The sequence below is a fragment of the Tiliqua scincoides genome, chromosome 1 (genome assembly GCF_035046505.1).
Source record: "Tiliqua scincoides isolate rTilSci1 chromosome 1, rTilSci1.hap2, whole genome shotgun sequence".
In the NCBI taxonomy this organism is placed as follows: Eukaryota; Metazoa; Chordata; class Lepidosauria; order Squamata; family Scincidae; genus Tiliqua; species Tiliqua scincoides.
In genome coordinates this window covers 233,621,383-233,684,380 of record NC_089821.1, presented here as the reverse complement: position 1 = coordinate 233,684,380, position 62,998 = coordinate 233,621,383, and the positions used below count along the sequence as shown (strand labels likewise).

Below are 62,998 nucleotides of genomic sequence, written 5' to 3'. Positions count from 1 at the left end.
GGATCCAGTCTCTGGGAGGAGCCTCTGAGTTGCTTGCAGCCAATATCCTTCTACCCATTTTTGCCTGACAGTTTTGTAAGAGGAAGGGGAAAGCTCTGGCTACACAGCACTCCTTGGGCAGCGGAGGAGCTGTGAAAACACTTGCTGCAGCCACCTCTGAAGACTGTGACACCCACCGCTGCTGCCAGTGCTTGACTACAGAACACCTGGCTGTTGACTGACTGAGGAGGGTCCATTTTATTTGCAGTATTTCTTGACTGACATGTGTGCTTTTTTCCCCTCCCTCTGTAAGAGAAGGTGGGGTGGGGGATGTACTTGTTTCCACCAAAACAGTTAATGTTGGATATTGAGAGGCTCTACTGGATGTGATTTTGCCAGGGTGTTGAGTGCTCTGTGTGCGCACACCCACATGTGCATATACATACTTAATTTTATAATATCTGCTTGAGAAAAAAGCAGGAAGCTGTGTGTGACACACCTGTGCCAGCCCGTGGCATCTCACGTCTTGTATGACGTCTGACATTGTGTTCTCTTCATGTGTAGACAAAGACCTCTGAATACCAAGTGGTTAACAATAAAACTCCTTAAGATCTGAACAATGAGGTTGTGGGTCTCTTCTGCTTCAGGGAGGAATTTCCACCCTGTTTCAAACTGTAAAAGCCAACAAGAATATTTCTCTATGGCAGTGGTTCTCACACATTTAGCATTGGGACCCACTTTTTAAAATCAGAATCAGTCAGGACTCACAGGAAGTGATGTCATCAAGCAGGGAAATTTTAACAATCCTAGGCTGCAATCCTAACTGCACTTACCCAGGACTAAGTCCCATTTACTATCATTGTTAAAAGAATATACATAGAAACTTGTTAAAAGTACAGGTCTGTAACATTTCCCCAAATGCAGTCACAAACCGTGGCAGCATCAAGTCTAATATATTAAAAATGAAATATTGAAATGAATGAGGACCCACCTAAAATTGGCTTGCGATCCACCCAGTGGGTCCTGACCCACAGTTTGAGAAACACTGCTCTATGGGGTTTCTCCCAGAACAGCTGGTGGGCCACAGATATAAACTGCTGAAATTAGGGCAAATTCTTTCCATGTTGTTGCAGTACACCAACATGATGAGGCTCTTCAAAGACAGTACCCCTAAATTCGGGTTTGTACCATGAAAGCCAACTGTTAACAAAAATAATCATATATGCAATAGACTGCACATACTGTACTTGCTTCTCTGGGGATCCGGTGTGATTTGGGGTATATGGAAATGAAAGCACCAGGCATAAGAGAGCATAATTGAATTCTGGAGAGGATAGAGTAGCCCATATTCTGCATCTCTGCTTCCTGAACCCCATACTATAGTCTTTTATGAATCTTGAATACAGTCCACATGCCACTGGCGTGGTGGCAAACATCTGTACAAGAGCTAGGAACATACACAGGAAAGCATGTGTATATTCCAGGGCAACACAAAAATCAAGCTTTGTATCATGCCAAAACCTTATGAAATTTTTCATGCACAAAACCATGGGGTACTAATAGCCATTGGTATGATATAAAGCTGGCTGGCAGCCCATTCTCTCATGTCCATGATGTGTAATGCACAATGCACTTATATAATCAAAGTCTTTGGGCCATCTACGCATTGTGAACACATGGAAGTCCTTTGAAAATGTTGCATATGGTATTGGTTATCTTATTAATGCTTTGCATGTATGTAACTTTGGCATTCAAAGCACTTCACATTTGTTGCCTCCATAATGTTTGAGCAATTCTGTAAAGGTAAGTAGCATTATCCTCATATTGTAGATGAGGGGTTTAAGCTGAGAGAAACTTAACTCAGGATCCAACCTTATCCAGCTTTCTAGCACTGATGCAGCCCCCCAAAAAGGGAACAAACATTCCTTTACCTTGAGGAAGCTTCTGTGACTACCCCCCACACATACTGCAAGATACAGTGCGTGCACCATTGGCATGGCTCCATCAGCACTGGAAAGTTGGATAGGATTGGGCCCTAACAGTGCAATCCTGTGCATATCTACTCACAGAAGTCTCATTGAATTCAGTGGGACGCTAAAGAAAGTGCATAGGATTGCAGCCTGGGGCTATGGGTAACCCAATCCTATGCTTCCTGGCACCTGGAAGAACAACTGCACCAAAATGGCTACTGCTGTATCCTGCAGGTGGGGAAGCTGCTAGAGGAGGAAGAGGACTTTTGTCCCCTTCCCCTGAGGAAAGCCCCAGGCCCTGCAATGGGGCTTCTCAAGTCTGTCATGGCTATTTTGTCAGCACAGACTTGAGAAGCTCCATGTCAGGCTTTGCAGACCAACTCGGAGGATAGAATCAACCAGAGGAGGCCTCTGCTGTTCCCACCCCCCTCCCAGGCCAGTCACTTCCCCCCAATCTGCCCACGCCCTGTCCTGACAAGCCACACCACTGCCTGGCTGTGTGATTTACTCCCACGTCGTCCTTCTAGTGCTGAGGCTCAGCACTGGCGCTCCCTCCTCCCCTGCTGCCACAAACATGCTTTATGGCATGTTTGCAATACCCAGTGCTGGCGGTACGCTCATACATAGCTGCCTTGGGTGCCCTTCAGGGAGAAAGGCGGAATATAAATCAAATAAATAAATAAATACAGCCAACACTGAAGACCATAGGATTGCAAGTGAGTTCAGTCACAGGCAAATTAGAACAGGTTTGATCCACAACTCCCATCTCTGAGCCGTAATGTGACACTTTATCTTGTAAGATCATGTGGAGCAGCTCACCACATTGTTGGAGGAATGTTATTCATACTAGCAAAAACCATTCTCGTTGTACGTCCAAACTAGTGTAGAAATAATCATTGCAGCTCCATGGTGAGCAGTTCCATACAAATTGCTTTCCTAACAGGTGCTGTATGGAGTTAAGGAGGTTTCAGTGTGGCAGCTATAGTGTGCAAAATGGTCCCCATGTGATAAATCCTATGCCCTGGCCCAAAGAACTGGCTTGAAACATTGAAGAAGACTCTTTCAGAGCCTTCTTCAAAGCTGGTTGCAGCAGCAGTGATTGAGGCTGCAATTCTATACACCAGTGGTTCTCAAACCTTTAGCACCTGGCCCCTTTTTTAGAAAGAGAATTTGTCAGAACCCACCAGAAGTGATGTCATGACCAGAAGTGACATCACTGAGCAGGGAAATTTTTAACAATTCTAGACTGCAATCCTACCCACACTTACCCAGGAGTAAGTTCCAATGTCTATCATTGTTAAAAGTATATAAATAGTAGCCTGTTAAAAATACAGATCTGTAGCATTTCTCCTGATGCAGTCACGTACCATGGTAGCATCAAGTCTTATGTATTCAAAATAAAATATTGAAATGAATGCGAACCCACCTGAAATTGACTCACAACCCACCTAGTGGGTCCCAACCCATAGTTTGAGAAACACACTTTTCTGGGAGTAAGCCCCATCATACACAATGGGACTTCTGAGTAGGTATGCATCAGATTGGGCTGTGAGTGTGTGAGTTAAGCTGAGTTTCTACACCATGCTGGGCTATAGCTCTGAAGGAGAGTATGCAGCCATCTGTTGAATACTGTGTAACATAGAACATAGTGTCCAAAAAGGATGACATAGAGCTGGGAAAGTTACAAAAAAGTGAAACTATGGGCTGAACTACATGTTTCCTAAAATGCATCATAAATCCATGAAGAAAACAAAAGCTGTGGAGAGGCCTGATCACAAAACAACTTTTTGTTGCAAATAGCCAGTATGGGAGGCATTTGCACCACCAAGAAGCAACGTTCAACAGAAAAATAGTGCAAGAGGGAAAAGTTAACAGCACTTTCTATGAGTTCTATGGGCCCAATCTGCAATGCAGTGCTGTGCTGTTACTTTTTCTAGAAAAGGTGGAGCTTCCAGGCTTAAGGGCATCTGTTAATTAGGTATTTAAGAGAATGTCTGTTCTAGATTATCAAAGGGTTGGAGCATCTTCTCTATAAAGAAAAGCGAAAGCTTCTCAAACTGCATTTTAACTGTTTATAAAGTGAAGTAGTACAAAGAGATTACAGAGAAGTGACGTCTCCTTCACTCAGAATATTAGAATTCTAACTTGTGCTGGAATAGGCAGGCCAGGAGGCCTGCACTGTATCCACTGCAGGTTGGTGCTGACTGCAGCTCAGGCCAAGGCAAGGGAAAACTTTTACACCAGGTAAAGCAGTGGCAGCAGCCCAAATGAGCTACTCAGATCTGCACCACCTGACAAGATGGTATAGGTCTGAGCAGAACAGAGCAGCCTGGAGCTGTGCTGCACAGCCTGGGAACAGGGTTAGGATCCAGAATAACTGGATCCTGGCCCCGCCTCCTGCTCCCCACACACCCCGGGGAATGTCCGCCGCCCACCTCTCGCCATCCCAGAACACCTCCCTCCCACCTCCCCCTGCCCTCCCTGCTCCCCCACCCAGACCCCTGCACTGGCTGAGCTCGGCCAGCATGAATTCACCTGTTGCCACCGCTCCAGAAGCTGGATCCGACCTCCATGGGCTAGCAAACCTCCATGCACTGGTGCTGCTTACACCCACCAAGGTGCAAATGTGTACCAGCTCAGGCTGCAGTTAGGATTGTGCCCTGGATCACCAATGAAGCCAGTCAAGAGTAGGTTGGAGACAGACAAAAGCAAGTACTCATTCATTACCCAAGATGGCTTTTGAAAACACTGTTGACAGATTCATAGTGCTTGCAACTGGCAGTAGCTGTGAACCATAAAGCAGAGCCTCTTTCTTCAGAGGAAATATACCGTAGATCAGGGGTGCTCACACTTTTTTGGCTCGAGAGCTACTTTGAAACCCAGCAAGGCCTGGAGATCTACCAGAGTTTTTTTTTACAATGTTCACACCATCATAACATATAACATTTATGTGTACAATGTATGTTGGTGTACCTTGAGCCCCACTGAGTATAACAGGACTTACTCCTGAGTAGACATGCCTAGGATTAGGCTGTGAGGCTGCAATCCTAGCCACACTTACCTGGGAGTAAGCCCCATTGAGTACAATGGGCCTTACTCCTGGCGTTTCCTCCCAGAGGCACCTGAAGGGGGGGTCGGCACTCCGCTATCTACTCATTTTGCCTCGCGATCTACCGGTAGATCGCGATCCACCTATTGAGTACCCCTGCCGTAGATACTCTATAGTATGTGAAATTTTTGCCAAGTAATCAAGCTCCAATTCTCACTTTGACTTATCTCCAGGTCAATCAGAGGGCAGAGCCTTTCAACTCGGAAAAGTTTTGTTTCTCAAGGGCAGACAGGCTCCAAGTTTCTCAAGCAGCAGGCAGGCAGGCACAGCTCCTTAGAAGCAATTTGTTAACCTTTTATTCTCCTGCCTTCAGCTGCAGCCTGGTTCTGCTTTGCAAATGCTTGCAAAGCTGGTCTGTTTTTTGAAGCACCAGGATGGGAATCCTCCTTTCCATTTGAAGCAGGCTACAATTCCATGCACCCTTACTTAAGAATAACACCCTTGGAAAGCAGTGGGTCTACTTCTGAGTAAAAATGGTTGCAAATATATGCAGCTGCATCTCTCTGCTGTGAATTGAATTGCACACTCCCAGTTATGTGTTATATGTTGTATGTAGAGCTTCTGGCTTAACACACCAGACACCTTACAGGTGGATTTGATTCATGGTTCTCCTGCAGTGGTTCCCACCCTTTTTCACTTGCATATCCCTTGGCAGCCTATTTCCATAAATTGTACCCTTCATATTAGCAAAATGTTTGTAATTAATAATACAAGCCCTCATCTCCTCTCAGACTTCATGTATTCATCGCATATTTTCTCTTTTCATCTGTTTGAAAAACAGAAGACTCTGCCTTTGCACTGTTTTGCACCAGAAGTGTGCTGAGAAATTCTGGGTGATTGATCACTTTCCATATTATGTTTCAGCTTTTTTACTGTGCTGGTTTTCAATCACTGGTTCATAGATGAATTGATGACCAAAAACTAGCTATTGGTGGGGCTTTCACAGCCAACTAGCTACCTCCCTTCCTGACTTGCTGGTCCTTGCAAGGCATTCCTGTCTTGCAAGGCATTCTGGAGCATGACCTGCCTTTTTCTACCATTATTCCATTCTTTTTCAAGTACCCCTAAAGGTCCTGTTGAGTGTCCCTGGAGTACATGAATACCAGGTTGGGAACCACTGTTTTACTGGTATGTTGTTTACAGTGCACTTACTCTGATAGTGCTTACAAAAAGGTGATGAAGACCAGAATTTTAAAAAAAATTAAAATGTATCATGATCTTTTCCTATATTTTTAATAAATTAGAGACTACAGTTCTTAGGTAACAATTAGTGGTGGGTTATTTTTCAGGATCTGGCCTTGAGTAAAATCAGATAAAACTATAGTCAGACACCCCCCTAAGTTTAACCCCTGACTTATCCAAGGGTCATAGAAAATTCCATGATTGTTGGCTCAAAACCTGCCCTCGACTTATCTGTGGGATCAACTTATGGGCAAGTGTCTGCGGTGCCTCTGAAATGCTGAATTTGGGAGACGAAGGACAGCATGGCCACCACCAACACACCCCGCTTGTGATTTCCTGAGACATTTATTCAGTTGCTGTTTAAAAAAAAATATATGCTGAGCTAGAAGAATTTTGAAATGATCCAGCAGAGCAATCTTTTTTAGAACAAGAAATACGGATTCTACTTCTTGAGCAGAAACAGAAAAAAGGGATGCCTTGCTACTGTTCCTGACACTACAGCACACTGGCATAGTGATTGCATGGCTCAACTGCTTACTGATCTGAAACCAACCCATGTTCAAATGATTCACAACACAGTGGAGGTCATACCTCAGTTACATAACAATGATTTTAAAAAATTTGGTCTGCAGATTTGCACTTGCATCTACATGACTCTTACTCACTCTCTTGGAAAACCACAGGTTGGTTGCACAATGGTGATATGAAGCTGACCTCCAGAATTGTGCACATTCGGGTTTATGAAGGAGTTGTCTCTGGCTGACCTGTCATCTCTCTGAGATTTTATTGTATGTGCATAAAAAGCTCCGAAAGCTCAGTGTGTTAAAAAAAAAAAAGATGTAAAAAGTTAAATATTTAAAATAGACAAATATTTCACCTCTGTGTAAACAGGTTGCAAATGTATTTTTTCCCCTGAAAATATTACATTACATTTCAAATAATGACAACCAAGACAATAATGCATCAAGGAAGAAAACGTCTTGCTCGTCGTCTGGTTCGTGTTCTGACACACAGCACAGTCGCTGTGAGCAAAGACAGGTATGTGCCATGTATGCCACGCTATATAACTTTTAATTTTCTAGGCTCAGCACTTCTCATGAAGAACAGGCAGATTTGCTTTGTTCTTCATCAGCCCTTTAATTAACACGCTGTTAGATGTCCCTGCCGAACTGCATCTGCTGTGTTAGGGATTGTCAGATTGTGTGTAATGGTATGCCTACCATGGGAGATCACAGACATATGAGGATCAAAGGGGGGTGGGCAACAGATTGGCCAGCTTGCTTGTAAATTCCAATTTGCAGACTACTGCCTTGTTCCAGACCAGGAAGCATAGGAACTGCAACATCTTGGTGTCTGTTACCCTCCAAAGTTTGCCGACAAGGAACAGTAAGTATGCATGACACCAATTCAAACATGGTCAATGAGGCAATATTTTACAGCTGACTGGTGGAGCAGTGAGTACAAAAGACCATTTTAAATATCAGGTGGTTTCCACCATTCAGAAAAAAGGCAAATGCTGAAGGGGAACTGCAGCATCTGTCTGCTTCCAAAAAAAAAGAAAAGAAAAAGAAAAGACAGGCACGCAGACAAAAAATGCAACACAAATTAACTATTACCTGGAATCACACAAGTCCTGGAGTGCACTAAACGAGGATCTGTCTGGCTGCAGGAACACAGGATTATTTCCTGGTGCAGCTCACCACAGAGGACCCAAAGGGGAATTTCTGTTCCAATTTTCAAGGGTTCTTTCAGATGGCCACCACCCCAGTGTTCCCATGGTGTCATCATTAGGGCCAACACCATTTTATCATGTGGATGCTGCTTGAAACTGCTTCTGCAGAATGTCCCTTCAACATTCTCATTCTAATATGCAGCACAGCTCATGACAGAAAGTGTTTGTGTGCACAAAACTGTGCTCCCCAGCATGAGCTGTGAAGGCACCATGTGGAGACTTATCAGGTGGCCCCCATGTGATCTGGTCAATGTGTAGACTAGCCTGAAGCAATCCTAGTAGCACATTAGATGTACTTCTAATCTAAGAATGGAGCAATAGCTTTCTTCAATAAAAACACACAATGGATTTTGTTTAATGACTTTTTATTCCGCCTGGCCTCAAAAGTTATATTGAATGCAGTTCACAAGTTAACAGAAAAAAACATGATTAAAAAAATCATTTAAACAAAATCTATAACAAGAATGTGTCCATTCTTCATACATAAATTCACAGGTGATGTTCATGACTGCACTACACTGTACCTTGTAGAGCTACAAGTTTTGGTAGGTCTATATATGTCTTCATTATCCCTTGGGCCATTTTTAAATGTACCTACAGCAATGTGGGAAATGTTTCTCATAATGCGATTGCATACTGCTGGGAGCATTTATGGCTTAATTAACCACATGGGCGGGGCTAATCACGTCTCTTTCCCAGTCACCATCCAGCTGGGAGGCATGGCAATCTTCAGGTGAGATAGATTGACCCTATCTATGCAATTGCTTCATTCACACAGATCCCAGTGCCATTGGATCCCACAATGGGAAAGTAGCTGTGAAGGGGGGGCATGGAGGACTAGAACTTAGCAGTGCATTCTGTGTATTTGTCAACCAATACATGCCCTCTACAACCAGCGATTACTGTCATCGACCCTTCAAAAAGTAGTTAAAATGCCAGCTTCCTCTCTGTTCTTAGCCTATCTGTATTAATCCTGCTGGAACTGTAAAAGCTTGTGAAGCACCATATCAGAAGTCCTACAGTGTGCCATCCCACAGCCTTGAGCACAACTTCCAAAGGCGTTCTGTATTCACCAGCACGAACTAACAACATATCATTGTCATTAGCAACATGGCGTTATTTGCCTAATTGCAGTACGACTGAGCCAGCAAGATGGAAAAGCAAATCCAAAAGAAATGTTGCCCATTTGTCATATTGGAACAGCCTTGATTAGGTCTCAGTAGCAAATTTCATAGAAAGATTCTGTGGGATAAGAGTGCCCTCTACTGATAATAGTGATGTAATGTATAGACAGTGTGAAAAACAGCACCCAGATTGTCTTGATAGATGATTTTGTGTTCCAGACACAAGAATGTTACCGCAGGAAGATAGTTAAGTACTAAAATGCCATCCAGTCAGCATTTTTAAATAAAGGGATCAACCATTTTAGCACTGAGTATAAACTGAACTGATTCCATATTTACTGGGTTATTTTGTAAATTAGTCCCTAGTGTAGACTTGTAAGGGCCCAATCCTATCAAATTTTCTAGTGCTGGTGCAGTTGTGCCAGTGGGGTATCCACTGCATTCTGGGGTGGAGGGGCAGTCACTGGGACCTTCTCAAGGTATGGGGGCATGTGCTCCCTTACCATGGGGTTGCACTGTGGCTACACCAGAGCTGGAAAGCTGGACAGGATTGGGTCCTAAAATAGCATCTCTTAAGTGTAGTAAAATAGTACCTCCCAGTTGGGTGGTTAGAGTTCATTTTGGGTTTTGCCTTACAAATGGGCAAAGTGAACTGAACAGGAGACAGAAGTGTAGTTATTTCATAAGCTGTTATATTTTCTTTAAACTATTTTTAAAATAATTGAACTGAAGAATTGAAGAAAAACATCAGTCAGTAGACCAATACAACTAACAACCCAATCCGAACCCCTGCCACCAGTGCTGATGCAGCCTTGCCAGAAAGGTGTGCACTGTATCCTATGGTGGGGAGGGGGCAATTGGATGGCCTGCAGGAGATAAATGAAAACATTTTGCACTTACTCTTGGTAGGCTGCCCAATTGTCAATGGGTCTCCTCAAACATATACCACCTATTATGGTGACATATATCCGAGATGAGAAAAGGGGCGGGGAAGTTTTAAAAACAGAGGGTAAAATCCAGCATGAACCATTGCCACCGGATCCATCCCATCCCACCTACTCTCTGCTCCAGGTTACTCCCTTCTCTGTATCCAGAAACGCCCCAGTTCTCTCAATACCTTCCCCTCCCCACCCACAGCTTAACCTTACTGCTGCCTTACCAGTGCTGGGGGCTCCAGGAAAGCTGCTGCTGCCTGACCACTCACTGTTTGTGGCTGCAGCTTGGTTGTGCAGAATGTTGTGAGTTCTGGTGGCCCAGCAGACCCATAGGATTGGGCCGTCAATTGTACTGTAGTCTGCATTTGGTCTTAGAGCAACCAGGTTACACCAACTTGGACATGCAAGCACAAAAGCTAATTGTGCATTTTACTTTAATTTTGTTCCCATCATCGAAACCTGATGAAGAACTTCTGTGGTTTGATTGAAACATTGTGAAAACTGTCAACACAATCACTCCTTATAAAACATTCATTTTGCAATTTTATGTTTATTTTAAATTGTAATTTTGTAATTTTAAGCACATTAGGAGATAATGAGAAATTCATTAATTGAACCTTTAGTTAAGCTTGCTTTAATATTATTCATTTTGTATATATGGGCACCACATTTGGGGAAGATGAGAATCCAATCCTGAACTTGGCGTGCTGGCTTATTGCTGGCGCACACTGGTGCAAATGTGCCAAAAGGCATGTTTGCGGGCCCTAGTGCTGGTGAGCGCTGGTGGTAGCCCAGTGCCAGGTGGACTGCTAAGCAGTGGAGAAGTAAGTGGAGGCATGGGGGGAGGCAGGGATGAGGCATTCCAGGGAGGCAGGTGGAGGGGGTGGGAGGCAGGGAGAGGGTGGGGAGGAGGCATGCTGGGGGTGGGAATAGGGAGGGAGGGAGGGAGGACCGGTGGAGCTCCAAAGTTCCACCAGATCCAAAGCCTCCGCGTCAGGCTCACCACCCAACACAGAGTCACTTGATTCACCACCGACCTTTTGGTTGGCAGTGAATTGAGTAGCCCCATTGCAGGGCTACTCTTTACTGAGGGGAAGGGGACAAAAGTCCCCTTCTCCCGAGGAGCCTCCGCCGGCTGCCTGGGGCATGCAAGATGCGCCAGCAGCCATTTTCAGCGCCACCGCAGCCCTTTGCTCCGAGCAGCTCAGGATTGGGCTGTCAGACACTCAATTCTTGTTAAAATAAATGTTCTTGTTACAGACAGCTTATAAATAACTATCAATTTTGTGTATAAATTAGGAAGAGCAGGTTTCAAAAGTAAGCCACAAAAAAAGATAATGTTGCTGTTTTGGATCCTCTGTTTGTAACCTCTGGATTTTTGCTTCCATTCTCATGGCATTCATTGTGCAATGGAATACAGAATGCCAAGTACGTGTTGCTCTGTAATTTCCTCAACAGAGAATGACAGGGCGCAATCCTAACTAACTTTCCAGCACCGAGGTAAGGGTACTGCAACTGTAAGGTAAGGGAACAAACATTCCCTTACCTTGAGGAGGCCTCTGTGACTGCCACCCAACTGCAGGATGCAGCACATGCCCCATTGGCACAGCTGCGCCAGTGCAGAAAAGTTGGTTAGAATCAGACAAGCACAGTGAAGTATCCTGCAAAAAGATGTATCAACATGGGAACTGAAGTTAGGACACTATTTTGACATCATGCCAATGGCACATTGATGCCAGCACAATGACCACCATATCCAAAGACCATCCAGGCAATGCCATGCTGGCACAGCCCTCCCACCAACACCAACAGTCACCCCTAGAACAGGATTCTGGCATCAGTACATCATTGGTGCAATGTTGATGCATCACTGGTGCAACATCTAAGGGGTCAATCATGCATCCACCCAGCCACAACACCAGAAGCCTGAGAAGCACCTCCAGGGTGAACTGAGCAAGGGGCGGGGACATGTGCAGGCCCAATGAATGCCTGTAACTGGGGCATGTGTATCCCCATTAAATACAATGTAGTGCAGCCCTGAATATCACCTGTGAAATTATGTATTCATGTGGCACAGTATAGCCCCCACCCCCAACCCCACTTGGAGCTACTGTGAAATTAGAAGCAAAGGGGCAAAGCAAAGAACTGGTGGAATCCCTGCACCCTGCATTCAACCTTATTGTTAACATTTTGATCCCACACTTCCTCCAAGAAGAATACAGTGATATATAAGGTTTCCTGCCTGGAGTGGGGTGGGATTGGCAGCTGTGTTCACAAGGGGAGGGGTAGGATATAAATCCTTACAATAAATATTTAAATATGATAGATGTGTGGAGGGGTGCAGGTGTGCACACGCACCCCACAAACAAACAAACATGGAATAAACTCATTCCTGGTAAGTTCAGGTGGGTCGTTTCTATTGTACCTTATGGTTGCGATACAGAGAAGCTATTAGGTTGAGGACCAGCTAAACCCAGCATCAAGAGAACAGGGTTCATGACACAAAATGACTAACAAGTGAATGAAACAGTCACTTCATAACCTAGTAAACAAATATAAAGGGTCAAAGGCCAAATCAATATCTGGATCCATTTAGGCATGCCCTTCTCTGGGTCGGTGTAGATTTGGCACATGTAAAATGCATCTGATCTTGTGTTGTCTGCATTTGGGGATCTGTGTAAATCCCATGTTAGCTGAAAATTTCACAGCTTTGAAGGAAGGCCTATTTCCCTCTTTCCGCTTATCGTGCTTCAGGAATGGCCCTGTGACTTAACGAGGATTAGAAAAATGGCTGTGCAATGTGTTTCCGTATAGTTTGTTCTTCTAGTCTACTTCAGAAGATGAAAAATTAAACTTATACAGCCAGAAACGCTGCCATGGCTTTGGGCCAGTCCCTGTCCTTCAGACTAATCTGTTTCACAGGGTTGTTGTCAGGATAACATTGGGCAGGAAAAACTTGTATATTGCTGTATTCTACTTGGAGGAAGAGTGGGATAAATATGTAATCAATAAAGTTGCTATTTACGTTTTTTCTTGTATCTATTCAGTGCCTACATTTCACTAGATGAGCCTCCTGGGAGAACTACACATTCTGAGAGCATTTTTGTTAATTGAGAAAAGATGGGCCTCAGAACATCTCCCTAAGATACCATGGTATTACCACAGCGACGGCCCATCAATGAGGCCAACTGAAGTGGTTGCCTCATGGCATAATCCAATGCATGTCTACTCAGAAGTCAGTCTCATTGTATTCAATGGGGCTTACTCCCAGGAAAGTGTGCATAGGATTGCAGCCTTAGGACCAAGACCTATCCAACTTTCCAGCACTGGTGCAGCGCTGGAGCAATGGGGCATGTACTGCATCCTGAGGTAAGGAGACAGTCACACAGGCCTCCTCCAGGTAAGGGAATATTTGTTCCCTTTCCTCAGGGCTGCATTGCAGCCTCACTGGCACTGGAAGGTTGGATAGGATTGGGCCCTTACAGCCCAATTCTATCCAACTTTTCAGCACTGAGGCAGCCACAATGCAGCCCTGAGGTAAGGAAACAAATATTCCCATACCTTGAGGAGGCCTCTGTGACTGCCTCCCCAACACTGGAAGCAGTGCATACCCCATTGGCACTGCAGCACCAACACTGGAAAATTGGATAGGATTGGACCCTTAGACAGTAGACTGCTAGGGGCTGCCTATCTCCATCCATCTGCTTGCCTCCACTGATCCTCCTCCTCCCTGGATTGGAAAAAGAAGAGGGGAACGGAGTAGAAATGTGGAGGAGAGGGGGGCTGTAGGTTAGAATATCTGAGGAGTAGATGCTGGCACTTCATGAGGTAAGGAGGAGCAGTATTTGGCATGCTGTCCCAGACACCAGAAAGTGTTGGGCCAGCCCTGAGTGATTATGCATTTCTAGGGATGTTTTCCCCATTAAAATCTGCTGCATGTGAACAATATGAGGAGTTTTGGACAATACTCTGCAAGTAAATCAGTGCAAATCACCCTCTCCCCATAAAGAGGCAAGGTTGCCATCAATACAGGACTTGTATTTTGCCAGTGAAATGTGTTCTGATGTTACCTTACCCCGAGGAGACCACTGGCTGCTTTTCCTGCTGCACAGGATACAGTGGGAGCTGTTGTGGTGTTGCTGTACCGCTGGGCAGGTGAGCAGCACAGGATTGGGCCCCTAGTCACACACACCCCCTCCCACACATGCAGCACCTGCTCTGTCAGTACGGCTGCAAGGTAGCAGATGGTGGGGACAGAACTGGGCTGTAAAAGTCTCTGCAGGAGAGAAACCCAAGAGGCAAGGCACTGAGTTGTGTTGAGTGGAAATGCACACAAACCTGCAGAAAGAGAATTAACAAGAAAGCCCCACTGCATTTCTTGAAAACTAATTGTAAAATCTAGGAGTAGCTCAGTCAGCAGCCACCACAAATACTTTCCCAAAAACTCTTCCCATTAGGGGTGGTTCACTTTCTAGAAATCAAATCCATAGTGGCAGGGACAATAGTCTCTCTGAAAAGTTGTTTGTTTTGGTTCTCTCAAAAAGGAATGAACACAATACAGATGCATGAAACCTGCAGTGCCATCAATTGTGTGGACCATATCCAAGCAGCAATCTGGTTTCCCATTTTACCTCTCTCCTCCACTTATTATGGCCTAACAAAATACTATATCCAAAGTGTGTAAGAAAACCAATGAAAGGTTTTCTTTTTCTTGTTTAAAATAGCACACCAGGGTTGGGAGCAAAACTGTGGTAGCGACAAAGCCAGCCCCCCCCAGCCTCCCCCCACTGTTTTACTCTGTGTTGTGCCCTAGCCCCCATATTGGTATTTAGAAAATCAACAACTCACCACCAGGCCACATTGTGTGCTTAGACGCATGCCTGACTATGTGCTGAGATTTTTCCCCAGTACTAGAAGAAAACATTATTTGAATTCAAATATGACCAATGAATTGAATTTCATTCCAAAGAGACTTTTTCCCCTTAGTGACAATGACCTGATAAATTCAACACATACTGAATCTACATGTTTTTTTTCAGGTGAGATTGATTTGATTTTGTGAGAAAGTGGTCTCTGGACCATAAAGCAAGACTTTTTTTGATTGGACACAAAGCCCTCTTCTAATATTTTTGCCAAGTAGCACTACTAGCTTTCATAAATCTTGTAGTCTTCTCAGTAAAAATCAATGTCTAATTATTAATTTCATACAGATACATGGTTTATGAGCAATCAAAAGTGTGTGTTATACACTTTCAGATAACCATGACAGCACAGTGCATGGATTTTACATCCACAGTCATTTCATGCATTTGGATATACTACATTGACAACTCTACTCCTCTTATTGTTTATGAATTCAGATATAGCAATTTGAGAGAATGCCATTTCCTCTTGCTCAGATATAATGGGAAATACAGGGAAATCATGCTGAATGTCAAGAACTGAGAAGGATATGGAAATACTAATTAAACTATAAAATATCTGGGAGTTTCACAAATACTGGAAACAAGAAAGTCAAAGTTAGCTCTTGGAAATCAATCCCATTGATTTCAGCAGAGAGTTAAGTAAGTAACTCTCTCCCACAGAAATCAATGGGACTCGAAAGTGCTTAACCCCTGGCTATATCAAGTCCATTAATTTCATATTTGGAGATCAGGATATAGTAAAAAATAATGAAGAAAACACTGTGATAGCAAACGTTGATCCCAAAAACTAAGCACATGAAAAAATATGTTTTCTTTTTAACACCCCTCCCACCAGATAAATGCTAAGAGGTCTGTAGCCTATGCCATCCTGAGGCTCTGGAGGAGTTGTTGTAGTCCAATGGTGACTGGCAATGACATCCTCACCAGGCACTGGAGAGATGCTGTTGACCTATCAGCAGATAAGGATCAGCTGTCAAAGAAGCCAGGCAGCTATTAAAAGGGACTGCTGCCAAGGCAGAGAAGGGAGGGAGGAAGGGTGAAAAAGCAAGCAAGCAAGCAAGCAAGCGGAGGAGGGGTGGAGTGGAGTGGAGTGAGACAAAGGGCAAGGACTCTGAAGTGCATCAAGAGTGGAGAAAGGCAGAAAGGAAGCCAAAAGGGGAAAGACAACAGGTAGGAGCAGCCAGTCCCAACTCTTGGAGCAGAACTGGGGAAAGTAGCATGAGAAAGAGGCAGGAAAGAGAAAATCAACTACCTACAGGCTAGTCACCTGGACTTGGCCCACAGGGTTGCCTGCCCCATAGGTGGGAAGATCTTGCTTGCACCAAACTAGAGGTCCATGAGAATTGCCTAGTGAACTGAGTCCTACACTATCGTCACTGGCCCCTCTCAGGAGTTGCTCGGAAGACCTCTACCAGGGACAGAGGACTAGGTAACTCCTAGGTGCACTCAGGTAGAGGCCAGAACCCAGAAGCTTATGGAATCCTTTTGTTTGTAGATTCCCTCCCCTCATTTCTATTCATTCAAGATAAAAAGGTAAACCTACTTGAAAGTAGATGGATTAATCCTGGCTCATGTTCCTAACATCCCAATATCCTTCCCTAACCCACTGGACATTGAGTTGCCCCCTTGACAGGAGGACACCAAAATGGCAACAGACTCCAAGTACTTTTCCTAGTATTTCAGACCACCAGCTGATATAGTAGTGGAGCAATTGCATGCAAGTCCTGCTAACTCCGTATAAAGAAGCGAGGGGGGGAATTAAAGCATAGCATGGCAATTGTCTCCAATACTCTTCCACATCTTAGGACCCTGTACCAGACCTAATAAAAACACAGTAGTATTTTCCTGTATTATTGGTCTCATGTTACAAATGGAGGAAAAAGAGGAAAGGGCTGAGGATGACTGTGGCTTGCTTATGGCCACCAAGTCACCTCATGGCAATGCTGATATTTTAACCAAGGCTTTTTGGTCGCACAAATGGCTTTGTAATTACTATATTAGACCAGCAAAGTATTTGCACAGATGGGCACACAACTCGACTAGAGTTGTGAAAATGCTGATTTTTATGACTTGTGTCAAGTCACAGATGTCACGGACTCAGATGCAACTCGCAACTTGGAACCAGTGACTCTGAAATAAGTCATGACTGGGATTTGACTTGAGTGATGACTCACTTTTTTTTGTGCTTGTGAATCAGTGTGTGCAGGCCTGCTTACTTTTTTTTCACCACGCCTGACTCGCATTGCGATTCATTTCTCATAATGACCTGTGACTCAAGTCAAAATGGCTCAGGTCAAGTTGCGACGACTGCCTGTTATGACTCATGAGTCGAGTCAAGGAGTCAGCGACTTGTGAAACAATTCACAACTCAAGCACAGTGACTCCAGCACATCCCTGTAATTTGCATATTAAAGATGATCAAAATCAGTTTTTCTCATTACATTTCAAGGTATTCAGGCTTATTTATATTCAAGTGTGCTGTACTGCTACTCTTTATTAAAAATTTTTTAATAAACTGTGGCATGACTTGTTTATTGCATTGCACTGAAATGAAATGAAAGTGGGGTGAATTACTCATTAGCACTGTATGCAGGGAAAGGAGCTATTAAAGACTTAAGTGAAAATGTAATTGGAGAAGAAATTGCTGATATAGAAAGCAACAATCTCAGTTACTTCACATGCCTAAAAAGGAGTACTAGCAGAAGCAAGTCTATAAAGCTAGACTACTAATAGTTCATTTGTGCTCCTTGATGCAAACAATAAGTTAAATGTTCTCAAGCATCATGAAAATGAAAGACATTTTTAACTAAAAGTGGACTAAAAGTCCATGGCTCAGATTGAGGGCACAGTCCACCAGGCTTGACTGTTGTGCGACCTTTCTTCAACAAACAGAGGTTGCACAAGCACACATTGGATTATGCTATGTTGTCACTATGACAGTGTTAACTAAACTTCTCACATACCCCCTCCTGATATTTAGATAGGTGTGAGAGATCTTCTTTACGGACACAAGATAAGAGTCCTTGAAAAAGATATTAGAGTAAACTGATAGTTGAAGCAGTAACAGAATTGGATTAGATGGTATTCACCCAAGAGCTTTAAAAACAAAAAGCACCTCAAATATTTTAATTACTGCCTCTGAGATACAGCTAAACTGTAGCATAACAATGAAATGCAGGGATTGAAATGAAAGCATTTAACAAAGGCTCATCATATGATCTTTGAAACTACAAGTGGTACTAGGCAGTTTTATAGACTCAGGAACACACTGGTTAAATAAGTAACAACCTGGCAGGACTAAATTACCCAAAAGCAGACTAAGCACATGCTTAGGAAACCGGTAAAGCATGTGCACCAAAAAACAAAACAGCAAAACACCCCCCCCCCCAAAAAAAACAACACCAAAAATACCCACAAAGGTAAGCCAGTAGCTAGGAGGTGGCAGGGATCAGAATGGGGTGGGGAAGGGGAAGAACAGGACATTTCTGTGCAGGGAGGGGGAGGACAGGAGGCAGAACGGGGGAGGGAGAGGTGGATCTCAGCTGCCTTAGCTGTGCATTAACATGCACCAGATACTAACCCCATTCCCTGTCCCAAGGACTCGGAGAGGAATTTTATCAGGGGGGAAATGGCAACACCCGGAATAGTCTTTAGAGCCCAGGTCTACCAATGTAGAGTTCAGGTCTACCTACCTGCCTGGCGTTGGCAGCTAGATACAGTAATATGGAAAACCAAACACACTTCTAAGTCTCTCTAAAATCTTTCAAATACAGAAAACCATTGTAGGAGATTAGTAGCATTGCATTTAGGCTCACATTAGAATGGAAAGTGTTCTATATACACCAAAACCGACTTCTGCAGCAGCTGTAGTCCCGTAGCTGTGACCATGAACTCCTCTACACTCCTTCATGTAAAGCGAATCCACAAGCCAAACAGCAACTGTAGCAGGTCAGTTTCCTCCCAAATGTCACATTGTCAAGGAATGTATGCATTCCTGGGCCTGGTGTGTATGGCTTGTGGTAGAAATTGCTGCCATGGGCCCACAGTAATGCCCCAAGCATCCTGTGTGGGCAGTGAGTCTGGGTGAGATTGGGAAATGGAAGATCGCTGGAAATTTCTGGGCTCCCTCCTTTGGCTCCTGGATCCGCTTTCTGACCCTAAGCCCAGGTACAAATTACCCTTTATCCCCCTCTCCTAGGCCCTGCTCTTTTCCCTTCCCTCTCCTTTACTCTCTTTGGACTTGAGCCTGCAAAATAGATGGTGGAGATCCAAGGAGACCCATTGGGGCAGCAGAGGTTTGCCCCAGCGTAAGGGAACAAATAATCCAGACTGCTCCCCCCCCCAAGAGGAAATAGTGCACACTCCATTGGCATGGCTGCACTGGCAGTGGTGGATTTTATTAGGACTGGGTTGAAAGATGTTCATTTAAATGTTCGGGTATTTTTAGTGAACAATTGTTGACTTATAGGACTCAGGGATATTTTATTAGAATAATATTGAATATTCAGTATAGAATATTAAATATTCTGCCTTCTATCAGGTAAAATTTAGATGGAAAATTCTCATGCTTGTCAAAGACCCCCCAACGATGTCCCCTGTATGCCAATCAGGGATAGATCTGCTGGCATATCATGTAAGGCCAAACATAGCAGTAACATCCTGATTGCCTTGACAGTAAAGTCAAAGCAGAGGCTAACCAAGAGGAAGAGCAAGATAATAGGGAAAATTGAATCCATTAATTGAGGCCACAATTAATGTGGACTTTCTTTTCAGCCAGAAAACCCAGGGGGCGTGGCTCCTGTCAAGCCTGTAACTGGCTGACCATAAGCTAGCCAAACACCAGCCAGGGAGGATCAGTGTTCTCTATCAGCTTAATGAGAGCAGGGCAGAATAGAGGTGAGACCCAGACGAAGAATACTTACTGTCCTCCCCTTTCACAGCTGAGATGGAATTGGAAGTGATTCTCGGAGAAATCAGGCTAGCTACTCCATATCTACCACAGCATTTCATAGATGTCTTCCTCAGGAAGCTATGTTGAGTTTTAGATGATAATGAATTCTGAGGGAGTTTCATAAAATTTATGTTGCTTCTCCATTAACTACTCGTATTTAGAGTGGATGGGTGCATTGCAGGAATTCTAGCACTGAAATGGCTGGTAATGATGTTGGCCGTTGTCCAACACATAAACACTCTTAAATCCATTGGCATTGATGGGCTTAGGTGCACTGTCACTCTGATCAGTTGTTACCTTTCTGTTCCAAAGGCTTTTAGCAGCCTTTGTGTTTATAGGGATTTTATGCAAAAGCTCCTACTGGAATGCAATGCTGTCATGGCAATTTTCCTTAAAGCAACAGTAACAAAACATAAAAATTAAAAGCACTCAGAGACAGGCAAGTCCAGAGCAGTGATGTTCTTGGCAACCACATTAGCATCAGCCACAATATGCCTTGCAAATTCTCTGTTACGCTTTGTAAATCTCATAATTGTGTCAAAAACCCTGATTAACAGCTCAAGAACAGCATAAATCACAGTTGTTTAAAGAGAACTTCTTTTTGCCTTTCTCTCTTTTTTAAACGCTTTGTTAACAGCATTGTCTTTAGAGGACAAAGCTATCACAACAGTCATAAACTGTTATTGTTCAAACATCTTTGAGCTTTCTAATATTTAGTGGAAGAGCAGAAGCCTGTTGTCCACTTTTCTTAGGGTTCATATTTAGGTCATACAAAGTGCATGCACTGCTCTCGCATCCCTGCACAGGCACTGGACAAACACCAAATCATTCATATCAGGAGAATAAAATGAATGACCTCTTTATTGTCTCTGCCACTAATGCTCCTTGCCACACAGATACATTCAGTGTTAATTTGTTTTAGCAATAAAGTCTTTTATTTCTGGCTGATTCACAGCTTCTTAGCCGATTCATAGCTTAGATAAGCAATCTGTTTGAAGAAGCTATTTTTATTCTCCTTCAGACCTTCTGCCTTGCTTCCAGGTGACACATTTGATTTTGGGTACTACTGATGAGGCTTTAAATAGGGGCCACTGTTGAAGAATGATGTGATTCTGTTCAGAATGACTGACTTAAAGCCCAATTCTGTGCTTGGCATGCCGGCTCACTGCTGGTGTGCACTGTTGCAAACGTGCCATAAGGCACGTTTGTGGGCCCAAGCACAGGTGCTAGCCCAGCGCTGGTGGGCGCTGGGCAAGTGCCAGGCGAGTGCCAGAGCTCTGCCACTCGGCGGTCACACGGACTCACCAAGCAGCGGAGAGGTAGGTGGGGGTGTGGGGAGGAGGTGTTCCGGGGAGGTGGAGGGAGGGCAGGGAAGAGGCGTTCTGGGGGAGGGAGCAAAATGGTAGGGAGGTGGGACTGGTGGATCTTCACTCCACCAGATCCAGAGCCTCTGTAGGCTCTTGACACATAGGCTCTTGATTCTACGTCGACCTTCGAGTTGCCATAGATAGAATCCAGTAGCACCATTGCAGGGCTACTTGCTTTACCTAGGAGAAGGGAACAAGAGTTCCCTTCTCCCAAGGAGCTGACAACAGCTGCCTGGAGCACACTGGATAAGGCAGCAACCATTTTTGGCACCGCTGCAGCCCCACACACTGGGCAGCTCAGGATTGGGCTGCCTGATGCCTGCCACCAAAACTGTCTTCTCTGCCAAATCTGTACGATGGAGAGTAATGCTTAAATCTCTTCTTTATGTGACTTTTCTAAATGCATGGAATATTCATAATGTCAGCACTTTATGTTGCTTCTGGTTACTAGAAAATCTTTTCCAATAACAGTTCTTCTACAGATTAAAACTTGAAATCTATGGACAACAAGCAGTCCAATCCCAACCTCATTGGCACAGTCAGGTCACATGGTCTGCACTGTATCCAACGCAGAATATTTAGCTGGAACAAGTTTGAGTGGCCCTCTGTAATGTTGGCAGGCCTGAAACAGGGGTTAGGATAAAGCAGAGGATGCCTCCGCTGATCCCACCCTTCCTGGGTCTGATTTGCCCCCATTCTGCACTTCCCCTGCCCCAAAACACCCCTCCCTTCCTCCGGAATGCCCTCTCACCACCCTCTCCCAGCCCCTGCACTGCTTGGCATAAAACTCACTTCTGCCAGCAGCCTTGGACTGAATGCAGCACATTTGTGGGACTCTAGGCCAGCGGAGCAGCAGCTGTGCTGGCAGAATGGTAAGTTACAATTGTGCTGAAGTCTGATTACTCAACAGAACTTTACATAACTTCCTTAGGGCACAATCCAAACCCCTTATGTCAGTTTTTTTCCAGCACTGGCATAGCAGTGCCAATGGGACATGTGCTGCATCCTGCAGTTGGGTGTCACTCACGGAGGCCTACTCAAAGTAAGGGAATGTTTGTTCCCTTATCTCAGAGCTGCATTGCCCTTATGTCAGTGCTGGAAAGTACTGACATAAGAGGTCAGGATTGCGCCCTTAATGAAGCAGGAACAGCAATTTTGTTTTAAAGTTTGTCTGAAAAGTGAACAAGCAATGATAAGGATCAATTCTAAATACAAAATTTGATTTGCAGTAATGTTTCCTTCAAAATGTTAGTCACCATTTAGCTGTTTATTTTTTGTGACTTGAAATTGTTTTTCACAGTTTCGCCCACATCTGAATATATTCATTAAATTAGTTCTAGTTGGTTTTTGTTCTCAAAACTAAGAACAACAATAAGGGATACACAAGAAATGTTTAGTTTTCATCTACAACCATCATAGAAATATAGTCTTTATAGCGAACAGTATTTGTTTCTGGATCTACAGCTGCAGAGAGCATTTCCTCCATTTCTTCTTGTGTGAAAGGTTCACCTGCAACAGAAATACAAATATTTAAATATTTTTGTTATATTTTCTATTGCTTAATCTTCTCAAAACATTTTTTTTCAAATCACACAAAGAACTTTGTCCTTTCATATCACTGATGTATTATTACTTAATACATTTCTATACCATTTTTTGAAATGTAACTTTCTGAAGACAGCGACAGTCATAGCCATATAGCTATAATCTATGAAGCAGTCTAATGTACTGTTAAAATAAATTAAGACTTAAACAATAATTATAGAAAACTAGCAACAGTGTTTCCAAATCTTTTTTATCACAGCTAATCCTTTTCCAATTCTGTTCCAACAGACACTGTGCTGAAGGCTATGGGAGACACTTTTGCCTCATTAAGAGCATCTTTATTGTACTTTGACCACCATCATATATACAGTCCATCATTAAGCGAACAGTTGTTAAGCGGTGCACGCCTGTACTATCAATGAAGAAACCTGACATCTAAAATGCCCCATGGTATTTTGGTGGTTGTGTTTTTTTAAAAACACTCCTTTATTAAAAAGAGGTAAAAAGAATGGAAGATTGCACAGCTTCTTGATATTCAATATCATAAATCAGAGCTTATGAAAGAAGTGTTTGATGAATGCACACAAATGAAAGCATTAAAAAACAAAACCACATCATTTTCTGATATTAAATATCCAGAAAGAAAACAAAGGAAAGGTGAAATTCACAAAAGCTGCTTGAAAGAAGTAGTCACAACATAATAGCATAATCTGAATAGTGGAAGGTCACAACAATAAGAAATGAAAATGCTTATGCTAACCCACGTACACTTGTATAGATTACAGTCCAATTTTACTTAACTCTCCATGTGGCAATGCAGCGGCACCAATGCAGTGTCTGATGAAACCAGAAGGGGAGTTTCTGCCTTGAGAGGCCTCTCCGGGTTAAGGGAACATTTGTGCCCCCAGGGTAAGCGCCTGTTGGCTCAATGGATCAACTTGGACCTGTGCTACCAATATTGCTGGTGCAAATCCATGTTGCCCTATTGACCTGTGAAGGCAGATCAGGTCTAGGAAGGGGGTTAGGATTCAGCAGGCACTACTACTGCTGAAACCCACCCCCTTTGTGGACCCAATACACCTCCCTCCCTCATCTCATCCCCATTCTGCCTACCCAATCCCACCTCTCTCTTCTAGCCCCTGGGCAGCCTTACCTGAGGCAGCAGGCATCTGCAGTCCATTGTGATGAGGACCTGGATGCTCACCACTTCTACACTAGGCTGTGTTCTTCAGCACTGTCACGTTTGCGACATTTGGAAAGCAAGTTATGTCACCAGAACACGAGTTCTGGCAGTATAACAGCTTGTTAGGATTGGGTCGTTAATCAGTTGTATAGAGGTGCTAGGAAGGAATGCACAATTGAGCCAATATGGAGTCAGCAACTAGCTTTGTTGGATGGAAGGTTTCAGGAGAAAATGAATGGTGATGAATCAGGACATCCAACCACTCCTCACAGTGAGCTCTGTCAGCCCCATGACCTCAGTCACTGCTCCCTCCATACACTGTTTCTGTCTCTACAAAAATGCAGAGATTTTGTCTTGAATCTCCCCAGTGCTTATTTTTACAGTACACAAAGGTGCTCCAAGTATCATAGAATACTTATCCTCCATTTCTCAAATGCAAAGCTAATTTCAGCAATTATTTTACCTTCTTCAGTCATATATTTGACCAATTCATCTTTAGTCAGATGTCCACATTTATTCGCATCTAAAACCTAAAAGAGTAAAATAGGGAATAGTATGTAGATTAGTATGGAGACTTTAAGTCCTCCTGTTTTATGATTTAAGAAGTATTTTTCTCCATGCATAGAACTTTACCAGTACAGACCTCAAATGCACGTAAAAGAACGTCTTCTGGAATTGGCCGGTATCTGAAATCATTCGTTTAATACAAGGTCAGTGATGAAATGTGTATTTCAAGAGTTACTATACCATTGTAGAAGTCTGTCCCACATCCCCGCTCCTAAACATATGTACTGAAATATTTGCCTGTGAAATCAGCATAACAGCAAGGCCACAGACAATATTTTAATTTCAAGCTTTGTGAAATTGCACTGAATCACAGCCTGATCCTATCTTTCTTCCCCCATTGGTGCAGCTGCACCAAAATATACCCCTGGATACCCCTGTATCCAGCAGGGGTAAGGGGAGCAGGAGGCTTCAGAAGGGAAAGAGAAAAATCCCCTTTCCCCTCCATAAGCCTCCCATCCTGCAATGGATCTTCGTGGACATGTGTCAGCGACTTCACAGGCGCAAGTCCAAGGAAAGTAAGAGGATGGGGAGACTGCTGCTGGAGGGGATAGGATATGTAATTTGCATACATCTTATCCTTTGCTCATCTAGTTATGAACATTTTACAGATATATCAAGTATTTTTTAATGATTTGAAAAGCATTACAGGTGGGACGTCTTTATCTGTGTGTTTGGGATTTGCAGATTTGCTTTCTCATGGATGCTAAACTTCCAGATCACTTCCCCTGTACACCTCCCAGATGCAACTGAAACCTTGTTCTGGCTGCGTTTGGGAGGTTTTCTGAGCCTTGGAGAGGCTGCGCACCACTGCGCATGGCCTTTCCAAGGCTCAGAATGCCTCCTTTTTAAAGTGACTTCCAATTTTCATGTAGCCTCTCTAAGACTCAGAAGGGCTCTGGATGCTACCAGAGCAAAGCTCCAATTGAGTTTGGAGCCTAGGTGGGCCAAAAACCATGAATTTGCTTATTCACGGTTTTCGATATCCATGGTGAGTCCTGGAACGGATCCCCTGCAGATACAAAGGCACCACTTGTATATAAATTGGAACGTAAAATTAAAAACAAAAATAACTGTTTCTCTCTTTAACCCTGTTTCACCATTAATGACACTATCAATCTGTTATTGGAGTCCAGTGGCCCTTTTAAGTCCTAACTAGAAATAAAGATATTGATTTCAAACTGACTCCAGTTTAATATTAAAACATTCGATGTTATTGCTATCTCAATACAAATATGTGAGTCTAACAAAAATGCTGGTGTACATTGGACCCTACATTTTAAAAATATAACATGCTCTGTAAATAACTTTTTAAAAACAACAACAAACACCTGAACAATAAAAAAATTAAACTTTGTATTATTGCACCCTTTTATGATGTGCAGCCTCCTAATGCTGACCACACATACCACACTGCAAGTTCCCGCCAAACAAAAAGCTTACAATTATGGCATCACTGCCCAGATCCTATATCATCTTTTTTAGGGCAGATGACACCTGCTTCTTGGTGTCCAACTGAATACCCAAGACATGAATCGCCACCTTGCTTGAGGGCCCTGGCAATCTAGGTAAGACTCTGACCCAAGTTGTCCTGGGACCCTGGCAGTTCTTTGTAAATTTTGTTTTATATTTTTGTGCACAGAGGAATATAAAGTCAGCCTGAATCTTATGCAAGAATCAGTGCCTAAAGCTAAAATTGCATATACTCAAATTCACCTTGAAAAACCCTTGCATCTGAAAAAATACACACTCTCTCTTTAAAAACTGAGGGAACAGCACATTCATTTACCGATTTTGCATTCATTCTGGGTATGTATTTAATGCAGAGAATGGCAGGCAGAATTGCCCTCACTATTTAGCCCATTTCACAAGTGTACAACTGCTCTCATAATTGCCAAGCTGCTGGAATCCACAGCAACCACACTGATATAGGAAAGTTAAAAAACTACTGAAACTACATTAAGGTCTCTGGAAAGACACATAAAATGAAGACATTAAGGTAGAAGAAATAGACTAGTATCTAACTGGTTGCCTAAAAATATTTGTTAAACAAGATTGACTATTTTTTCACCACTATGCGTCATGCAGTGCAATCCTATCTTGCACTGGAACAGGCAGGCAAGGAGGCCTGCACTGTATCCAGCACAAAATTGGGGCCAGAAGTGGCTCAGCTGGAGGCAAGGGAAAACCCTTCCCCTTACCCCCAGGTAAGCCACCACAGCCCCAATGGGTCTCCTTGGACTTGCGCCACCTCAGGAGGTTACACAAGTCCAAGGAGGATGGAGCAGCTTCAAATCGCTCCACACTGCTCGGGGAATGGGGTTGGGATCTGGCATTAACAGCTGGGCCCCAGCCCTGTCTCCCACTCCCCGCTCGCCTGCCCCTGGGACTAACCTCCACCACCCTGAGACTCCTCCCTCCCACCTCCTCCCCGCCCTCCCCAGACTTCTGCGTTGGTTGAGCTTGGCCAATGCAACCCTCCCTCCCCAAGTTGGTGCGGAGGCTGGATGCAGCCTCTGTAGGCCGGCACACATCGCTGTGCCAGCCCAGCCAACTCCTGAGGAGACACAAACATGCTTTACAAGGAACTTGCGCCAGCCTAGGATGCTGTTAGGATTGCGCCCTTAGTCTTTAAAACTGAAGTATTATATCTATGCAGCTACAGAAGAATCTTCATCAACTATCATTAAAATCAACACATCAAAGTTGACTCAAAATTACACAAAATGAAATCCTTTTTTCTGTTACCTTCTTTCCAGTAATACTCTAGTCATCATAGGAAGAAATTTTTCCATACGAATAAACCCAGTTGGTTCTTCTTCTTCTACCTAAAATTATAAGCCTGCTATTTAATCAAGATTACCATGGAAAGAAAAACTGAAAACAAAACATCAATTCAAGTGATAGTGTTGGACAATTGTTGCTTTGATTTCTCATAAAACCACAACTATGATTGCCTTTACAATGTAGCCCCTCCCCACCTCTGCCCACACTTCCTCTTTTTTTCTAGAGCTGAAAAAGAAAACATGGGGCTTGGCTTCCTGGCCAAGGCATCTAGGTAGAATTACCCTGTTCTATACACTCCCTGTTCCATACCCTTTCTTGCTTAGGAAAAGAGCTGAATGTGCAGGGGCAGGCTTGGCTGTGCTCAGCACTGGCATTCAGGTTGAGTACAACCAAAGCTCAACATTGGGGGACCAGCCCACTCGCCATGACAAGGATACTGACTGAAATTGTAGAAGTTTGGTTATAAATTCCTAATAACTTGCAAAAAATAATAAAAGAAGGCAGCAATCCTGCCCTCTGCATGAGTGCAGAGGATCAGTGAGACAATGTTGGAAAATGGAGTATCATGCAAGCAGAAAATAGTAAGGAGATTAAAATGAGGCGGTGGAGACCATTGCTCTGTGGTAAAGCAGATGCTCTGCATGCAGAAGTTCCCATGATCACTCTCTGACATCTCCAGGTAGGGCTCGGAAAGACTTATGCCTGAAACTCTTGAGGGCTTTAGTAGATAACATTGAGCAAAATGAAACAATAACCTGACTCACAGCCCAATCCTACCTAAATCCCTGCGAGGTGATGCAGCAGTGCTGGTGCAGCTTCCATTGCATCCCATGGGGGAATTTTGGCTGCTGGAGGTCTCCTTGGGGTAAGGGGACATTTCTCCCCTTGCTCAGGGACAAGCCTCAGTAACCACTACAGGGCAAATCAGAACTGTGCCTGCTCAATTGCTGGTGCAAGTCCGTGTTGACCTATGAAAGTGAATCAGTCCCAGGAAGGGGCTTAGGATTCAGCATGCACCACGACCAATCCAGTCCCCATCCTGGGCCCAATCCACCCATCCCATTCCTCGCTCCCCCCGACTGTTCCACCCCTTGTACTTGGTTTACCTGCTCCAACAGGCCTCCTGATGTCTGCTGGTGCTGCAGCCTACCCGCTGGTGCACTGGCAGCTTGAACTGCCACAAAGCAGTTTACATCTGCTGTGCGGCAGCCTGCATCGGCAGAACATGTGTTCCACTGGCACTGCTCTTCGTTTGGATTGGGCCATCAGTATACAGTAGCTTCATATGTTGATATGAGAGAATATGCCAGACCACATGCCTTTCCTCCCTCCCAGATCAACAACCTGGCCTCATACAAACTGCTTTATGCTCCTCCTCAAGAAGTACTGGACAGCACTGAGTAGCCCAGACCCCTGCACTCAGAGATTGTTTGCTCTTGAACGGATGTGAAAAGTGAAGGCCAGGAGGGATGTGAGTTCAAGTTTCTGCTCAGGAGAAGTAGAATTAGGGTGCAATCCTAACCAACTTTCCAGCTCTGGCACAGCTGTGCCAGTGGGGCAACTGCTGCATCCTGCAGTTGGGGGGCAGTCATGGAGGCCTCTTCAGGGTTAGGCAATGTTTGTTCTCTTATCTCAGAAATGCATTGCCCTTACCTCGGTCCTGGAAAGTTGGTTAGGATTGCGCCCTTATTTGTTCAAATGATTGTTTTTGTTTGTTTGGGTTTTTTTTTGACAGGCTACCAACAAAGGGACTACCAAGGGGGTTCCAATACCATATTAAAATACACACTATATTAAAAACAATGTAAAACTAATCAACATAAAATAAAATGCAACACTCAACAGAAATAGAAACAATAACTTGCCCCAGAAGGCCAAGGCCAAGTGACTATGCACATATGTGACTGGGTGGATGAATCCCTCTGTAGTACAAGATCCCTCTGTAGTAGAGAGTGGTGTCATGGTCAGCATTCCCAGTAAGCTGCATGATCATGCAGCTCCATGCTGAGCTCCACATGCATGGAACTCAGCAACCCAGAAGCTTGGTAATGATCTGTGACGTCTTCGCTGAATGTTCCGAGATGGCATCACAACACAGTTGCAACACTGTGCACCAGAAGAGGTCAGTGCACCAGCACTGGCCACTTAGAGGGAATACAGATCTTGGTTATAGGTTTTTATATCCCTTTGCAATGGTTCCTGCCACTCTGCTTCATCCATCAGGGAGTAAATCCACATCGTAGGGTGTGGGGTATAACATACCCTAGTTGGGTTTGGTTTCGGGAGAAGGGGGTTACGACAGACCAGAAGGATGGAAGTATTGATTCAATCAACCTTTTACTGAGTCTTGGATTACAGACTTAGGGTGCAATCCAGACCTGTATTTGGGCCAGCGTAAGTCCTGTGCTCCAGCCCAGGAGGGTTGCATTGCGCCTCTTCAGGAGGAAGTCAGGCAGGCGCTCAAAGAAGTGCCAGCCTGTGGAGGCCGATGCAAGCCTCCACACCGGCTTCTTCCTCATGAGTTGCGTTGGCCCAGCAGAGCCAACACAATGAAGAAAGGTAGGTGGGGGGAGGCAGGGGAAGGCGGGTGGTGGGCGACCCAGGGGGGGGGCAGGCAGGGAGTGGAGGCAGGGCTGGGATCTGGCAGTTATGCCAGATCCCAATCCCCGTTCTCGGGGAGAACGGAGCAGCTTCAAGCCGCTCTGCTCTCCTTGGGCTGATGCCACCTCAAGAGGTGGTGCAAGTCCGAGGAGACCCACTGGGGCCAGCAGCCCTTATCCAGAAGTAAGGGGAAATGTTTCCCCTTGCCTCCTGCTGAGCTGCTAATGGCCATTATCCTGCACTGGATACAGCGCAAGCCTCCTAGCTTGCCTGTTCCAGCGCAGGATAGGATTGCACTCGTAAGCAGATAAACCCAAATATGTCTTTGACCAACCCTCAATCCACCATCCCAACACCACCTTCCAGTTTCTTCACTGGACCCTCTTAGAGGAAGTTTCTTTATTCCCTGGCTAAGTGAGTTGAGGCCAGGAATGTGGATCCAACTATAGAGTCTCTAGAGTTTGCTTGCAACCCATCTTGCAATTCCTAGTACCTGGCCCAGAGCCGAGCCAATTGCAGGGGGGAGGGCAAAGCCATATGAAAGCCATAGAACAGTGGTTCTCAAAATTTTTAGCCCAGGACCCACTTTTTAGAATGATAATCTGTCAAGACCCACTGGAAGTAATGTCATTAACCTGATGTTATGGCCGGAAGTCATCATCATCATCAAGCAGGAAAAATTTTTAACAATCCTAGGCTGGAATCCAATCCACACTTACCCAGAAGTAAGCCCCATTGATTATCATTTTTAAAAGCGTATACATTGTAGCCTGTTAAAAGTACAGATCTCCCCAAATGCAGTCACATACCATGTCGACATCAAGTCCAACTAAAAATATAATATTGAAATGAATGGGGCCCACCTGAAATTAGTTCGTGACCCACCTTGTGGGTCCTGACCCACAGTTTGAGAAACAACACCATAGAATATTGGTCTCCATATTACTATGTCTGCACATAGTATATACAGCAGAATGTACAGTAAAGACCTATAGTTGTATAGACAGACCTATCTCAAAAGTTGAATACATTCTGGAAGAATCCCTAAACATTTACAGATCAACAAGTTCAGAATATAACATGAAGACTTAGTTTTCCTAATGTAAAATATGGTTTTAAAAATATTCTATGTTGACTGTTTATCTGTTCATAACTATAGTATTCCTGTACCATACATGACATGAACAAGAGTGGGTATTTTCAGTAACTCAGTATTGTCCTCTAGTGGTGGTAGCATGTTTAGGTAAACCATTCCTGCTTCAGAACAGTTTTCTTTATATTGCATAGTAATTTCACTTCCTTTCCATCCTAATTAAATTCACACTTGCCAAAATTAATTTCACTGTTCTTTTTGTTGCTGATGACCATAAAACAATTGCTTCTGCAAGAATAATGTGTCATTATATCAAATTGATTCCACTGGACTAGCTGTTTATCTTGGAAGAAAGTCCACTAAAAAAAAAAGTATGATTTATTTAACGAAAGACTGAAAACAGTGTGCCACCTAAGTCTGAAATGAGAAAAATGCGTGTCATATACAGATTTCCAATCCACTTAAAATTAAAACTGGCTTCAACACTTATGCCTGTTCAAAAAGATCATACTTGTAAGGTAGGAATAATTATCATCTTAATGTGAATCCTGTAGAGCTTCAGTTTATATTTCTTTTCCTTACCTTAGAAATATGCTAGATTCTCAAACAAAGTAAAATAAATTTTGTAATATACTGTTTTCTGGCTGCTGGATTATCATACTTTGTTATGCTAATTGCTTCCTAATTGTCAGAGATGTTCAGTTGATGCACCTTGAATGGGAACTAATGACCAGAAACCACTGAAAATCCCTAACTTCAACTGGGAGGAACAAAGAATGTTGTTTCAACTGGAAAACAGAGCCAGTTGGGAGTTTTTGAGCCATTTTAGTAGGAATTCACACTTGCTTTCAGGGAATGTGGTGCAGGAACAGAAGCTCTGTTGCCTCACAGTGTGCAGGGGAGGATCATGATCAGAATCAAAGCTGTGGTGGCAGCAAAATCCTCACCCTCTATCCCCCCACCATGGTTTTGTCCTGTTTCATGTCATTCCCCCCCCCCCAGCTATCAATACAAACACAGGTTAAACGTTTGTCCTAACACATAGTTTGGTTCTTATGAGTCCGCTTGTTTTAAATAATCTCTGCTTGTATATTTGAAAACAAACCAGATTACAGACACTATGGTTCCCTTTCTGTGCTACTGAAGCCAGGTGGAGCTGCTTCTCTGTGGGCAACTCACCCACACTAGAAGCCATATTCAAATGATACAACCACATGGGCAGAAGACAATCATAGTGTTATTTCCCACGGAATCAGCACCTTCCCTCCAAGCAAGGTGCCAATTCCATTGTTAGAACTCTTACAAGTGGCTGTTCCCCATTTGTGTGGATCATTTACATGTTACATATAAAAGCTCTTTAAATGTTGCCCATACTATGCGGGGAACTGCTTTTCTGAATGTCGAAAGGGCCCTTCTAGGTTTCTAGAGTTTTGTCCCATTCATATTTACCTGGGAGTAAGCCCCACTAAACACAGTGACCTATTTCTGAGTAAATTCATTGTAGGGGCTTGCCCCATTGCCAGGAAAGGGAAAGGGGTATTGTTTCCTCACTCTTGTAACCACCAATCTCTTGTCCCTGGTAAAGCAGTTCTAGGCCCACAGAGAGATCTCCTGCTGGAAAACAAGTTCCTCTTCCTTGATCCAGACAGGTGGGGGGGGGTAACCTTTTCCTCCTGGGGATCTATCAGCCCAGGACCCATCCCCAGTGCTGCAGTGCAAAAACAAGAGAGATGGGAGTCGGTGTAGCATCCCATCTCTCATCCTCTCCTTGGTCCTCAGGCTTCTCCCAAATCTAGCCAGAATTCTCAGCTTTTGAATCCTGCTCTCTCTGCTTCATCATCAGAAATGACTGGATTTTAAATCTTCCCGGTCCTTGTGAGAATGTGTGGCTCCACCCCCTCCTTGCTCAGACTCTGGGCCTGCTACTCCCATTGCCCTGACAACCAAGGGAGCTCCATTAGAAGCCTCTGTTAGAGAGGCAGGGTTTTTCAGAACCTTTAGCTGGCCTCTTAAAGGCACCTCTTGTGACAATGGGTCTGGAGATGGTAAGTCAGGAAGTTGCATGTGGGGTGCAAAGGGGTCCAGGAAAGATGTGCCCAAGACCCGTATACACTTGTACTGTTAGGCTGTAATCCTATACATACTTCTCTGGGAGTGAGTCCCATTGAATTTAATGGGGTTTATTTCTGTGTAGATACACATATGATTGAGCTATCAATCTTGTAGCAGATACATTGCACCTCACTACATAGACAAGTGGGAAGTACAGAACAATACTAATACTATGCTACCAGCGCTAGATGTTGGTGCAGCACAAACTGAGATATTCCATTTGTTGAATGAAATTCTTCTGTGTCACATTCCAACTCTCTATAAATCTAAGAGATGTACGTTCTTATAGAGGGACAATGCCATAACATAGTAAAACTTGCAAAAACATGAAAATTACCTCTGCAATAATATCATGTAGTTCCCCCTCACTTGGGCAGCAACCTAGTGACCTAATGATGGTGCCAATCTCTCTGAAAGAGAGAGCATCATTGTTAGTACACCTACAGTGCAATATAAATCTTCAGCCGCATCCCTTAAAAAATTATTTGTATTTTAATGGTTCTCTCACATATTATTGAGACATACTGTAAGATATACTGCTTAAGCACACAGTACAAAGCTCCAAAAATACGTTCTGTTCATTGTCCCATACAAATTTCTACAGAATATGACAGACAAAAACATCTGTTGGCATACCCTTTCTACAACATGCTACAAAACAGAAGTTCCCTAACAGACTTCTCGGTCCTCCTCCATAAAATTAACATCAAAACACCTTAAGACATCATACAGGACGCATGCATTACACATACGTAGAGCGCAATCCTAACCAACTTTCCAGCACTGGCATAGCTGTGCTAGTGGGGCATGTGCTGCATCCTGCAGTTGTGGGGCAGTCACGGAGGCCTCCTCAGGCAATGTTTGTTCCCTTCCCTTGGAGTTGCATTGCTGTTATGTTGGGGCTGGAAAGTGGGTTATGATTGTGCCCACACACATGTACACATCATTTGAGGAAACATCAATAGTTGACAATTAGGTACAATGATACCATCAAAGATTAGCTTTGAACAAAAGCAATGCCTTTTCAGTCACTGCCCTGAAAAGCCCGTCCCCAAGAGACTGACAGCCCAATCCTATTCATGCTTTCCTGGGAGTAAGCCCCATTGACTGTAATGGAATTTACTTCTGAGTAGATATGCAGAGGATTGGGCTGTTACTCAGTCCCAATGCTTATTCCCTTTCAAAAACCAAATAAAACATTCTTATTCTACCAGAGCTATTAATTGAGACTCTAATTTTAGTTTTATCCTACTACAGCTTAATCTATTTTGTTAAGGTTTTAATTGATTTTAAAATTAACTGTGTCATTATATTCAATGCTGTAACCAGTGGTACCCAAACTTTCTAGCACTGGGACCACTCTATTGGGACCCACCTAGCTTTATGAGACAAAAATAGTTTCACCTTACCAGCCAATCAAGCCTCTGTTTTTATCCTTTTTACTATGGTGGAGGAACTGTCTTCTGGAGTTAAGTTTCACATTCATCAGATAGAGACCATTCTGGTAGTCTTGTGTTCTCCTTTGCCTGGCCTTCAATAAGACCTGAGACATGTTTGCCTACTTAGGAGTAAACATGCATGTGTGGCTCAGTTTCGCTTTCCATAGGGCTCAATACATTTTCCTTGTCAGGCTGAAGGGCAGGGGGGGACTTCATTCTTGAGAGTTTGTTGGCGCCTGCCTTCATCAGATGGTAACCATTCTGGTGACACTGCGTTCCCTTCAGCCTGCTCTTAGAAGTGGACTTAGGCATGTTTGCCTACTCATTAGTATAGGTGCACATGCTGCTCTGTTTCAGTTTCCATAGTGCTCAATACATTTTTCTTCTCAATCAAACTTGTGAGTTTCACAACCCAACTAAAGTTGGGCCACAACCCACTGGTGGGTCACAACCCAGTTTGGGAACCACTGCTGTAAACTCATTGCTCAAATTATAGGGTTGAGGGGGGAGCTCACTGCACGACCTTTCACAAATGTCCCCTTAGCTGAAAGTGAAGGGGGCATGATTTAGCTAAAACAGGAGGAGACAGGGGGTGGAGCTCTGTGGATTTCATTAACAGCCTAAGAACTAGCATTCTTGCAGTGGAGCCTGCCTTACGGCAGTCCTAAACCCTACAGAAGTACACAAATTGCATGGTGCCTGAGAGCCAGCTGAAAGGCTGCAGAGGCCCACCACATGCCATGCTGGAGGACAGAGCAGCACCCACCACCTACAATGACTCATTGGCAGGAGCAAGGTGGGGGAGGACGGAACAGAGAGGACAGGAGGCATGCTGGGAGGTGGGAGAGGGTAGAACCAGGTGTGGGTGACTTGTACGAGATAAAATCTTCCTTGTCTCCTATCACGCCCCTTTTCTCTCCTTAGATTTGTGCCAGCTATTTACTTTTTAAAAAAAGCTAGTTAAAAGGTAATTTCAATTGCTATGATTTATGTCTAAATGGAAAAGCCCAACAGCATTAGGCTATTAATAAAATCCACAGAGCTTCATTCCCGGTCTCCTCCTGTTTTAGCTAAATCAAGCTCCCTTCACAAGTGCTCCAGAAGGCAGCCCCCCCCCCATAGTACAGTAAAAAGAGACTTGAACTGGTAAGACTTTTTTCTTTTTTAGTTTTGTAAAGCTATGGGGGTCCAGATGGTGTGGTAATTTTAAAAAGTGGATTCCAGTGCCAAAAGGTTTGGGAATCACTGCTTTATTGGAAAGGGTGGTTGCCTTTTACATACTTCCTGCCCCCTCCTGAAGCCTCATTTCCCCTACTCATCACTCTGGGGTTTTAATGCTGTTTAGAGTGAAGCTTTCAGTCTCAATCCAGCCCAAACAAAAAACATGTTGTCTTTAAAATTGCTTTTGTCCCAAATCACATTGAACTGGCTTAAATATAAGAACTGAATAGAGCACTGGGTAGGGCTGAAAATCTGACAGGTATTTTTTTTTGGGGGGGGGGGGTGAGGTTTTTGCAGGGAGGCTACAGAGAGAATTATCTTGGTGGAACCAGTGGCATAGCTAAGGGGGTGCAGGGGGTCGCATTTGCACTGGGCATCAATCTTTAGGGGGGCAATAAGCTGAGCTTGACACTAGTGACCAAAATTGTGAAAATCTTGGTATGTATGAATAATACCATCATGTTATGTTGGCAACCTTCAGTCTCGAAAAACTATGGTATCACGCTCTGAATGGTGGTTCTGGAACAGCGTCTAGTGTGGCTGAAAAGGCCAATTCGGGAGTGACAATCCCTTCCACACTGGGAGAAAGTGCAGTCTGTCCCTGGTCTGTCTCCCTGGCTATAGGCCTTCCTTCTTTGCCTCTTTGCCTCAGACTGTTGGCCAAGTGTCTCTTCAAACTGGGAAAGGCCATGCTGCACAGCCTGCCTCCAAGCGGGCCGCTCAGAGGCCAGGGTTTTCCACCTGTTGAGGTCCATTCCTAAGGCCTGCAGATCCCTCTTGCAGATGTCCTTGTATCACAGCTGTGGTCTACCTGTAGGGCGCTTTCCTTGCATGAGTTCTCCATAGAGGAGATCCTTTGGGATCCGGCCATCATTCATTCTCACGACATGACCGAGCCAACGCAGGCGTCTCTGTTTCAGCAGTGCATACATGCTAGGGATTCCAGCTTGTTCCAGGACTGCGTTGTTTGGAACTTTGGTCCTGCCAGGTGATGCCGAGAATGCGTCGGAGGCAGCGCATGTGGAAAGTGTTCAGTTTCCTCTCCTGTTGTGAGCGAAGAGTCCATGACTCGCTGCAGTACAGAAATGTACTCAGGACGCAAGCTCTGTAGACCTGGATCTTGGTATGTTCCGTCAGCGTCTTGCTGGACCAGACTCTCTTTGTGAGTCTGGAAAACGTGGTAGCCGCTTTACCGATGCGCTTGTTTAGCTCGGTATCGAGAGAAAGTGTCAGAGATCGTTGAGCCAAGGTACATAAAGTCATGGACAACCTCCAGTTCATGCGCAGAGATTATAATGCAGGGAGATGAGTCCACATCCTGAACCATGACCTGTGTTTTCTTCACCGGAAAATAATTTAATGCAGAATGCAATGAAACAAACTGCCCTGGAATATTTGTATTCTAACAAACATTATGGCCAATTAACCATAAAATGAAAACACAACTGCCTTTATGGAACAAAAAGTGGATCTGCTTAACTCAAAACCGACCTATGAGACTGATTGTTCTGAGTGCGAATGAGATGTTATTATGATACAGCATGGAACCAATAACTTTTTCCAATTATTTAAATTTAATTTTGTCATGGAGGGGAAGCTACAAAATTTTCTTTGACCCAGGTAGCAGATACATGCCTTAGCAATGCCACTGACTGGGGGGAGGCAGCAGAACAAGTGGGTGGTGAGCTGCTGGGGGGAGGAGTTGGGTTCCTCTCAATTTTCACTTCTTAAAAAGCTTGGGTGTGGTGTCATTTCCTGTTGTGACATCACTTCCGGGACAATATTTTGAGCTTGGCACCAGGCTACAAGATCATAAGCTATGCCGCTGGGTGGAACAAGACTGGCTTCCCCATCTTACCTCCCCTTATTTAATTGTTTTACTTTAAGTATTTATAATTATTCATTTTAATTTAATTATTTATAGCCTGTCCACATATACAGAAAATGGCACAATTTCATTGCGTGCCATGGGCAATTTCAGTGCTTGCTGCATTTTCAGAAAAGCAATTCTTGCTTGATGATGTCAGTTCTGGCCATAACAACACGACTTCCGAAGTGCCTGGACAGATTAAAAAGTGGGTCCTGGTGCTAAAAGTTTGAGAACCACTGTTCATATAATTTGGCAACACACTTGTATATCGTACTGCATTGTGTCAAATGTTATCTTTTCCCCAAGGATATATGATGTTCCAGAAATGAGATTTTTAGCCTTTTGATTAACTGAGCTGTTCTGTAGTTCTATCATCTATAAACATCAATTCAGATAACAAAGTTTATAGGTTTATTTTTCTTCTCATAAATTTGTATTTGATCACACATGCTTGCTGGCTTCAGCCTAGAGATCTGAACATAAAGCCAGATTATTATGTTTTAAAATTTTGCATCCTAGTAGCTTCCTACCAAACCGTAAATCACATTTTATGCCCAAGTATGTTTAAAAAATACTAGATGGGATTGCTGATGTTCAAATGTGAACAAAAGGATTCAACTACACATGTGCAGTCACATGTTCAGTCACAGTGGCTCTTGATGGATCGGAGATATTGTGTCTACAAGACTGAATATTATGGAATAAAATCTTATCAGGCTGTCCTGCTCCTCATAACTGCCTTACTAAGAAGTTAAATGCAAAACAAATTTCATATTTGAAAGAATGTCAAATGATGCAAAGGTTTAAATAACCACTTGGGGAAAAAACCAAGAAAAAACAAAGCTTGCAAGTATTTTTATACTAAATAGGGTTAGACATCAAACATAAATCCAAGTATTCCTTTTTCATTCTAAAAGAATTCCAGATAGAGGCACCTCTAGTTTATTGTGTTCTTGAAATAATGCATTTGTGTAATAAATATCAAAACCTAATTTACATGCACACATTTTTGAAATAACAGTCAAACTTCCTGCATGTGCCATGCCTCTAAACACAGAGGCTCCATTTTTAGTTAGCTTGGCTAGTGATTCTACTGCCTGGCTAGTCCAGATTATGGTTTTATGGCAATGAATCTTTTTGAGAGTCACCACTTTAAAAATGCACTAAAAATGGTTTTTGCTTTCCTGATTTCAGGGGCAAGTGAAGTGCTAAAGGGATTGGAGGGGGGGAACCTAACAGGCATTTAAAGCTCTTGCGCACCTTCACCTACACTATCCCAGGCCAGAATACTGGGGTGCTGCTGGTATAAGAGGCCAAGGTCAGCTCTGATTGGTTGCCTGGTGGTCATGTTCCTGCAGGAGAGGCTAGCGTGCTCTGCCATCCTGCAGGATGAACCACCATTACAAGGATAGGTGAGCTCAAACCACTGCTGAGCTTAGGAGAACTTCCTGCCCTGTGTTAATGTGTGTGCAAGTAGTAAACTACCATAGCAGAGATCAGTCTCTCTTGCTCTGGAAATCAGAGTGGTTCCCCCTTTGAGAATCAGGTGTGCCTCCACTTGTGTCCAAATACCTTCCAAGATGAAGAATAGTAAGCAAGGCAAATCATGTGCTAGGACTACACGCCACCACCCTGGCTGCAGCAGAGCTGTGCATAAATGCAAGGAGGGAGGGCTTGAGCTTGTTTGCAGGGGCAAACTCTAGCTTGTACCATTTATATACATTCTTATGGTAAAAATATTTTTGATATGCATGTTTTTGAGATACACACTGTTTTTCAAGAATATAACCCCACATAAAATGAGAGGTGGTTGTACTTAAAAAATGTTAATTCATTTTTTACTTTATCTTTCCCATAAACTTAGAACATCTTAAAAGAGCCAAATACACTGTATTGAATGAGATGAAACACATAAAACTATATATTGGGTATCGTTGAAACAAATAAGTCCCCAAAATTATTCAATAGGAGTTTTTGCAGAAAACACAACTACACCTTTTGATGTATTCTTTCATATTCTATTGGTTTAAAAAAACTTAAGTAACCTAAGTATCTATATTGAGAAATGCACTCTAAAACATGGTGAACAGATGCCTAAAACTGCTTCCCATTTGTCCAGAGTTCTGATCCTGAAGATCAAACAAACTGGCTAATTAAGCATGTGCAAGCACTGCTCTTTAGAAATCAATGGAACTGTGACTGTTGTGAGACTTGAAGGATCTGGATATGCGTGCCCTTTAAAGTAAACAATGGAGGAGAAATCTGCTTGTTTCTTATTTTCATTTTTCAACAGAAAAATTCTACAACCGAAAGTCTCAGTTTAGACACTGTGGTGTAATAAAAGACTTTTCAATCTTTACTGCCTCAAAAACTATTATAAAAGGGCTTTCAGTTGATGCTGATGTTGCTCCAAGGACCCTTAAGATATGCTCAGGGAGCTAATAGCCCTCCCTCCTCCCCCATCCACTCATTACCAATGCTCAAATTACCTGCCCTTAGCTACTTTAAGTTGGTGGAAGGTCATTATATGAATACATTCTGGGGAAGTCAGAGGGTGATGTTTGTCCATTTAATTAAGGAACTCCCTACCCGTTATCCTGTAAGTTGAACAGTCAGCCCCCATCTTAGGCAAGGATTACATTTCAGAGCCAACACCAAAGCCAAAAAGACATATACGGTACTCAAAATTACCTTGAAAATCCCTTACAGCAAAAAAAAAAAAAAAAAAAAGTATTGTATCTTTAAAAACTATGAGAGACATGCGGGGAAATAAGATTGACTTAGGGAACAGCAGCTTTATTCTCTGATCTCAAAATCACTCCAGGGCATGTATTTAGAAAACAGAATGGCAGATGGAATCGCTTGCACTATTTGAATTTTTTCTCAAATTTTTTTTGTTTGCCTGAGTGTGTGTAATTGAATTTGTGCAAGTAAAGTCTGCATAAGATACAAGCTGACTATGCTGTACAGTTCTATGCTGCTAACTGTATATTACTATTGGGTGAATATTACAGGAGTTACCTAGAATGATCTGATTTATTTGCAAATAATTATTGTAAATACTTGTTTAAGACACTGTATATATCTACCTTGTTTCATCATTATACACCAACACTTGTTTCTTATTAGAACTACCAGTATTTGCAATATTGTCACTGCCTAAAACATTGTAATATTTCTGAAAGATTTTCCAAACCTGACATCCACAGTTTTGTTGCACTCATGATCAAACACTTCAAAGGCATCAGTGATCTTCTTATGGATGTCTGCTATTACAGACTCTGAAAAACATAAAAACACACCCCAAATTATACAATGAATCGTAACTTAATTCCCCTTCTTTTTTTCCAGTAATGTATGCTTCACACTTTGACTGCCAAATTTATTCTAACTTTGTCTTTTTTAATACCTTCTAAGACAGTGGTTCTCATACATTTAGCACCAGGATCCACTTTTTAGAATGAGAACCTGTCAGAACCCACCAGAAGTGATATCATGAACGGAAGTGACATCATCAGGCAGGAAAATTTTTAACCATCCTAGACTGCAATCCTAACCACACTTACCCAGGAGTAAGTTCCATTGACTATCATTGTTAAAAGAATATACATAGTAGCTTGTTAAAAGTACAAGCTGTAACATTTCCCCAAATGTAGTCACATACCACATCAAGTCTTATATTAAAAATAAAATATTGAAATGAATGGGGACCCACCTGAAATTGGCTCGCGACCCACCTAGTAAGTTCTGTTCTAGGAAATTCCAATTGGTACTGAACTTTGAAGAGGAATAACCTCTCCCAATCTGGTACATTAGGGCCAAAGGAGACATGTATGCAAATACATGATCCCAGAAAGTGCTGTTGTTCTTTTTAAAAGAACCGAATTGGAACTGGAGCATGCACAGAGGTTCATTCTTTTCCTGCATGCCAATTTTAAACTGAAAATTGACCCGGAAGGAGGGATTTACTACTGAAGTGGTGATTTCCTCAAATTCCCACTTCAGGAGCTAATCCCAGCTTCTGGGAGTGATTTTGGGTTAAAAACATGTACAGGGGAAGAATCTCTCTCTCTCTCATTCTACTCAACTCCAGTTCTGATTGGGATCCTCCCCCCTTCTTCGTGGGGTTGTTTCTAAGAATATAGAGGCATTTCCAGTTGTGGGCACTTCTTTTATCTCTAAACTGACTAGACTGGGAGAGGGTACTCTTTTGGGAGATTTAAACTCAAACTGCCTTATTATCCATTGGTGTAAAATCCCACCTAAAGCATGTCGGCATTCTAATGAAATTTGAGCTGATTTGTAGACAATGTCAATTGTGTGTTTTTAATACAGGTCTAACCTAATTATCCACGAATTTTTCACCCACAGTTTTATCTCAACACGATGAGAAGGGCCCTTTAAATTAAAGCAGTGGTATTCAAACTGTGGCGTTGCGATGCCCCAGCCTGAGGGTCTGGTCCCTTTCCCCTTAAGGGGCGGGGGCAGCCAGGAGGTAGGGAGAAGGCAGCGGCACGATCCAGGGGCTTGGGTACACTTGCCCAAGCCTCCTACAGCCTCACGGGGGTGCAGGGAGCCCTGCGCGACCTTCGGCAGGGCTCCCCAGGACAGGGAAAGTGAAAGCAGAGCGATCTCACCCTGCTCTGCTAAAACAGAAGTGGAGCGTGGTCGCTCCACTTTCCCTTCTGACGGGGCTATAGGGACTGGGGTGCACCCTGCAGCAGCTGTCCCTGGGTGCGGGGAGCCGTGCGCTAGTCTCTGCAGGGCTCCCTAGGTCAGGGAAAGTGAGAGTGGAAAGATCGCACTCTGCCTCCTCAAAACCGGAAGCAGAGCGCGATCTCTCCACTCTCACTTTCCCTGACCTGGGGAGCCCTGCAGGCGCTCACGCACAACTCCCCTCGCCCAGGGACGGCTGCTGCAGTTCCTGCAGTCCCGTCAGAAGGGAAAGTGGCGCGATTGCGCTACACTTCTGGTTTAGCAGAGCGGGGTGCAATCGCTCTGCTTTCACTTTCCCTGACCTGGGGAGCCCTGCCGAAGGTCGCACAGGGCTCCCCGCACCCTCTGGAGGCTGCAGGAGGCTTGGACAAGTGTCCTGGGGATCGCACCACTGCCTCTTCCCTGCCGCTGCTGCCTCACCCCCACAAAGACTTACAGTGGGTTTCAAACTCCCTGAGAGTTTGAAAAACGCAGAATTAAAGGAAAAAAGTTGTTTAACAACAGCCTCCTTAATGCGAGAGAGAGCAGCTGGATGATAATCTATCAATCATTCTCTGTCCAGGCACTTAGAACAGCTTCACTTAGAACAGCTTCAAGGCAATCAACTCCTCCCTGCCCTCTGAGTACATGAAAGAAAGACAATCACTTTGCATTCTTCCCCAGTACTGCAGGCAGGGTGAAGAGAGGGGTTGCTGGCTCAGAGTGAAGCCTTTCTAAGTGCCTGGAGAGAGACTGATTGATGGATTGTCTGCCTAATAACTCTATCTTACACCACAAAGGTCAGCAAGGCTGGTTTTAAATTGCCTAGCAAAGGGAAACTGTTTTTTAAATAGATTTGCTTTAATGTGATTTTTGCCATCCATGTGAGTTCTGGGAACGGAACCCTCACAAATTACAAGACTCAACCTGTACCTTCAGGCTTTTTGATCCTTATAGTATACTTACTATTGGAACTGTAGAACTTTGATTCACATCAGTTTTTACTTTATATCAGATGAGAGATTCCCCTAAACTGCACTCTATATTTTTTCAAGATCCAAACTCTACCAACTGCACCAATCTTTTTCTAGAGTTGCTATCCATGTGGATTAGCAGCCGAGTACCCAAGTACTTGAGGAATTTTAGATTGCTCTTCCTGAACTGCATAAAATGTCTTGCCATTATCTCTTTCTGCATAAGGAAGGCACTGATTCTCAGATCTCCAATGGCCCTCTTCTATACACAGTAGCTATACTGCTATTTCCTTGTGTACCACCAGGGTCCTCAAAGTAGCAGCATGTCCGTTTTAACATTTCTTCAAAAGATCATTGATGAAGTCAGTGAAGGGAAGGGAAGCAATGACACAGGCTCAGACATAACAATCGGGGTTTTTGTTTTTTAAGGTTTCCAAATGATAAACTCTGCTCAAGTCTATAATGAATTTATAAAAAGTGATATTTTCCCACGAATTATTCCACTAACTATGCAGTTGAATCGCATCCCTTTCACATCCTGCCAATTCCATTCACAGATCTGACATTCTTTGAAGAAGAAATGGGATCAGGAAGGCTGGGCAGGCAGGTCTGGATCAAATGAAGCAGCCCCTACAATGGTCTAAGCAGCAAGGAGAAATGTCTAAGCTCTGAATATGACAGGCTGACATTTTACATATTATTTTTCCTCCATGAAATAGAGTCTAGCCTTAAAATGAATGCATACCAGCAGCTCCTGCTGATTTAACTCAAAGATGATGTTTTTACAAGCAGTTCAGGTTGTGTTTGTTTATATAATATGCTGACCCAAAATATTACAATATATTTAATCCTTGATAGATATTTACAATTCATTTTAATGTAATGGGGAAAGCTGCATGAATGGCTATTATTTTGATATTATATCTATATAATGCATGAACAGTATAAGAATACTGGATAGAATCCAGCAAAGTAGAGATTGAAGGTGGGTCCGACTCCACCGTAGAATCTCTGTGGGTTAAATTACCAGGCTTGTGCAGCGATGTAATACTGGGGGTGTGCTATCGTCCTCCAGACCAGAAATCTGATGGGGACCTTGAAATGAGGAAACAGATCAGGGAGGTGACAAGGAAGGACAGGGTTGTAATCATGGGGGACTTCAATTATCCTCATATTGACTGGGTCAATTTGTGTTCTGGTCACGATAAGGAAACCGGATTTCTTGACGTGCTAAATGACTGTGGCTTAGATCAGCTAGTCACGGAGCCCACCAGAGGACAGGTGACTCTAGATTTAATTTTGTGCGGTACGCAGGACCTGGTTAGAGATGTAAATGTTACTGAGCCATTGGGGAACAGTGATCATGCTGCGATCCGTTTTGACGTGCACGTTGGGGGAAGAATACCAGGCAAATCTCTAACAAAAACCCTTGACTTCCGACGGGCGGACTTCCCTCAAATGAGGAGGCTGGTTAGAAGGAGGTTGAAAGGGAGGGTAAAAAGAGTCCAGTCTCTCCAGAGTGCATGGAGGCTGCTTAAAACAACAGTAATAGAGGCCCAGCAGAGGTGTATACCGCAAAGAAAGAAGGGTTCCACTAAATCCAGGAGAGTGCCCGCATGGCTAACCAGCCAAGTTAGAGAGGCTGTGAAGGGCAAGGAAGCTTCCTTCCGTAAATGGAAGTCTTGCCCTAATGAAGAGAATAAAAAGGAACATAAACTGTGGCAAAAGAAATGTAAGAAGGTGATAGGGGAGGCCAAGCGAGACTATGAGGAACGCATGGCCAGCAACATTAAGGGGAATAATAAAAGCTTCTTCAAATATGTTAGAAGCAGGAAACCCGCCAGAGAAGCGGTTGGCCCTCTGGATGGTGAGGGAGGGAAAGGGGAGATAAAAGGAGACTTAGAGATGGCAGAGAAATTAAATGAGTTCTTTGCATCTGTCTTCACGGCAGAAGACCTCGGGCAGATACCGCTGCCCGAATGGCCCCTCCTGACCGAGGAGTTAAGTCAGATAGAGGTTAAAAGAGAAGATGTTTCAGACCTCATTGATAAATTAAAGATCAATAAGTCACCGGGCCCTGATGGCATACACCCAAGGGTTATTAAGGAATTGAAGAATGAAGTTGCAGATCTCTTGACTAAGGTATGCAACTTGTCCCTCAAAACGGCCACGGTACCAGAAGATTGGAGGATAGCAAATGTCACGCCTATTTTTAAAAAGGGAAAGAGGGGGGACCCGGGAAACTATAGGCCGGTCAGCCTAACATCTATACCGGGTAAGATGGTGGAATGCCTCATCAAAGATAGGATCTCAAAACACATAGACGAACAGGCCTTGCTGAGAGAAAGTCAGCATGGCTTCTGTAAGGGTAAGTCTTGCCTCACGAACCTTATAGAATTCTTTGAAAAGGTCAACAGGCATGTGGATGCGGGAGAACCCGTGGACATTATATATCTGGACTTTCAGAAGGCGTTTGACACGGTCCCTCACCAAAGGCTACTGAAAAAACTCCACAGTCAGGGAATTAGAGGACAGGTCCTCTCGTGGATTGAGAACTGGTTGGAGGCCAGGAAGCAGAGAGTGGGTGTCAATGGGCAATTTTCACAATGGAGAGAGGTGAAAAGCGGTGTGCCCCAAGGATCTGTCCTGGGACCGGTGCTTTTCAACCTCTTCATAAATGACCTGGAGACAGGGTTGAGCAGTGAAGTGGCTAAGTTTGCAGACGACACCAAACTTTTCCGAGTGGTAAAGACCAGAAGTGATTGTGAGGAGCTCCAGAAGGATCTCTCCAGACTGGCAGAATGGGCAGCAAAATGGCAGATGCGCTTCAATGTCAGTAAGTGTAAAGTCATGCACATTGGGGCAAAAAATCAAAACTTTAGATATAGGCTGATGGGTTCTGAGCTGTCTGTGACAGATCAGGAGAGAGATCTTGGGGTGGTGGTGGACAGGTCGATGAAAGTGTCGACCCAATGTGCGGCGGCAGTGAAGAGGGCCAATTCTATGCTTGGGATCATTAGGAAGGGTATTGAGAACAAAACGGTTAGTATTATAATGCCGTTGTACAAATCGATGGTAAGGCCACACCTGGAGTATTGTGTCCAGTTCTGGTCGCCGCATCTCAAAAAAGACATAGTGGAAATGGAAAAGGTGCAAAAGAGAGCGACTAAGATGATTACTGGGCTGGGGCACCTTCCTTATGAGGAAAGGCTACGGCGTTTGGGCCTCTTCAGCCTAGAAAAGAGACACTTGAGGGGGGACATGATTGAGACATACAAAATTATGCAGGGGATGGACAGAGTGGATAGGGAGATGCTCTTTACACTCTCACATAATACCAGAACCAGGGGACATCCACTAAAATTGAGTGTTGGGCGGGTTAGGACAGACAAAAGAAAATATTTCTTTACTCAGCGCGTGGTCGGTCTGTGGAATTCCTTGCCACAGGATGTGGTGCTGGCGTCTAGCCTAGACGCCTTTAAAAGGGGATTGGATGAGTTTCTGAAGGAAAAATCCATTATGGGGTACAAGCCATTATGTGTATGAGCAACCTCCTGATTTTAGGAATGGGTTAAGTCAGAATGCCAGATGTAGGGGAGAGCACCAGGATGAGGTCTCTTGTTATCTGGTGTGCTCCCTGGGGCATTTGGTGGGCCGCTGTGAGATACAGGAAGCTGGACTAGATGGGCCTATGGCCTGATCCAGTGGGGCTGTTCTTATGTTCTTAAGAAAAGTTTAATTCTCAATATATCACGAATACCAATTTCACCACTGAAATTATCTAAATGGATTCACTACTGCTTGCAAATAACTGCAGGATTGGATTCAAAGATAACCCTAACAATCAGGATAGCCTTATATTAAATGTTCAAACTGAGATGACTTCTTTCTCTCCCAACTGTCCCCCTCCCTGGGCAAATGAAGATGATCTTGCCTTGCAGGCAGACGTAAAAGACAGAATAGGCTACCAGATAACCTAATTTAAGGATGCAGCATAGAAGATCTGCGTTTTCTGCTTCTTGTCCTTGGTATCATATCATTTTTAAGGTGATCCTATTGTTAAATATTTAATTTTTACATAAATATTACATTTGTATATCAATATTTTAAGAAGTGTCCCTGAAAAGCAGTATATAAATGTCTAGATAAATAAAAATAAATATTATGAACCAACTCAAGACATGACTGCAGTGAAGCCAAACAGATGAAGCTGTACCTAGCACAGTATCATCAAGGCCAGCCAGGGCAAACTTATGAAGTCACACATTTGTTTATGTGCCACCCAAAAGGCTACTCAGTCTTAATGGAGCCAAATGTGTCAACTGCATGCCTAATATGATGTAGTACACAATGGTAAGATGGACCTGCCTCTATGTATCTCAACCATATCAGAATGTACATTTACAGTCAAAAACCCACTAATTTCACATAAGTCCTACTGAGCAAAATAGAGCTGTTTTAGACTAAATGTTTCATGTAACACAACCTCAATCAAAAGTACATACAAAGACAGTAGATAATAAGACCCAAGGGACCTCCAAACTTGAAAGCTCTTGGAAACTATACACAGAGATACCCTAAAGATTAATTATTAGTCTGTATGGCGACTGTTATTGTTTGAAGTGAGTAAAAAAAGTTGACTGAAATTTCTAATTTATGTTGGAACACAGACTAACAAGATTAAAGTAAGACCAAAAACTAGATGCAAGATTTTTGTGTCATAAAGATTAAGAAGTGATGGGCTTTCAAGGATTATACAGTATGAGAATAAACACTCCTAGCCATGTCTACTCAGAAGTAAGTCCCATTGTGTTCAGTGGGGCCTACTCCCAGGAAAGTGTGTATAGAATTGCAGCCTTAGACAAGTGCTTTAAACTCAGTTTCCCAGATAAATCATCCAACCGAATTTTTCCCCTTTTTCCCACTTTGTTACTTATCAAGGAATTTGTTTCTGCACAAACAGAATTGATTTCCTTTTCATTTCATCAGACGGAACAGTTTTATATGTGAAAAGGAATGCATACACAGCGCTTGATCCAGAAACTGAAATGAAGGATCCCATATGCCAGGGTGCTCTGCCATTAAAGATCTTACATATATAAGGAGCCAGTGAACTGAAGGAAAAATAAATATATGTCTATACATTACCTTAGGTGTTCTTCAACCTGTGGGTTGTGTTCCCAGTGGGGTCATGAAGCCTCATTTAGGAGGTTGAAGCAACCTTTCAAAGCCTATGCAAGAGAGGGCTTGGATCTAATCCAATAATGGTACTGCCTTCTCAAAATTTAGTTCTTTGTATAATCCTGCACAGCCTCCTCTTGATGTCTTGCCCCGCAGCACATAAGGCCAGCCCTGCTCAGGCTACTACCTCACAGGGTTGTGAAGGCACAAGAGGTAGGGGGAAATGCGGCGAGTGGGAGCAGGGGTGGGGAGATAGCATTCTTCATCTATTGGGGTTGTGGCATGAAAAAGATTGAAGACCATTGTATTACGTGAAAGTTGCCCTGTTAGGCCTCTTCTAAATAGACATTACAAAAATACATCCAAATTCAAGATATACATTTTTCAAATATGTCTTTTTTTCTTGAAAGACATGCCTGACCTGGTACACTAAGCTGGATATATTGTCTGTCACTCCAGGGCCAGATACATTTCAAAGATGGGCACTGTTTTCATCATCTTACAGTACTACTTATAGTTTATTAAATTACTTTGGGAATTAGGGAGATACACTTCATTATTATGGTAACAAAATCATTGGGGAGAACAAGACTGTATTGCTCAGCTAACCTGTTCATTTTATAGGCACAAAAATTCTAAATTCAAATGATTACATTTTGGGCAGACACGACATGATTACATTTTGGTACAACCATTGCTGTGCAGATGTACTGGTGAGATTAATTTTCTGAGTATGTACTGAATGCATATTTCTATCCAACTATGTCACATGCTTAGGTGCTAATTTACTCGTGTACTCCGGTACTAGTTTAACAGTGCTATCCTACTCTTTCTAGCATCGATGCAGTGACTGCTGAGCTGGCCTAGGGTATTGTCATAAAGTCAGTGACACTGGCAGAGTAACAGGCCTGAGCTGTCCCACCAGCACCATATCCCCAAAAAGTGCCTGATAAAGCAAGTAAGTTCCTGTCGGACAGCAGGGGCTGGGGGGAGGACAGAGATGGAGACAGGATTGGCAGCGCTGGTACACACCAAATCCTATCCTACATGATATCCTGATAAAACATATGTTAAACTCTACAACGATAATCAAGGGATGATAGATATTTGTGATTCTGGAGATAATCACATGTTGTATGCATTCATATGTTTAAATTTCACATGAACCAAACTGCACAGATGGGAAACTATTTGAGTCTTTCTTCTTTATTCTGAGTGCTTTCTTCAACAACTTTTTCCCCACATCCTCCAGAAGAGTAGCTGTGTTAGGGCCAATTCCTATCGACCCTACCGCTGGCTCTGGGTGTCACAAACATGCCATAAAGCACATTTGCAGTATCCCGGGAGCAAGGAGTGCTGGTGCTAGACCTCAGAGCAAGGAGGACAACAGTATGGAGCAGTCAGCAGTAAGTATTACCTCCAGCTAACAGAGCGACTTTTGGGGGAAAGATGGAACTGGACAAGGGACGGGTGGATCAGGTCCAGGAGGAGGATGGAGACAGCAGCAGCCTCTGCCACCATATCCTGTGCTCCCTTCCTGCCCAGAAAGCCTGAAATGGGCCTCCTCAATTCTGCATCTGCAACAATAGCTGGCACAGATCCAAGGAGACCCATTGTTGCCAGCTGTGTTCTATGGGGGGGAGGGAGCAATAGCTTCCTTACCCTGAGGACACTCTGGGGCTGCCTCAGCACCAATAGGATACAGCAGCAGCCATTTCAGTGCCGCTGCTTCTCTGGGCACAGGGGCAGATAGGATTGGGCTGCTAAGTCTATTGCTGCAAAACCAACAAAAAGTATTCTAGCACTTGAAAGACTTACACATTATAGCAGTAGTTCTCAAACTTTTCCAGCTCCCATCTCCCCTGATCCTTGTAGCCATTGCTCCCCATTACAACACCTCACCTCACCAAAATGGGGATGAAGGTGTTATAATTATACACTAGAAACAAGGCTGCCAGCACTCTGGGGCTGCAATCCTAACCACACTTACCTGAGAGTAAGCCCCATTGAACAAAATAGTACTTACTTCTGAGTAGACCTGGTTAGGCTTGTGCCCTGAGTTTGTTAGCAGCACACCTGGAGGGTTTTGGAAAGGGTGGGGGGAAGTGATGAATTTGCAGGAGGGGAAGACTTTGTTTTGTGTGTATCTGCTAATTGCAAACTGATGCAAACTGAGACCTAGAGACTGTTTGGCTGGAATCCTAACCCCACTTTCCTGGGAGTAAGTCCCATAGAACAAAATAGAACTTACTTCTGATTAGACCTAGCTAGGATTGTGCCTTTTGTCTTACAATAGCAGCCAACAGAGTACCCCCCCCCCAAAAAAAAAAAAGGAGGCAGGAGGAAAAAGGGGAATGGCTGAAAAGGAATGGGGATTTTAATTTTTAATCAATTTTTGGAGACAAAGCCATCAAGAGTGGCTTTTTTTCTTTTTTGAAGGGGGAGGCAAAAGAGAAAGGTGAGGATCCTGGATTAAGCTGACACAAACCCCAAGCCTATGTAGGTCTACTCAGAAGAAAGTCCCATTTGAGTCAATGGGACTTACTCCCAGGAAAGTGTGGAAAGGATAGCAGCCACAGACAGCAAGATTACAACTCACCCCAAAGTAGATGGGGGGTGCTCATACACATACACCCCAGCATGCAGTTGCCACCCCTATTCCCCCCAGGCAGAATGGAGGGATGCAGGCTGGGGCATTTGCCCCCCCCCCCCACTAGGAGCAGAGGAATAATTCTGACTCTTGAATGTAGGCATAATCTTCAAATTACACTCATTGGAATTTATTTACATGTCACCCGTGAGTTCAGCTTTACAGCATGTCTACTCAGAAGTAAGTGCCATTGAACTCAATGGGACATTCCCAGGAAAGTGGGAATTGGATTGTGGCCTAAGTGGCTGCCAGGAGTCACTAGAATGTTCTGTAATGGGTAAGAATGGCTTCTGCACAATAAGAGAGGCTCATTAATTAAAAGCCATTTCTGCCCAACATTGCATATACACAACAGGGACCAAATGTGTACACCTGTGGGCCGGGCAAAAATGATTTTAAAATGTGTACACCTGTGGACTGGGCAAACATGGGTTAACCCATGTTTGCCCGGTCCATAGATGTTTCTGGGATGTGTGCAGGTAATACAGTCACTGGGCCTGAAACACGCAAAACACCACAAGGAGTGCTGTGGCACTGTGAAGACTGACCATTTTATCACAGCATGACGAGTGCTTGTGAAGCGGGCTCTGGTCTGTGGCAGATGATGCTGCAGTGAATTCGGGGGTCCCCAAAGGTGCCACAGGGCTCTTTGGGGCAGTGGCGTAGCCGGAGGGGGGCAGAGCAGTAGGGTTGCCGGGAGCCTCACTGCAGCGCGCAAGCTAGCCCCTCCTCTTCGGAGCCATTCCAGGTGTTTGCTCCCCCACCTGGAATGGCTCCGAAGAGGAGGGCGGGTCGCTTGCACGCCGCGGTGAGGCTCCCCTACTGAGGAATATTCCCCTACTGAACAAACCCTACTGCTCTGCCCCCCCCTCTGGCAACGCCACTGCTTCATGGTTTGGCTGCCCCAGCCTCACAGGGCACCACGCCGGCAGGCGACGTGCAGGGGTTCCGACGACTGCTGCGGGGGGGGGGGGGGCCTGAGAAGGGCAGTGCTGTCCTGAGGCGGGGGGACGCTGCGTCCTGACGAGTGGTGGGCTCCCGCCCTCCCATCAGCCGCCGGGGAAGGTCTCCTCAGCACGAGCAGCGGCCCCGGGGAAAGCAGAACGCGCGGAGGGTGCTCTCGCGCCGGCTCCCCGGAGCGCCCTCCCTTCTTACCCACAGGAGCGCCTTCTTTCTCCTCGGTCGCCATGCCGGGCTTCGCGGTCGCCATGGAGACGCCACGCGGTCGCTGCGGCCTAGTCAGGGCCTCCTGGCCGCGCTGCCTCGAGGCGGCTGCAAAGGCTCAGAAAACTGCACAGGCAGCGTCTGAAGCCGTTGCCTAAACGCAACAGGGACCGTGTGTGCACCTGCGGGCTGGGCAGAAGGGCTTCCGTCAGCTCCGCTTCTGCTGGGCTGTGTGCATCTAGGAGGGGCCAGGGCAGCTGTGCTCGTTCTTTGTTCCAGCAGGCTTTGGTGCAGCTCCATTTTCCCACTGTTATACCGTCCTTCCTCCAAAGACCTCAGGGTGGTGTACACAGCTGCTCCCCTCCTTTGGTCCTCACAACAGCCCTGCGAGGTAGGCGAGGCTGAGAGAAAGTGACTGGCCCAAGGTCACCTAGTGCGGTCTAACCTAATGATCATTGCCGCCCTGCGCTTATTTCTTGGGTGCAATCACAAGCTCTCTCCACCATAAGGGCTCACTCCTATCTGGCTTTCAAGTGCTGGGGTAGCTACAGTGCAACCCCAAAGTAAGGTAACAAATATTCCTTTGCCTCAAGGAGACCTCTGTGACTGCCTTCCTGCTGCAGGATGAAGTTATAACATTGATATAGCTAAATCAATGCTGGAAGATGCCCTATCCTGCCAACTACACCAGTTTGTCCCATCCAATTATTCCAACTCCCTTCTAATGCCCACTTTCTGGCTGATTAATACCCCCTCTTATCTCTAGAAAGAACAGCTGTGGTGTGCAAAGGAATTAACACAGAACTCCTTATCTATAGCAGTTAAGGAAATTTATTGCTACAAACATGTTCCCTACAATCCCTCTTGTCCAGAGGCTTTCCCTCCCCAAAACTCCACTTAACTCAGTGAGTAAAGGTCCAAAGCCTCCAGTCCCAGTCTTCTACAGCCCCCTTTTCCTGTAGGTCCTGGTCTGTCCACTAAGTCTGGGTTAGGGTGTAGCTCTTGTCAGGTAGCTCTGGGCTCCTTCTGAGCTGCCTTTTATCCTTGAATGTCCCATTATCCAAATGCAGCTCAGCTGTGAGCTACCTCATTAGCTCAAAGTCCCATCAAGATCAAATGAAGCTCAGGTGTCCATCCAGGGCTCCATTGGCCTTGATTGATTACAGCTGTGGAGCCAGCCCTGCCCTTCCCAGAGCTGTTAAACAGCTGTCAAAACATGGGATCCCTGTCAACACCACATCATCCATCTGATGATCTTCTGATCTTCCATTACAGAAGCATGGATAGGATTGGGTCCTAAGGGCCCAATTTTCCAGTGCTGGTGCAGCTGTGCTAATGGGGTATGCACTGCATCCTTGTTGGGGAGGCAATCAGAGAAGCCTCCTCAATGTAAGGGAATGCTTGTTCCCTTATTTCAGGGCTGCATTGTGGCTGCATTAGTACTGAAAAGTTGGATAGGATTGGACCCTTAGCGAGCCTAGGATTGCAATCTAAGGCAATCCTACGCACACTCTGGACTTAGGTCCAAATAAACACATCCATCTTAAGACTGGTACCAACTGCAGTCCTTTTGAGTTTTTCTTTCTCCATCACATTGAGCTTTGGCTTTGCCCCACCCCACTTTTTTGAATGGTGGTTTTGTGTAACATCCAGCCTACTGGATCAGACTGGATCACAGTCTGGGTCACAGTCACGTTCTGGGTCACAGTCATGTTCTGGCAACTCCTGCGACGCCGCTGGAACCAACCGTATTGGCTTCTGCCTTTCCATTGGACCATTCCAGCGACATGGAGAGGGGGGATTTGCTGCATGGGTGCAGCTGCATGGGAGCTGCATGGGTGGAACATGCTGCATGCGTGGAGAGGGGGGATTTGCTGCATGGGTAACAGCCTATCCTCCATACCTTCTTTACCCAGGCTTCGCGCACTGGAGAGGACACTCCAACTTCGCCATACAGCGTCGGCACAACACGGGAAGCAGCAGTTTACCACAGCTGCGATACAAGGACATCTGCAAGAGGGATCTGAAGGCCTTAGGGATGGACCTAAACAAGTGGGAAACCCTGGCCTCTGAGTGGTCCACTTGGAGGCAGGCTGTGCAGCATGGCCTTTCCCAGTTTGAAGAGACACTTTGCCAGCAGTCTGAGGCAAAGAAGGAAGGCCCATAGCCAGGGAGACAGACCAGGGACAGACTGTAATTGCTCCTGGTGTGGAAGGGATTGTCACTCCTGGATTGGCCTTTTCAGCCACACTAGACGCTGTGCCAGAACCACCTTTCAGAGCGCGATACCATAGTCTTTTGAGACTGACGGTTGCCAATACCAGCCTACTGGACGCATGACCAGATGTCATAACCGCAAAAGAGGACAACATACCCCAAAATGTGAGACACCCAAGAAAAATGTAGGACATGGCAAAATAAAAGCTAAAAGCAATTGTACGTGTATATTAATTTCATGTGATTGATTTAAACACTGTATCACTTATTATTAAATTCAAAACTATATTGCATATAATTTATTACATGCCATTTATTATTCACAAGAAGGCTATGCACTGCCTGCTCACAGGGAAAAGGAGAACATTTAAGTTCTTTTCTAGGACACAAGGCTAAAAAAGAGAACATGTCCTGGAAAAAGAGGACATCTGGTTACGCTGCTACTGGAACAAGAGTTCTGGTGAACTTGCAAATTTACTCTGAGATGTTGTCATCAAAATCATCAATAATAATAATATACCACTTTTCAACAAGAGTAGTTCACAGAGTGGTTTACACATTTCAATTGGTCCTAATAAAAGGTATTCCCTACTGTGGCTTTTGGGTTTTTCCAGTGGACCAGCATGGCAACCTGTGCAAAGGGACTCTAAAATGCATCCCCTGGGAAGGCTACTCTCCAGTTGCAATGCATTATGCTGCCTTTCACTCTTACAAACATGCATGTTATCTGTGGGTATTGCTTGCTTCCAACTGGAATGCCCTTTCACTAAAATGTGAAAAGACTTTAATTGTTGACAGGGTGAGGATTGAAGTGATCATTTCTTTTGTGGTTATTTTGCTTTTGACAGACTTTATTCCAATAGCCTTAATGCAGTGATTTTCAATCTTTTTCATCTTATGGGACACTGACAAGGCGCTTAAATTGTCAAGGCACACCATAGGTTGTCTGACTATTGACAAGGCATACCATGTGTTGGTGAGGGGGTTCACATCCCCCAATGGCCCTACTAATAAATGACCCTCCCCCAAACTTCCACAGCACACCTGCAGACCATTCGCAGCACACCAGTGTGCCACAGCACAGTGGTTGAAAATGGCTGCCTTAATTTAAGAGGAGGGTGGAATTGTTAAAATATAAATGTGTTGGCCATGACTGGAAAATCAACAGTGCAATCCTAGGCATGTCTACTCCAAGCCCCATGGAATTGAATGGTACTTACTCCTAGGTAAAGTGTATAAGATTGTAACCTAAGACATTTGATCCACCTTTCATATACTGTACATTGTGAAGATTAGGAGGAGTGATTTGGCTCTGCAGGCAGCAGTGTTGTTGGCCTGCCTGAATTATCATGCTACTATATATGTCAAATACGTCATATGATTTAAAAAAAAACTTGGTTTTAAGAAGTATCTGAAAAATAGTTACGTAGAATTTATTTTGAATTTTATTTAAAACATTTAAACCCGCCTTTCAAAAACCTCAAGGCAGCTTGAGTTGATACCTTTGTTTCAGCCACATGCTCTGGCACTTCAATACCTGAGGATCAGACAGAAATTTATTGCTTAATTGCTAAAAAGTGGCAATGCCCCAGCCTGAGGGTCCTGGCCATAAGAACATAAGAACAGCCCCACTGGATCAGGCCATGGCCCATTTAGTCCAGCTTCCTGTATCCCACAGCGGCCCACCAAATGCCCCAGGGAGCACACCAGATAACAAGAGACCTCATCCTGGTGCCCTCCCTTGCATCTGGCATTCTGACATAGCCCATTTCTAAAATCAGGAGGTTGCACATACACATCATGGCTTGTAACCCATAATGGATTTTTCCTCCAGAAACATGTCCAATCCCCTTTTAAAGGCATCGAGGCCAGATGCTGTCACCACAACCTGCGGCAAGGAGTTCCACAGACCGACCACATGATGAGTAAATAAATATTTTTTTGTCTGTCCTAACCCTCCCAACACTCAATTTTAGTGGATGTCCCCGGTTCTGGTGTTATGTGAGAGTGTAAAAAGCATCTCTCTATCTATTCTATCCTTCCCATGCATAATTTTGTATGTCTCAATCATGTCCCCCCTCAGGTGTCTCTTTTCTAGGCTGAAGAGCCCCAAACGCCATAGCCTTTCCTCATAAGGAAGGTGTCCCAGCCCAGTAATCATGGAAAATGGATTTTCTCTTTTGCACCTTTTCCATTTCCACTATGTCCTTTTTGAGATGCGATGACCAGAACTGGACACAATACTCCAGGTGTGGCCTTACCATCGATTTGTACAACAGCATTATAATATTAGCCGTTTTGTTCTCAATACCTTTTCTAATGTCCCAAGCATAGAATTGGCCTTCTTTACTGCTGCCGCACATTGGGTCAACACTTTCATCGACCTGTCCACCCCCCCCCCAAGATCTCTCTCCTGATCTGTCACAGACAGCTCAGAACCCATTAGCCTATATGTGAATTTTGACTTTTTGCCCCAATCTACATGACTACACTTACTTACATTGAAACACATCTGCCATTTTGCTGCCCATTCTGCCAGTTTGGAGAGATCCTTCTGGAGCTCCTCACAATCACGTCTGATCTTCACCACTCGGCAAAGTTTGGTGTCGTCTGCAAACTTAGCCACCTCACTGCTCAACCCTGTCTCCAGGTCATTTATGCAAAGGTTGAAAAGCACCGGTCCCAGGACAGATCCTTGGGGCACACCGCTTTTCACCTCTCTCCATTGTGAAAATTGCCCATTGACACCCACTCTCTGTTTCCTGGTCTTCAACCAGATCTCAATCCAGGAGAGAACCTGCCCTCTAATTCCCTGACTGTGAAGTTTTTTCAGTAGCCTTTGGTGAGGGACCATGTCGAACGCCTTCTGAAAGTCCAGATATATAATGCCCACGGGTTCTCCCGCATCCACATGCCTGTTGACCTTTTCAAAGACAGTTGTCTTTGTGGATGCATGAGTGGCTAAGAAATACCAGTAAGTTTTCTTTGCTTCCACTGATGCCACAGAGTTGGCCTTTAAAATTGGCTCTAGCCTGGTTTCAGTTGGACTCATCACAAATTTTCCTCCACTGTTACTCAGGTTGTCTACCCAGTTGCTTTTATTTCCAGCAACTCCTCAGAAAACTAGGGGGCAAACTTAGTTCTGCAACTGGGCAGAGGATGCTCAGGATAAACACTGTAGATACCCCACTCTACTATTTATATCCTACCATCCTCAGTTAGATATTTGCAGATCACAATGGCCTGGAAATATAAATCTGATCCTTATTCACATGCTAAATTAACATTATGAATTAACCCAGAATTGAATCTTAGGAAGGAATCCTATTTGTGGAAGACTTGGACAGATACAATAATTGTTAGTCTAGTTCAATTAATTGGCCAAGATCAGAGTGGTGTTTTTTTTAGGTTGAAGGCTAAATATAAGTTTCCATTATCAGCAATTTTTATAATTACAACAATTATTCAAGTCTGGTCCGGCAGCATTATCTGCTCCTGAATCGTCTCTACTTTTAGAAATATTTATTCAGTCAATGGAGAAAAAGAAGCCTACAATATTTGTCAATAAATATTTGATGTTACTTAATATTTCCCTCAAATGAGGAGGCTGGTTAGAAGGAGGTTGAAAGGGAGGGTAAAAAGAGTCCAATCTCTCCAGAGTGCATGGAGGCTGCTTAAAACAACAGTAATAGAGGCCCAGCAGAGGTGTATACCGCAAAGAAAGAAGGGTTCCACTAAATCCAGGAGGGTGCCCGCATGGCTAACCAGCCAAGTTAGAGAGGCTGTGAAGGGCAAGGAAGCTTCCTTCCGTAAATGGAAGTCTTGCCCTAATGAGGAGAATAAAAAGGAACATAAACTGTGGCAAAAGAAATGTAAGAAGGTGATATGGGAGGCCAAGAGAGACTATGAGGAACGCATGGCCAGCAACATTAAGGGGAATAATAAAAGCTTCTTCAAATATGTTAGAAGCAGGAAACCCGCCAGAGAAGCGGTTGGCCCTCTGGATGGTGAGGGAGGGAAAGGGGAGATAAAAGGAGACTTAGAGATGGCAGAGAAATTAAATGAGTTCTTTGCATCTGTCTTCACGGCAGAAGACCTCGGGCAGATACCGCTGCCCGAACGGCCCCTCCTGACGGAGGAGTTAAGTCAGATAGAGGTTAAAAGAGAAGATGTTTCAGACCTCATTGATAAATTAAAGATCAATAAGTCACCGGGCCCTGATGGCATCCACCCAAGGGTTATTAAGGAATTGAAGAATGAAGTTGCAGATCTCTTGACTAAGGTATGCAACTTGTCCCTCAAAACGGCCACGGTGCCAGAAGATTGGAGGATAGCAAATGTCACGCCTATTTTTAAAAAGGGAAAGAGGGGGGACCCGGGAAACTATAGGCCGGTCAGCCTAACATCCATACCGGGTAAGATGGTGGAATGCCTCATCAAAGATAGGATCTCAAAACACATAGACGAACAGGCCTTGCTGAGGGAGAGTCAGCATGGCTTCTGTAAGGGTAAGTCTTACCTCACGAACCTTATAGAATTCTTTGAAAAGGTCAACAGGCATGTGGATGCGGGAGAACCCGTGGACATTATATATCTGGACTTTCAGAAGGCGTTTGACACGGTCCCTCACCAAAGGCTACTGAAAAAACTCCACAATCAGGGAATTAGAGGACAGGTCCTCTCGTGGACTGAGAACTGGTTGGAGGCCAGGAAGCAGAGAGTGGGTGTCAATGGGCAATTTTCACAATGGAGAGAGGTGAAAAGCAATGTGCCCCAAGGATCTGTCCAGGGATCGGTGCTTTTCAACCTCTTCATAAAAGACCTGGAGACAGGGTTGAGCAGTGAAGTGGCTAAGTTTGCAGACGACACCAAACTTTTCCAAGTGGTAAAGACCAGAAGTGATTGTGAGGAGCTCCAGAAGGATCTCTCCAGACTGGCAGAATGGGCAGCAAAATGGCAAATGCGCTTCAATGTCAGTAAGTGTAAAGTCATGCACATTGGGGCAAAAAACCAAAACTTTAGATATAGGCTGATGGGTTCTGAGCTGTCTGTGACAGATCAGGAGAGAGATCTTGGGGTGGTGGTGGACAGGTCGATGAAAGTGTCGACCCAATGTGCGGCGGCAGTGAAGAAGCCCAATTCTATGCTTGGGATCATTAGGAAGGGTATTGAGAACAAAACGGCTAGTATTATAATGCCGTTGTACAAATCGATGGTAAGGCCACACCTGGAGTATTGTGTCCAGTTCTGGTCGCCGCATCTCAAAAAAGACATAGTGGAAATGGAAAAGGTGCAAAAGAGAGCGACTAAGATGATTACGGGGCTGGGGCACCTTCCTTATGAGGAAAGGCTACGGCGTTTGGGCCTCTTCAGCCTAGAAAAGAGACGCTTGAGGGGGGACATGATTGAGACATACAAAATTATGCAGGGAATGGACAGAGTGGATAGGGAGATGCTCTTTACACTCTCTCATAATACCAGAACCAGGGGACATCCACTAAAATTGAGTGTTGGGCGGGTTAGGACAGACAAAAGAAAATATTTATTTACTCAGCGTGTGGTCGGTCTGTGGAACTCCTTGCCACAGGATGTGGTGCTGGCGTCTAGCCTAGACACCTTTAAAAGGGGATTGGACAAGTTTCTGGAGGAAAAATCCATTATGGGGTACAAGCCATGATGTGTATGCGCAACCTCCTGATTTTAGAAATGGGTTAAGTCAGAATGCCAGATGTAGGGAAGGGCACCAGGATGAGGTCTCTTGTTATCTGGTGTGCTCCCTGGGGCATTTGGTGGGCCGCTGTGAGATACAGGAAGCTGGACTAGATGGGCCTATGGCCTGATCCAGTGGGGCTGTTCTTATGTAATAAATATATTCAAAGTCTGGCTTTCCTGGCCCTCGTAGTTCAAACTATCTTTTCTTTTTACTTTCTCCTCAGGTTTGCAGATCCTTGATGTTGGCCAGATTTAATGTCACGCCTATGGATGTTTTGAGCGCCCAATTCAATAGGTGATTTCAGAACTCTCAGACTTGTTCTTGTTATTTAACCACAGTTGAAACTTTGACCCATATGCTACTTTGCTGTCCTCATTATACTGATCTACGTCACCAATTTTTATCCTCATTTCTGCAAATTTCTCACAGAACTGATACACCATTCATTATTTGCTGGATAGGAGAAATGAGTCCTGCTCAATTAGAGTAGTGAGATATTTGTATTCTGTGCTAAGCAGGTGTACATTTTCTAATTTTGCTCCCCTGCATGTTGGTCTTGAACAGTGAGTGGTTTTTGTGCCTGACTGTTTTACTTTGCCTTGTTTGATATTCTTTTATTGTGTACCTTCTATGTTGTCCATTGCCTCTATTTCCTGGAAATTGTTTTATGCCAATAAAGTATCAATCAATCAATCAATCTTCAAGGTCTTTGAGAAATATTGAATACAGAGTTTGGCCTAAGAGTTTGCTTTGTGCAAGGCCTTTTATAGGCCTTGAGCTTGCAAGACCTTCATTCATTCATATAAGTTCATCTTTAATATATTCATTTATGTAAACCTATGTAAATTTATTCAAATTTAAAATGTAAATTAATTCTTTCTCTCCCCGGCCCCTGACGCAGTGTCAGAGAGATGATGTGGCCCTCCTGGCAAAAACTTGGACAACCCTGGTTTGGGGGGGGGGGAAGTGGTGGTGGGGAACATGATAGAATTATAACATAAAATCTTTTGTGATGCAGAGAAAGTTGACAGATTTTTCTTCCTGCCTGATAGAACTTGGGATCATCCAGTGAAATGGATTAGCACAGCAGACAAATGAAAGCACTTCTTCACACAGTGCATAATTAATGGACTTTGCTGCCATGGGATATAGTTTAGTTGACCTTAAAAAGGGATTAAACAAATTCATGGAGACTAGTACAATCACTGGCTGTTAGTAATGTTGGTTATGTGAAACTTCCATGTACAGAGGCAACACACCTTGGGATACTTGTTGCTAGTTCCCAAAGGCACCTGGCAGGCCACTGGGCTATAGAATACTCTGCTTGATGAATTTCTGAGGACCCATTTAAGTGTGTGCTTTTTTGTGTGTGTGGGGCGTGTTGGTGCTTGGAGAAATCCAGGAAATTTGAGCCCATTTATTCATTTATACATTCATCTAAATTCCATCTGATGGGTTTATTTAAATTTTATGTTTAAAATTTATTTTTTTTCCATCAGGCCAGAGACTGGATGTGGCCCTCTGGCCGAAAAGCTGGGTGATCCCTGGTGTAGGCTTCTAAGCAGAGCACACCTGATGCTGGCAGTGTTCAGTGTGGAGCCCAGTCTGAAGCAGAAATGCCCCAGATCTCAGGGGGTCTGCTCAGGCTACTCAGAAGGGAGTCCCATTCTAGTCTATGGGGCTCACTCCCAGGAAAGCCTGGAGAGGGCTGGGCTGTCAGGCTGCAATCCTGTGCACCACACTTTCCTGGGAGTAAGCCCCATCTGGCACAGCGGGACTTACTTCTGAGTAGACGTGCCTAGGATGCGGCTCTCATACTCCAGCAGCCGCCGCCGCCCACTCCCGCTGCCTGTTCTGTTCTGAGGCGGGGCGGGCCGAGGGCACAGGAGGCGCGAGCGGGGGCGGGGCACGCGCGGCGCTGCGTGCTCGAGTCCGCGGCGCGCGCTCACCGTCCCTGCCTCGCGAGCCTCGGTGAAAGGATTTGGCGCCAGGCGGGTCCCTCTGCAGCTGCCGCAGCCGCACGAACGAGCCAGCCAGCCAGCAGCCAGCCAGCCACCTCCGCCCAGACCGCGTCGAGTCTCCGCAGCCGCGCCGCCGCCATGAGCTGCTCGCCGGTGAACGTGAAGAAGCTGAAGGTGTCGGAGCTGAAGGAGGAGCTGAAGAAGCGGCGCCTCTCCGACAAGGGCCTCAAGGCCGAGCTCATGGAGCGGCTCCAGGCCGCGCTCGACGAGGAGGCCGGCGGGGGCGGCCTGGGCGGCGAGCCCGGCAACGGCAGCGTGGAGGAGCTGGGCGAGGCCGCGCCGGGCGGCGGCGCCCAGGAGCAGCTGCTGATGGCGGCGGGCGGAGGCCCTGGCCAGGCCGCGGCCTGCGACGACGATGACGAGCCCGAGTTCGGCGCCTGCCCCGGCGAGGAGGAGGAGGAGGAGGGCATGGAGCTGGGCGACGAGAACGGCGAGGGGGTGGCCGCCGGCGAGGAGGAGGCGGCCGAGGACCTGGAGGACGACGAGAACGGCGACGACCAGGGCTTCCAGGAGGGCGAGGACGACGAGGAGGAGGCCGCCGGCAACGCCAATGGCCACGGCGCCCAGCAGCAGCAGGCCGCCCCGCCGAAGGAGGCCGCCAAGACGGCCGCCGCCTCGGAGGCCTCGGCCTCCACTCCCGCGCCCTCCGCCCAGCCCGGCGCGAAGCAGCTCTCGCCCGCCCAGCAGCAGCAGA

At 44.6% G+C, this 62,998-nt stretch overlaps 2 protein-coding genes and 1 long non-coding RNA gene across 3 annotated transcripts in view; 2 read left to right on the top strand and 1 right to left on the bottom strand.

Annotated features, from left to right (window-relative positions):
• Window positions 1-22,088: 22,088 nt before the first annotated feature.
• On the bottom strand, window positions 22,089-52,512 carry EFCAB2 (EF-hand calcium binding domain 2). Its single transcript, XM_066611501.1, has 7 exons — window positions 52,345-52,512; window positions 40,886-40,970; window positions 33,497-33,569; window positions 27,315-27,394; window positions 24,646-24,688; window positions 24,466-24,532; window positions 22,089-22,783 (listed from the first exon to the last, which is right to left on the bottom strand). The coding sequence occupies exons 1-7, from the start codon at window positions 52,397-52,399 to the stop codon at window positions 22,668-22,670; spliced, it is 519 nt and encodes a 172-aa protein (XP_066467598.1). The 5' UTR covers window positions 52,400-52,512; the 3' UTR covers window positions 22,089-22,667.
• On the top strand, window positions 51,943-54,798 carry LOC136636442 (uncharacterized). Its single transcript, XR_010793524.1, has 2 exons — window positions 51,943-51,997; window positions 54,270-54,798. It is a non-coding gene; the product is annotated as an uncharacterized lncRNA (long non-coding RNA).
• Window positions 54,799-62,209: 7,411 nt separating this feature from the next.
• HNRNPU (heterogeneous nuclear ribonucleoprotein U) overlaps window positions 62,210-62,998 on the top strand; it is an 11,215-nt gene continuing 10,426 nt past the window's right edge. The window contains exon 1 of the mRNA XM_066617670.1: window positions 62,210-62,998. This exon is cut by the window's right edge and continues 27 nt beyond it. Within this exon, the coding sequence (XP_066473767.1) occupies window positions 62,383-62,998 (616 nt within the window). The 5' untranslated portion in view covers window positions 62,210-62,382.

Excerpts from the sequence above, each read along its gene's own strand:
- EFCAB2 (XM_066611501.1), bottom strand. The coding sequence starts at position 52,399 with ATGGCGACCGCGAAGCCCGGCATGGCGACCGAGGAGAAAGAAGGCGCT. Across the intron at positions 40,971-52,344 it reads GAAAGAAGGCGCTCCTGTGG|AGTCTGTAATAGCAGACATC; the intron begins GTAAGAAGGGAG and ends TATGTTTTTCAG. Across the intron at positions 24,533-24,645 it reads TTCTTTTACGTGCATTTGAG|GTTTTAGATGCGAATAAATG; the intron begins GTCTGTACTGGT and ends TTACTCTTTTAG.